At 46.6% G+C, this 71,493-nt stretch overlaps 1 protein-coding gene across 1 annotated transcript; it reads left to right on the top strand.

The window, feature by feature from the left end:
- The first annotated feature begins 13,043 nt into the window (after positions 1 to 13,043).
- Positions 13,044 to 49,523, top strand: PPP2R1A (protein phosphatase 2 scaffold subunit Aalpha). The gene is made up of 15 exons (XM_032168947.2): positions 13,044 to 13,189; positions 24,655 to 24,745; positions 28,635 to 28,735; positions 33,924 to 34,156; positions 35,339 to 35,486; positions 35,610 to 35,765; positions 38,791 to 38,905; positions 39,016 to 39,086; positions 39,539 to 39,673; positions 42,813 to 42,986; positions 43,312 to 43,372; positions 44,100 to 44,254; positions 45,225 to 45,367; positions 48,818 to 48,909; positions 49,066 to 49,523. The coding sequence occupies exons 1-15, from the start codon at positions 13,112 to 13,114 to the stop codon at positions 49,080 to 49,082; spliced, it is 1,770 nt and encodes a 589-aa protein (XP_032024838.1). The 5' UTR covers positions 13,044 to 13,111; the 3' UTR covers positions 49,083 to 49,523.
- The last annotated feature ends 21,970 nt before the right edge of the window (positions 49,524 to 71,493 follow it).

Raw genomic sequence — 71,493 nt, 5'->3', positions numbered from 1 at the left:
GCTGGGTGTGGTGGTGCACACCTGTAGCCCCAGCTACTCAGGAGGCTGAGGCAGGAGAATCGCTTGAACCTGGGAGATAGAGGTTGCAGTGAGCTGAGATTGCCCCACTGCACTCCACTTGGGCAACAGAGCGAGACTCTGTCTTAAATAAATAAATAAATATAAAAAACATATCCCTTGGTAAAACTGTATTTATTCCACATGTAACTCAGATCTCATATGAGTCTGGCATCACTCTTAGAGAGCTAGACTTTAACCTCATTAATCTATCCTTCTGAAAGTCCATTGTTTTCCCACAAATGTTTGCTAATTCCCAGGGATTTATACTCTCAGGATCTACTATGTCCTCTATTCAAGCTTTCTTGTAAAACATGTCTTGGCTTTAAATTAACACAGCCTTTCTTTCTAGTAGCCCCCAAAAAAACACATTCACAGAAAAGCCTCACTTAGCCATTTGGCCTTTTTAAATTTATTTTTATTTTGAGACAGGGTCTCACTCTGTCACCCAGGCTGTGGTGCAGGGGTGGATCATAGCTCACTATAGCCTCAAACTCCTGGGCTCAAGGGATCCTCCTACCTTAGCCTTCTGAGTAGGTGGGATTACAGATGTATGCCACCAGGCCCAGTGTCAGGCCTCTGAGCCCAAGACTGCACATATACATCCAGATGGCCTGAAGCAACTGAAGAATCACAAAAGAAGTAAAAATGGCTAATTCCTGCCTTAACTGATGATGTTATCTTGTGAAACTCCTTCTCCTGGCTCAGAAGCTCCCCGACTGAGCATCTTGTGACCCCCGCCCCTGCCCACAAGAGAACAACCCCCTTTGACTGTAATTTCCCACTACCTACGCAAATCCTGTAAGACTGCCCCACGCCATCTCCCTTTGATGACTCTATTTTCGGACTCAGCCCATCTGTACCCATGTGATTAAAAATCTTTATTTATTTATTTTTTTTTCGAGATGGAGTCTTGCTCTGTCACCCAGGCTGGAGTGCAGTGGCATGATCTCGGCTCACTGCAACCTCCGCCTCCTGGGTTCAAGCCATTCTCCTGCTTCAGCCTCCCGAGGAGCTGGGACTACAGGCACCCGCCATCGTGTCCGGCTAAATTTTTTTTTTTTTTTTGAGACGGAGTTTCGCTCTGTCGCCCAGGCTGGAGTGCAGTGACGCGATCTCTGCTCACTGCAAGCTCCGCCTCCCGGGTTCACACCATTCTCCTGCCTCAGCCTCTTCGAGTAGCTGGGACCACAGGCGCCCGCCACCACGCCCGGCTAATTTTTTGTATTTTTAGTAGAGACGGGGTTTCACCGTGGTCTCGATCTCCTGACCTCGTGATCTGCCCGCCTCGGCCTCCCAAAGTGCTGGGATTACAAGCGTGAGCCACCACGCCCGGCCTATGTCCGGCTAATTTTTTGTATTTTTAGTAGAGATGGGGTTTCACCATGTTAGCCAGGATGGTCTCGATCTTCTGACCTTGTGATCCACCCGCCTTGGCCTCCCAAAGTGCTGGGATTACAGGAGTGAGCCACCGCGCCCAGCAAAAAGCTTTATTGCTCACACAAAGCCTGTTGGTGGTCTCTTCACATGGACACCCATGACACCCAGCTAGTTTTTTTGTTTTGTTTTGTTTTTTGTTTTTGGAGACAGGGTCTCGCTCTGTCACCCAGGCTGGATTCCAATGGTGTGATCATAGCTCAACCTCCTGGGCTCAAGTGATACTCCTGTCTCAGCCTCCTGAGTAGCTGGGAACACAGGCACACACCACCATGCCTGGCTAATTTTTGGATTTTTTTGTGGAGTCAAGGTCTCACCATGTTGCCCAGGCTGTTCTCAAACCCCTGGGTCAAGTGATCCTCCTGCCTTGGCCTCTCAAAGTGTTGGGATTACAGGCATGAGCCACCATATTGGGCCTTTTTTTTTTTTAGAGAGAGATGGGGTCTTACTATGTTGTCCAGGTTGGCCTCAAACTTCTGGCCACAAGTGATCCTCCTGCCGTGGACTCTCAAACAGTTGGGATTACAGGTGTGAGCCACCATGCCCAACCCTGGCCTTTATTAAAGACACTGTATGGCTGACACACAAGGAAAGAGATGCCACCCAGCTCCATGGGAAACAGTTTCATAACCTTATTGTAATTATTTTTCTTCCAGTCCCTTCTGGGCTGCTCTGCCATTGGGGGCTTGAAGCTCTTCCCTTCTACCTATGCAGCCCCTTACCCTGCTGTCCTGCTCTTCTCTCTCCTGGTTCCTCTCTCCCTCAACATTTTATATTCTCCATCTATATAGGTCAATTTTCTCCCAAATCTATTCTCCAATTTGTACACTTAAACTCATTTTGATTTGGAGAATGTGTGAGTCTTACCTTTAACATAATTGTGTCCCGTATGAGAGCAGTTAGTTTTAAATGGCAATATTATTTTGTTGCTTTAAGTTTGTTTTTTTTTTCCTAGGAGTCTTAGCTCTGCAGGGTTCTTTGAGCTTTTAAAAACTACTTTATGGGCCGGGCGCGGTGGCTCACGCTTGTAATCCCAGCACTTTGGGTGGCCGAGGCGGGCGGATCACGAAATCAGGAGATCGAGACCACGGTGAAACCCCGTCTCTACTAAAAATACAAAAAATTAGCCGGGCGTGGTGGCAGGCGCCTGTAGTCCCAGCTACTTGGAGAGGCTGAGGCAGCAGAATGGCGTGAACCCGGGAGGCAGAGCTTGCAGCGAGCCGAGATCGCATCACTGCACTCCAGCCTGGGTGAGAGCGCAAGACTCCGTCTCCAAAAAAAAAAAAAACTAAATTAAATAAAAACTACTTTATGGCTGGGCACAGTGGCTGACGCCTGTAATCCCAGCACTTTGGGAGGCCTAGGCGGGTGGATCACGAGGTCAGGAGATCGAGACCATCCTAGCTAACATGGTGAAACCCCGTCTCTAGTAAAAATACAAAAAATTAGCCGGGCCTGGTGGTGGGCACCTGTAGTCCCAGCTACTTGGGAGGCTGAGGTAAGAGAATGGTGTGAACCGGGGAGGCAGAGCTTGCAGTGAGCTGAGATCATGCCACTGCACTCCAGCCTGAGCGACAGAGCGAGACTCCATCTCGAAAAAAAAAAACAAAAAAAACAAAAAACTGCTTTATTAGGCCGGGTGTGGTGGCTCATGCCTGTAATCCCAGCATTTTGGGAGGCCTAGGTGGGTGGATCACCTGAGGTTGGGAGTTCGAGACCAGCCTGACCAACATGGTGAAACCCCATCTCTACTAAAAATACAAAATCAGCCAGGCATGGTGGCACATGCCTGTAATCCCAGCTACTTGGGAGGCTGAGGCAGGAGAATTGCTTGAACCCAGGAGGCGGAGGTTGTAGTGAGCTGAGATCATACATTGCACTCCAGCCTGGGCAACAAGAGCAAAACTCCACCTCAAAAGAGAAAGAAAGAAAGAAAAACTACTTTATTGAGGTATGATTGACATATAAAAAACTGTAGATATTTAATGTATATGACTTCATGTGTTTGGAAATAAGTATACATCCTTGAAACTATTATCACAACTAATGCCATAAACTTATCAATTGCCTCCAAAAATTCCCTTCCAGTTCATTTCTTCACTCCGCTTTGGTTTTGTTTGTCCTTTTGTGATAACATAAGATCTTATATAAGACCTAACCTTTCAGCAAAGTTTTAAATGTACAACACAGTATTTGTTAATCATGTGCCCTATGTTATACGGTAGGTCTCCAGAACTTGTTTATCTTGCAGGACTGAAACTTTGTACACCTTCCTTTTTGTTTTTGTTTTTTTGCTTTTTGCTTTTTTAATTGCCCCAGCTTCATCAGAAAACTTTGACCAACACCTTTTCATTTCCTCCCACCTCTCAGCCTCTTGCAACCACTATTCTACTTTCTGCTTCTGTGTGTTGGACTATTTTGGATTCCACATATAAATGAGGTCATACAGCCGGGCGCGGAGGCTCACGCCTGTAATCTAAGCACTTTGGGAGGCCAAGGCAGGCAGATCACAAGGTCAGGGGTTCAAGACCAGCCTGGCCAACATAGTGAAACCCCGTCTCTACTAAAAGTAAAAAAACAAAATTAGCCAGGTGTGGGGTGGGCGCCTGTAGTCCCAGCTACTCAGGAGGGCGGGACAATGGCGTGAACCCAGAAAGCAGAGCTTGCAGTGAGCTGAGATCACGCCACTGCACTCCAGCCTGGGTGACAGAGTGAGACTCTGTCTCGAAAAAAAAAAAAATATGAGATCATACGTTATTTGTCTTTCTGTGTCTGTCTTATTTTACTTTGCATGATGTCCTTTAGGTTCGTCCAAGTCATCACAAATGACAAGATTTCCATTTTTTTCCTTTTTATTTGAGACGCAGTTTCACTCTGTCGCCCAGGCTGGAGTGCAGTGGTGCAATCTTGGCCTACTGCAACCTCAGCCTCCCAGGTTCAAGCAACTCTTCTGCCTCAGCCTCCCGAGTAGCTGGGATTACAGGCGCACACCACCATGCCCAGCTAATTTTTTTGTATTTTTTTAGTAGAGTTGCGGTTTCACCATGCTGGCCAGGCTGCTCTTGAACTCCAGACCTCATGATCTGCCTGCTTTGGCCTCCCAATGTGCTGGGATTACAGGCATCAGCTACCGTGCCTGGCCTGCTTTTTTTTTTTTGAGACGGAGTTTCACTCTTGTCACCCAGGCTGGAGTGCAATATGTTGATCTCAGCTCACTGCAACCTCCACCTCCTGGGTTCAAGTGATTCTCCTGCCTCAGTCTCCCGAGTAACTGGGATTAGAGGCCCCCACCACCATGCCCGGCTAATTTTTTGTATTTTTAGTAGAGACGGGGTTTCACCATGTTGGCCGGGCTGGTTTCGAACTCTTGACCTCAGTTGATCCCACCAGCCTCGGCCTCTCAAAGTGCTGGGATTACAGGCGTGAGCCACCACGCCCGGCCTAGATTTCCATTTTTTTAAAGGCTGAAGAGTGTGTGTGTGTGTGTGTGTGTGTGTGTGTGTGTGTGTTTATCCATTCATCAGTGAACATTTAGGTTTTTTCCACATCTTGGTTATTGTGGCAATAAACATAGGAGTGCAGATCTCTCTCCAAGATATTGATTTCATTCCTTTGGATATATACCATGAAGGGGGATTGCTGAATCACCTGGTAGTTCTATTTTTAATTTTTTGAGGAACCTCCATAATGTTTTCTACCAATTTACATTCCCACCAATGGTGTTCAAGGGTTCCTTTTCTCCACATCGTTGCCAACACTATTGCCCTTTAATATTATTTTGTTTTTGAGACAGAGTCTCGCTTTGTCGCCCAGGCTGGAGTGCAGTGGCACAATCTCAACTCCCTGCAACCTCCGCTTCCAGGGTTCAAATGATTCTCCTGCCTCAGCCTCCTGAGTAGCTGGGACTACAGGCGTGAGCCACCACGCCCGGCTGTTTTCTTTTGTTTTTTTGAGGCGGAGTCTTGCTCTGTCATACAGGCTGGAGTGCAGTGGCACATTCATGGCTCACTGTAGCCTCAATCTCCTGGACCCAACCAATCCTCCCACCTCAGCCTCCCAAGTACAGCACCTGGTACCACAGGCAGATGCCACTATGCCCAGCATATTTATGTATGTATGTATGTATGTATGTATGTATGTATGTATGTTTGAGACAGAGTTCCACTCTTGTTGCCCAGGCTGGAGAGCAGTGGCATGATCTCGGCTCACTGCAACCTCCGCCTCCAGGGTTCAAACGATTCTTCTGCCTCAGCCTTCCTGAGTAGCTGGGATTACAGGCATGTGCCACCACACCTGGCTAATTTTGTATTTTTAGTATAGACGGGGTTTTTCCATGTTGGTCAGGCTGGTCTCAAACTCCCGACCTCAGATGATCCACCGCCTTGGCCTCCCAAAGTGGTGGGATTACAGGCGTGAGCCATCGCACCTGGCTATTTATATATTTTGAGACGGAGTCTCGCTCTATTGCCCAGGCTGGTGTGCAGTGATGTGCAATCTCAGCTCACTGCGACCTCCACCTCCTGGGTTCAAGTGATTCTCCTGCCTCAGCTTCCCGAGTAGCTGGGATTACAGGCGCCCACCACCATGCCTGGCTGATTTTTGTATTTTTAGTGGTGCACATGCCTGTAATCCCAGCTACTCGGGAGGCTAAGGCACAAGAATCCCTTGATCCCAGGAGATGGAGGTTGCAGTGAGTCAAGATTGTGCCACTGCACTCCAGCCTGGGCAACAGAGAGGCTCTCTCTCAAAAAATAAAAATAAAAATAATAAAAAATTCAAGGTTGCTTGAAGAAGATATAAGACTCCGGTGTTAGGTCCAACAGACTTTATTACTGACAACACAGCAAAGAAGCAGAAACTTGACACTCACGTTAATCCCCTTGCACTTCAAGTCCAACAGGACTGATGAGAAAGGGTCTGGACCGATGCTTTGCATACAGTGGGTGTGTAATGCAGTGAGTGTGTGCCACAATGAAGAATCCTGAGCTTATAAAGCAATCTTTTAAGGGGGCTACAGGAAGACCTCCCCAACCTTTGCTTCAGACATAGGCATCATTATTATATATATTTTTTACAGTGGTTAGGCAACAAATCTGCCTTTGGCCATGGGGACTCTCTATTGCTATCTTCCTAAATCGTTTGCTATACAAACATTCTTGGCTGGGCGCTGTGGCTCATGCCTGTAATCCCAGCACTTTGGCAGGCCGAGGCTGGTGGATCACCTGAGATCAGGAGTTTGAAACCAACCTGGCCAACATGGTAAAACCCCCATCTCTACTAAAAATACAAAAATTAGCCACGCATGGTGGCGGGCGCCTATAATCCTAGCTCCTTGGGAGGCTGAGGCAGGAGAATCGCTTGAACCCAGGAGGTGGAGGTTGCAGTGAGCCAAGATGGTGCCATTGCACTCCAGCCTGGGCGACAAGAGGGAAACTCCATCTCAAACAAACAAACAATAAAAAAAACACAAACAGGCCGGGCGCGGTGGCTCATTCCTATAATCCCAGCACATTGGGAGGCTGAGGTGGGCAGATCATGAGGTCAGGAGTTTGAGACCAGCCTGGCCAGCATGGTGAAAACCTGTCTCTACTAAAAAAATACAAAAAATTAGCCAGGAATGGTGGCACATGCCTGTAATCCTAGCTATTCAGGAAGCTGGGGCAGGAGAATTGCCTCCCCTCAGGAGGGGGAGGTTGCAGTGGGCCAAGATTCAGCCACTGCACTCCAGCCTGGATGACAGAGCAAGCCTCCGTCTCAAAAAACAAACAAAAAAACCCCCCCAAAAACATTCTTGATGAGATAGTTTGGAACCAAAGCTTTAAAAAATATGAAGACACGTGAGATGCCCAGGGAGAATTATCTACCAACATAGTGTACGTTTCCCTTTAATACACGGGAATAATCAATCTTCGGAACAAAAAGATCCCCTGGCTGGGCACGGTGGCTCATGCCTGTAATCTCAGCACTTTGGGAGGCTGAGACAGGCAGATTGCTGGAGTTCGGGAGTTTGAGACCATCCTGGGCAGTGTAGAGAGACCTATTCAGACTGAGTGAGCTTCTAGACAGGACAAATAAAAAGAGCATTGCAAGTAGGGTTTTACAGGGGGGCTACTTGACAGGTCAAATAATGATAATTTCCTGGGACTGGGACTTTGAAGGGACTCCAGCCCTGTTCGCCTCCTGCCAATGGTTGCCAGGTTGCTGTTCCTCTCTGATGGAGACTGCTGGCTTTCAAGTCTACAGTGGATCAGTGGAGGGACAATGAAATAGGGCAAGTTAAAAAAAAACCCACAAAGCTTGCTGTTCTTCCCAAAATCCAGCTGTTTTCCTTGAACGCTGAATATAATCCCTAGATTGCTGCAAACTCTTGGTTAATTTCCAAAGATTAAAAAAAAAAAAAAAAAACAGTAATCCCAGCACTTTGGGAGGCCGAGGCGAGCGGATCACGAGGTCAAGAGATCGAGACCATCCTGGCCAACATGGTGAAAACCCGTCTCTAATAAAAATATAAAAATTAGCTGGGCATGGTGGCACACGCCTGTAGTCACAGCTACTTGGGAGGCTGAGGCAGGAGAGTCACTTGAACCCGGGAGGTGGAGGTTGCAGTGAGCTGAGATTGCGCCACTGCACCCTAGCCTGGATGACAGAGCGAGACTCCATCTCAAAAGAAAAAAAAAAAGAAAAAAATTGATCCTGAAAATTGCTTTTTTTTTTTTGAGACGGAGTTTTGCTCTTGTCGCCCAGGCTGGAGTGCAATGGTGCCATCTTGGCTCACTGCAACCTCCGCCTCCTAGGTTGAACTGATTTTCCTGTCTCAGCCTCTCCAATAGCTGTATTTTTAGTAGTAAGGCCTTGGGAAGGTCATTAGGTCATGATGGTGGAGCCCTCATGAATGGGATTAGTGTCCTTATAAGAATTCTGTCAGACACAGTGGCTCATACCTGTAAGCCCATGACTTTGGGAGATCCAGGAGGGAGGATCAGTTGGGGCCAGGAGTTTGAGACCCTGTCTCCACAAAAAATAAAAAGTAAAAAATTAGCTAGGCATGGTGGCGTCCCAGCTACTCAGGAGGCTGAGATGGGAGGATTGCTTGAGCCCAGGAGTTTGAGGCTACAGTGAGCTGCGGTTGTGCCACTGCACTCCAGCCTGGGTGACATAGTGAGACCCTATGGCAGGATCTCACTGTTTTTTTTCTCAAAAAAAAAAAAAAATTATTAAAAAAATTCCAGTATTGTGCAGTAGCTGGATGTACAAATTTTAAAAAGAAGAAAATAAAAAATAAAATAAGAGTCCCGATAGAAATTGCTTCTCCCTTCCACCCTGTGAAAAGGACACAGCTAGATGGCACCATCTACGAACCAGAAAGTGGACCCTCACCAGATACTAAATTGCTGGTGCCTTGATCTCAGACTTCCTGGCCTCCCAAACTGTGAGAAATAAGTTTCTGTTGTTTATAAGGTACCCGGTTTATGGTATTTTGTTACAGCAGCCTGAACTAAGACACTTTGCAACTTCCACTTTCCATTCAACATATATAGTCCCCATTTCTCTTATTCCATACATACAGATCTAACTGGTTTTTATGAATAGTTCTTTAACAATCCATAGTTGGTATGTCTGATATTTTATGCAATAATCTATCAAATAGTGGACTTTCCTATTTTACATATGTAGAAACTGAGGATCAGGGCCGGGCACAGTGGCTCACACCTGTAATCCCAGCACTTTGGGAGGCCAAGGCGGATCACTTGAGCCCAGGAGTTCGAGACCAGCCTAGGCAACATAGTGAGACGCCTGTCTGTACATTTTTAAAATTTAAAAAAAAAAAAAAAAAGGGCCAGGTGTGGTGGCTCACGCCTGTAATCCCAGCACTTTGGGAGGCCAAGGCATGCTGATCACCTGAGGTCAGGAGTTCGAGACCAGCCTGACCAACATGGAGAAACCCCATGTCTACCGATAATACAAAAATTAGCTGGGCATGGTGGCGCATGCCTGTAATTGCAGCTACTCGGGAAGTTGAGGCACGAGAATTACTTGAACCCTGGAGGCAGAGGTTGCGGTGAGCCGAGATCGCGCCATTGCACTCCAGCCTGGGCAACAAGAGTGAAGCTCTGTCTCAAAAAAAAAAAAAAAAAGGAAACTGAAGATTAGGAAAGCCCAAGACCCAACATGAGGAATGTCTACTAGTTCCAGAATCTCTTGCATTTGTACACCCCACCCCACTATGAACTCAGGCATAGTAAAATAATCCAAAATCCCCCATCAAATATTTTATATATATACATATATATATATTTCTATTTTATTTTAATTTTTTTTGAGACAGGATCTTGGCTGTTGCCCAGGCTAGAGTGCAGTGGTGTGATCATGACTCACTGCAGCCTCGATCTCCTGGGCTCAAGTGATCCTCTTGTGTCTGCCTCCTGAGTACTACAGGGATGTACCTGATGTACTACAGGCACGTGCCACCACGCCCAGCTAAACTTTCTTAATTTTCTTTTTTGCAGTGACAAGGGTCTTGCTATGTTACCCAGGCTGGTCTTTACCTCCTGGCTTCAAGCAATCCTTCCTCCTTGGATTCTCAAAGTGTTGAGATTACAAGCATGAGCCACCACTGCACCTGGCCTGTATCATTATATTAAAGCTGAGTTTTAGTCAAGCAAGCCTTTGGAGGCAGACTGCCCAGGTTCAAATTCCAGCACCCAATGAGTGGGGTGGCTCATGTTTGTAATCCCAGCACTTTGGGAGGCCAAAGCAGGTGGATCATTTGAACCCAGGAGTTTGAGACCAGCCTGGGCAATACAGTGAGACCCCAGGGGTCTCTACAAAAATTAAAAAATTACCCGGGCATGGTCATATATGCCTGTAGTCCTAGCTACCGGGGTTGGGGGTGCTGAGGTGAGAGGACCACTTGAGCCTGGGAGATCAAGACTGCACTGAGCACGGAACAGATTGCGTCCCTGCACTCCTAGCCTAGGCAACAAGGCAAGACCCTGTCTCAAACAAACAAACAAATCCCAGCACCACTATTACCATCTGTGAGACATTGGACAAATTCCTAAAGTTCTCTATGCCTCAGTTTCCTCATCCATTAAATTAGGATGATGCTGGTACTTTACATATCTCATAGAGTTGTTGTCAGGGTTAAATGAATTAATTTATTGAATACACTTTACTGTAGCTATTATCATTGGTGCTGATCTGTATAGGTATTGATTTGTAAAGGTATTTGTTAAATACTTATTAAAGTCTGCAGCTTTGTTTTGGCATTTTGGAATCCATAACTTGTTTTTATTTTGTTTCTGAGATTTATAATGCCTCATAAGCCTTTGAAAATTCCTAGGCCCTAGGCAGTTTAAAGGCCCCCAGCCCAACATCCCAAGCAGCCTAACACCAAGACAGGCAAGCATAGCTAAAAAGATCCCTAGCCTCAGAGGCCTTGGGGCTGAGGGGAGTCCTGGGAATACGGAGGGCTGGGACTGAAATATTCAACCCCATCCCCACTTTTATGAGCAGCAGTTTCCTAACTGGAGTGGGTAAGGGTATTTGAAATAGATGCTGGGCCGGGCACAGTGGCTCACACCTGTAATCCCAGCGCTTTGGGAAGTCCAGGTGGGCGGATCACCTGAGGTCAGGAGTTCGAGACCAAACACGGCCAACATGGTGAAACCCCGTCTCTACTAAAAATACAAAATTAGCCGGGCATGGTGGCTCATGCCTGTAAATTCCAGCTACTCTGGAGGCTGAGGCAGAAGAATTGCTTGAACCCGAGAGGCGGAGGTTGCCGTGAGCCGAGATTGAGCCACTGCACTTCAGCCTGGGAGACAAGAGCGAAACTCCGTCTCAAAAAAAGGCCGGGTGCGGTGGCTTACACCAGTAATCCCAGCACTTTGGGAAGCTAAGGCAGGCAGATCATCCTGAGGTCAGGAGTTTGAGACCAGCCTGGCCCAAAGTGGTGAAACCCTGTCTCTACTAAAAATACAAAAATTAACCGGGCGTTATGGTGGGCACCTGTAATCCCAGGTACTCTGGGGGCTGAGGCAGGATAATTGCTTGAACCCGGGAGGCGGAGACTGCAGTTGTGCCGAGATTGGGCCACTGCATTCTAGCCTGGACAACAGAGCGAGACTCTGTCTCAAAAAAAAAAAGAAGAAAAGAAAAAGAAAGAAGGAAAGAAAAAAGAAATAGATGCTGTGGGTATTCAGACCTGTCAGAGTGCTAGCTCAGCCCAGCCCTTCAAGTAGCAGAATAAAGGAGGAAAGAGCATCCCAGGCCTTCCCATCCCCATTCAACTCCCTCAGTTAGAGTGGTCCTAAGATTGCGGTGGGGGGTGGGGCTGTGTTGGAGAGGTTAAAAACAGAGATTAGTCAGATCCAATCCTGCTCTCACTCTATGGAGGAAACAGAGTCGAATGTATAGTCACAGCCCAGGCTCTGGGATTGAGAGACAGAGAGAGAGACGGGATTGGAGAGACAGAGTGGCTCTGGAAGCCTAGAGAACAGAGCCTGAAGACAGAGAGGAAAGGGAGTAAAGGGGAGGCATTTATGCAGAGATCTGAGAAGTGAATATGAAAGGCACCCCGAGCAGAACGTACAGCTTGGGCAAGGAGGCTTGCTGGCATGAAAAAGCAAGATGTGCTCAGGCAGCTCTAATTTTCCAGGACATCAGATAAAAAGTAAAAAACGGAGGTGGGAGACGCGCCTAGACAGGGTATTGAATACCAGCCCGAGGGGCTTGGGTTTCATCCAAAGAGCAAGGCAACTGAGCTCAACACAGTGAGACTCGGTCTCCACAAAAATTTCTTTTAAAAATTGGCCGGGCCTAGCGGCGCGCGCCATGACTCCCAGCTATTTCTGCAGGCTGAGGCGAGAGGATCGTTTGAGCCCGGGGAGGTCCAGGCGGCAGTGAGCCAAGATCGCGCCACTGCACTCCAGTCTGGGCAACAGAGCGACACTCTGTCTTTAAAAAAGCAAACAAAAAAAAAAGAAAGAAAGAAAGAAAAAGAAAAAAGAGAGCAGGGCAAGTCGCTCCCTTCTCTGGGCCTTGGCATAAATCAAGCACAAATCAAAGTCTCACTCCCTCCTCCTGTCGCGCAAAGGCGCGGGGAGCCAGCCAGCCAACCAGCTGAACCACGGCCTGGTAACCCAAAACCTGCACACCCTCCAGCTCCCCACATGACGTCACGTATTACCACGGACGCACGCGCAGAAGCCTTCCCGGGGACTCACGAAAGGGCAGGCTTAGCCTCTTCCCCATGTCGCCCCGCATTGGCTAGAAACTACTGCTCGTCTCGGTCGCTGTTAGCAGCGACCAGGGCGGGTACAATCTTGGTCGCTAGGACACGGCTAACTTCCGCTTTCTTCCCCCTCTCCTAGGCTCAAACTAGTCAAATCTTGTTCACTCGACCAATGGCAAATGGGAAGTGGGAGGGACTTCACTAGTCCGGACCAAAGAAACCCGAGCTTAGCCCGGCGTAGCGCGGCCAATGGCCGTGGAGCAGCCCCTGTAAACTGGCTCGGGCGCCCCCACGCTCGCCTTTCCTTCTCCTCCCAGCCCTGCCCCCTCACGTTTCAGCATAGCGCTGGCCGCAGTGTGACAGGAACGGGACGGGGCCAAGATGGCGGCGGCCGACGGCGACGACTCGCTGTACCCCATCGCGGTGCTCATAGACGAACTCCGCAATGAGGACGTTCAGGTCCGGAGGCTACGGGGGTCTTGGGGAAGATGGGGAGGGGTACCTGGGGGCACGGGCGGCCCTCGCGGAGAAGACTCAGCGTTCGCTGGGAGTGGCGGAAGCGGGTGGCGGCCAATCAGCGTGCGTCTCTTATCTCCCCGGGTGCCCGGACTCATTGAGACGGCGCTCCCGATTGGGTGTCGGCCCAGTGGAGGGCGGGGGTCAGCGCTAGCCTCGAGGGTCCCGGGCCTGCCCTGTGCGCGCGGCGGTCCGCGGTCCTGGGAGGTTGCAGCCAGGGCTGGGGTCGGCGCACTGGGTCGGGGAGAGAGGAGGACTCCGTGATTGGCGGTGGCCTCTGAATGGCCTCTTGGTGGTGTGGGGCGCGCATGACTTGCTCCAAGTAGGGGAGGGCCGCCTGGTGGGTCGGGACCTGGGAAGGTTTTTTTCTTTTCTGGGTTTCGACTGCTGGGCCAAGTGGGGACCGAGAGGCGAAGGCCTGCCATCCCAATTCCTGCTCTTCCTCCGCCTCTCATTTTGGTTTAGGTGTCCTAAGAGGACGAGGACGCAAAAACACCCCCCCACCAAAGGTGGGGACTAGCCAAGTTGAGGAGCGAATTAGGTTGTAGAAACCCGCCTCCCCACCTCCCCGGATCCTCCCATTGACCAGGATATGGGGTGAAGGATTTGCTAAACGGATGAACATTTATTCATTTCATTTTTTTTTTTTTTTTGAGACAGTCTCTGTGTCGCCCAGCCCCAGCTGGGGAGCAGTGGTGCGATCTCGGCTCAGTGCAACCTCTGCGTACCGGGTTCAAACCATCCTAGCGCCTCAGCCCCCTAAGTAGCTGCGATTACCGGCGCGAGCCACCACGCCCAACTAATTTTTGTATTTTTAGCAGAGACGGGGTTTCGCCATGTTGGCCAGGCTTAGTCTGGAACTCTTGACCTCAAGCGATCCACCCGCCTCGGCCTCCCAAAGTGTTGGAATTACAGGCGTGAGCCACCGCGCCCAGCCCGGATGAACATTCCTGGTTATGGGATGAGGTGCCCCAAGGCTCTGAGCCAGGCTGGTCTGGGGTTGAGAACAGTTAGAACTGCAAGTCCACTTCCCATGTGACCTTGTGCAGATTACTTCACCGCTTTGGGTCTCTGTGTTCCATAAAATATGGGCTAATTGTAGTCCTGGTCTTGCTGGAGGGACTTGTGAGGGACTGAACGAATTATGACACAAATAAAAAGAATGGTGTCAGGCCTGTTGTAAGGGCTTGATAAATATTAGCTGTAATTATTGGGAGTGGTGATTAAAGAGGTCCCATCCTCCCTTTAGGTCTGTTTTCCCATTTATAAAATTGAACAAGGTGCAGTGGGTAACCTGCCAAACGCGGGTCTCGCCTCCTAGGTTCCTGGTATATCACTGTTTCTGGTGGCAGACAGGTTGTGGTTGTACTCCCGGCCCTTCCACTTCTTACTGATTGACAAGGGCAAGTTAGTTAATCTCTCTAGGCCTGTTTCCTCTTTTCTTTAATGGGGATAATTACCTAGTTCATAGGTATTTATCCTATGTATGAATTCTTTTGTTCAGTAAACATATGCCATGTGTGAGATATGATGCTGGGGATATACTGGAGACACCAGTTTCTATACAGGATCCAGGTGTGAAACAGGTCAACAGAGCTGAATAGATGAGTGTGTGAAAAGTGATGGGAAGGAAACAAATAGGATGTTGTGGTAGTGAATCCGTATTGAATTGGGCCTCTATTCTGTGTAGGGCACTGTTCTAAGCACTGGTATATAGCAGGAACAAGACAGACAAAAACTCCAGGCTTTGGGGAGTTTATTTTGTAGTGAGGAGAGACAGACAATAAACAGAGTGTGCTGGGGATAAGCATTAGGGAGACAAAAATAAGAGAGATGGGGGATAAGGGATGCAGTTTTAAAGAGTGGTCAGGGGAGGCCTTGTTGAGATCGTGTTTGAGAACACGCCTGAAGGCAGAGGGCACAGCAAGTACAAAGTGGGGTGGGGCAGATCCATTTTAAGTAGGCCAATCAGGCAAGGCCCCTCTGAGGATGCAGAGTTTGAGAAGAGATTGAGAGAAGGTGGGGGAGAGCCTCCCAGGAAGAGGGAACAGATATGTAATATGTAATGGCCTTTTTTTTTCTTTTTTTCTTTTTTTTGAGACGGAGTCTTGTTGCTCTGTTGCCCAGGCTGGAGTGCACTGACGTGATCTCCACTCACTGCAACCTCCGCCTCCCAAGTTCAAGCAATTCTCCCGCCTCAGCCTCCTGAGTAGCTGGGACTACAGACGCAGGCCACCCCGCCGGCTGATTTTTTTGTGTGTGTTTTTAGAAGAGACTGGGTTTCCCGGTGTTGGCCAGGCTGGTCTCAGACTCCTGATCTCAGGTGATCCCCCTGCCTCAGCCTCCGAAAGTGCTGGAATTGCAAGCATGAGCCACTGTGCCCGGCCAGTTTTTTTTTTTGTTTTTTTTTTAACTCCAGGATCACTTCCTTCAGCTGTCTATCCTCCCATCCTTTCATTCATCCATCCATCCACTAACCAGCAGACATTTGTAGGGAGATGTCTTTGTGCCAGGATCAGAGCTAGGCAGCTTACTGGTTTATTCTAAAGAATATTACAAAGGGTACAGATGAAGACACATGCAGGGTGAGGTGTGGGGGAAGATGTGTGGAGCTTCCATGCCCTCCCTAGGCATTCCACCCTCCAGGAACCGCGAGGTGTTCATCTGTCTGGAAGCTCCTATGGCTACTTTTGTGCTACAGCCCGGAGTTACATAGTTGTAACAGAGATGGCCTGAAAGCTTAAAATATTTGCTGTCTAACCCTTTGCAGGGAAAAAATTGCCTACCTCTGACTTAAACTATCTGTGTAACAAATTAGTAGGTGCTTGTTCTATGCTAGGTACAGTACAGAGGAATAACACTGACGATCTTAACTGAATTCTCACAATCACTCTTTGAAGTAGGTCCTGTCCTTGTCCACATTTTCCAGATGAGGAAACTGAAGCACCATAAATAACATGGCCAAAGCTGTGCAGCTGAGAAGTGAAGGAGCCAGGAAAGGAAGTAGGACCTAAGGGTGGAATAGAGTCTGGGATGGGACACACGGTTGCTGATTATATTCATATGCCAGATATTTTAATTGTGTCTGAGACAGTTCAGGATACTAGAAGGAACATGGGATATGAAATCCTGTAGTCTTGATTTATTTGTTCAGCAAATATTTATCAATGTGTGCCAGACTCTGTTTTAGATACTAGACTTACAGTAGGGAACAAAACAGCAAAGCTGCCCTTGTGGGGTTTACATTCTGGTTTGGGAGACAGATAGTAGATCTGTAATGGGATGTCAGTGGCAGTAATTGCTAAGAAGAAAAATTGCTGGGCATGGTGGCTCAAGCCTAATTCTAACACTTTGGTTTTATTTTATTTTATTTTTCGAGACAGAGTCTCACTCTGTCGTCCAGGCCGTCTTTGCTCATTGCAATCTCTGCCTCCCGGGTTCAAGTGATTCTCCTGCCTCAGCCTCCTGAGTGGCTAGGATTACAGGCGCCCGCCACCACATCCAGCTAATTTTTGTATTTTTAGTAGAGAGTGGGTTTCACCATGTTGGCCAGGCTGGTCTCAAACTCCCTGCCCGCCTCTGCCTCCCAAAGTGCTGGGATTACAGGCATGAGCCACCGCACCTGGCGAATTCTAGCACTTTGGAAGGCCAAGGTGAAAGGATCACTTGAGCCCAGGAGTTCAAGACCAGCCTGGGCAACAAAGTGAGACTTTGTCTCTACCAAAAAAAAAAAAAAATTGGCTGGTGTGATGACACAGGCCTGTGGTCCCAGCCACTGAGGAGACTGAGGTGGGAGGATTGCTTGAACCAGGGAGATCGAGGCTGCAGTGAGAGCCTGGGTGACAGCAAGACCCTGTCTCCAAAAAAAAAAAAAAAAAAACAAAATAAGACAGATACAGGGAATAGAGCAAGCACCTGGGGCTGCTGTGTTAGATAGGGAGGTTGGAGAAAGCTGCTCTGAGGAAGTGATGTTGAACAAGGATTTGAATGAAATGAACAGGTCGTGGAAGAGCAGTCTGGGCAGAGGGAATAGTTGGTACGAAGGCCAGGAGTGGGAGGATGCTTGATGCATTCAGAGCACAGCAAAAAGGCCAGTGTGACTGAGGCAGAGAGAATGGCAAAGTGGTGGGAGGTGAGGACTACACCAGAACTAGATCAAGTGAGGCCTGTGGGCCAAGGTGAAGGCCTTGAAGATGGGAGGGAGGGGGAGGAATTGCAAGGCTTTGAGTAGTAATGATGGGTTCTGATATAATTTTAAAGGATCCTTCCTCTGGCTGTCGTAGGGGTTGGGCCCTGTTGAGGTGCCATTACAAAGCACCCAGGACCAGTGTTAGCATGCAGGGGGGAAGTACGGTTACAGTCAGGACATGTTGAGGGAGGCTGATGGGATTTGCTGGTGGGTAATGTAGAGGGAAGAGTTGAGGATGACTGAAGTTTGAATCCCTGCTCTGCCAGTTTTCTCCCTGTGTGCCCCTGGAGCAGTACTTTCCCCTCTTTGGGCCCAGATTCCTCATCTGCAAAATGGGGATAATGATGAAGAATCAGCATGTGCCTGGTTGTGAAGATGCAGTGAAATTGGCTTGTGCATTGTTCTGCGGTAGTCATATGGCAGGGATTGAGCAGACCTGAGGAAATGGGGCATCTGGGGAACCATGTGGGAACAAGTCAGCAAGTGCTAAGGCCTGGGTTGGGAATACACTGGGCTGTTTGTTTGTTTTTTTTGGTTGCTGTCAAGGAAGCCGTTGTGACAAGCCAGGCCCAGTGAGAATGGATCAGTAGACTAGGGTCAGATTGTGTTGGGCCTTGTAGGCCAGAGTAAGGCCTTAGCTTTTATTCTGATTGTGAAGGGAAAACATACTTCATGTGGGATTATACTGTATACATTCATATTATGGACGGCTCTATGGGTTGAATGCAGGGTGGATCTTCAAAAGTGGGTCCCCTTTCCACAGGTGCATATAGTGGGAAGGCGGATTTTATTTATTAACTCACCACAGAGCAGGCTCTGTGCTGAGGCCTGCTGGGACACAGAGAGTCCCAGTCTAGGGTGGTAAGTGCTGTCGTGGTACCATATGGGTGGACTCTTTGGAAAATCCCAATTCCTGTTCTCTCACTTAACACAACAGTCAACAACACAGAAGAAGACTTCCGTGACCAACTATGTGTTGGGGTGGGGAGGGATTCTTCACCACCACTAAGCAAGCAATCAGTTCTGCAGCACACACCAACTGGGTGTCCTCCAGTTCCATTCAGACACGACCTGGAGACAGTGTTGGATCCAACAGGTTGAGGGCTCAGGCCTCAAAACTGCCCCTTGGCCCTCGCCTTCAGTTGCCATTCTGGGTCGTCAGAACTTCTGATCTACCTGCTTCAAGTTGGAGTTCCCATGACTATCCTGCCTTTGGGTTTGATTAATATGCTAGAGCAGGTGTCAGAACTCAGGGAAACATGTAAGTTTATCATTTTAAAGGATAGTATAAAGAATACAGATGAAGAGAGGCATAGGGTGAGCTATGGGGGAAGGGGTGTGGAGCTTCCATGCCCTTCTTGGGTGCACCACCCTCCAGGAATCTCTGTGTGTTCAGCTATGTTGAAGTTCCCAGGCCCTGTCCTTTTGGGTTTTTATAAAGGCATTGTTAGGTAGGCAGGATTGATTAAACCTGGTGATCACCTTGACCTTCAGCCCCTCTCCGATCCCTGGAGGTTGTGGGGTGGGGCTGAAAATCCCAACCCTTTAATCATGCCTCTCTGTTTTCCATGACTATCTTTCCAGTGACCATGGACCCCATCCTGAAGGTATCAGTCAACATTAGCGTACAAAAAGCGCCTTGGAGATTCCAAAGATTTGAAGAGTTGTATGCAAGGAAATGGGGATGAAGCCCAAATCTGTATTTCACACACAGTATCACAACTGTAGCAGGTGCTTGGTGGGGACACACTTGGGAGATAGTCAGTGCCCAGGGAATTCTCCTCAGGATATGACATGATCAACGGCCAGTCAAGGTTTCCGAAATGATATTAATAGCTTTTCTATCAGGAATGTGACAGAGACACCAACCAAGAGTTGTTTAAACAAGTAAGGGTTCTTTTTATTTCTCATATAGCAAGTTCAGCAGCTCAAAGCTATCACAGAATTGGGTCAGCTCAAAGATATCGCAGAAATGTGGTGTTTTTGACTGGCCTATTTTGGTTATAAGATTCCAGCAGCATCTGCTGTCCTAGTGGAACTGCACTTTTTAGTGCAGTTTAGCAGAGGCCAGCTTAGGACACAGGTTCTTCCCTTCCTCCCTTTTATGAAGGAGGAAAATCTCTCCTGAATCTCCTCAGCAGACTTGCTTGTATATCTCTTTGCCGAGAACTAAGTCATATGCAGAGTTAGTTGAGGTTAAGTTTGGCTATAAGTAGTAGAGAAACTCTAAATAACGGGCTTAAATGAGCTTGAAGTTTATTTCCGACTGATGACCAAAATGTCTGGTGGCAATCCAGGCTGCTGTGCACTTCATGGTGTCAGGGTCCCAGGCTCTTACCATTATGCGCTGATTGTATCCTCCATTCTACCCTCCATGTCCTCCAGCTTACCTCGGGTCCCCAAGTTGGCTGCCGAAGCCCCAACCATTATAGCTCCATTCCAGACAGGAAGGAGGGAAGATAAGTGTGACCCCCATCCCTATAAGTTGCACAAAACATTTCCACTTGGATTTTATTGGCCAGATGTTAAGTCTTATAGTCACATTCAGATGCAAAGGCAATTCAGAAATGTCTTTTCCAGGGGTCATGTGTACAGCTGAAAACCAAGGATTATGAACAGCAGTATAGCCCCATGCAGGAGCTCTTAACTTGGGGATCATCTGCAATTCCCAGGCAGGTCCATGAATTTGGATGGCAAAAATAACATCTTTATTTTCATTAACCTCTAACTTACATTTAACTTCTCTTCTGTTATGAATTATAATATCACTATAGTATATCATAGGTAGTGTTAGCAAAACCTGTGACTGTCACCAGTGGAAATCAGGAGTGTGTTCACATGTTATTTCTGCTATTATACATACCTTCTAGTGTTGTTTATGTTCACCTCTTTCAAATTGCATTCATTATTAGACCTACTAAGGGGATTCATGGCACCACCCCACCCCTCTACAAGAGAAAAACCAAAAAAACAAAGCTGGGTGCAGTGGGTCATGCCTGTAATCCTAGCATTTTGGGAGGTCGAGGTGGGAGGATTGCTTGAGCTCAGGAGTTTGCGGTAGCTTGGGCAACATAGTGAGGCCTCATCTCTACAAAAAGTTAAAAAAACTAGCTGGGCTTGGTGACACCTGCCTGTAGACCTATCTATTTGGGTAGCTGAGGCGGGAGAATCACTTGAGCCCAGGAGGTCAAGGCTACAGTGAGCTACGATCGTGCCATTGCACTCCAGCCTGGGTAACAGCGAGACCCTGTCTCAAAACAACAAGAACAACAAAAAAGAAAAATCAGAGCAAATATGAATCCATAGTACTGGTTAAGAACCTGGTGGCTGGGATTCAAATCCTGGCTTTGCTACCAGTAACCTGTATGCAGTTAACCTCCCTGTGCCTTTGTGTTCTCTGCCGTAAGATGGGGGATTCTGTATTTCCCTCAAGGGATTTTGAGGGTCAAATGAGTTAAAACATTAAAGCCTGGGGCATAGTAGAGACTAAGGAAATATTTACTGTTATTATTCTGTCATGGTGAAAAAAGGGAAAAGAAAGAAACATCAGTGGACCAGCTGCCACAATGTCCTTCTTAATAATCTGAACAAAATCAGAATGCTGTCAGTGAGGCGTGGTTGCCATGGCTGCCATTATTAATCTTCCCCTAGTGCTAGGGTGTCCCTGTAGAATGTCATTTTGTACTCAAGACAGCCCTCTGAGGGTAGGTATTATCATCATCCCCACTTCACAGATGAGAAAATTGAGGCTCAGAAAGGTACAAGGATTGCCCAAGATTCCACAGCTAATATGTAAGCAGTTTGGCCTTGAACCCAGACGTGCAGCTCTGTAGTACCACCCCAGGCCACCTTTCTCAAGCATTGATGATGCTGTCTGCCTGAAGAAACACTTTTAATGAAACCAAAAGCAGAATCCCAAAGAACAGCAGTGGCAGGAAGGGGGCTCTCTGGATGGGAGAGCAGCCTGATTGTCATGGGCCCACCTCTTCGGCATCCCCAGCTTCAAGTTGGAGTTTCCACGACCCCCTCTTTGGGTATGATTAATTTGCTGGAGTGGCTCACAGAACTCCAGGAAATACTTAGGTTTACCGGTTTATTATAAAGGATATTGCAAAGGATACAGATGAAGAGATGCATAGGGTGAGCTATGGGGGAAGGGGCAGGGAGCTTTCATGCCATCCCTGGGGATGCCACCCTCCAAGAATCTGCATGTTCCGCTACCGGGAACCTCTCTGAATTCTATCCTCTTTGGTTTTTATGGAAGCTTCATGATACAAACATTTTTGCCTAAATGACAGTATGATATTGAAATTGAGTCAGGCTGCCTGGCTTCATTGCTTTCCAGTGACAGCCTTGCCTCTGTCTGCATCAGTGTCCTCACTCGCCTCTGTGCGTCAGTGAAGTGGGGATGCTGCTAACAATACATACCTCAGAGCAGTTAGGAGGATTCAATGTGTTAATCATCCATGTCAATCACTTGGAATGCTGCCAAGTACGTAGCAAACAATAAATGTTGCTATTGTACTGGCATTTATGATTATGGTTATTAATTGTGATTATTCCCTGCACCATCTCATCGTCCTCAGGGCTGCTCCTCACCTAGTGTGGCCCTAGCCCATGTGTATATTTCCCCATATCTCAGACTGAGAGAAGAACACACAGATCAACTTGGAGAAAACAAAGAGGAAAGAAATAGGCAACTAGGTCAATACTCCCCACAGTGTTTAATTTAATTTAATTTATTTATTTATTTGAGACAGAGTCTCTCTCTGTCACCCAGGCTGGAGTGCAGTGGCACGATCTCGGCTCACTGCAAGCTCCGCCTCCTGGGTTCACGCCATTCTCCTGCCTCAGCCTCCTGTGTAGCTGGGACTACAGGCGCCCGCCACCATGCCCAGCTAATTTCTTTTTCTATTTATGGTAGAGATGGGGTTTCACCGTGTTAGCCGGGATGGTCTCAATCTCCTGACCTCGTGATCCGCCTGCCTCGGCCTCCCAAAGTGCTGGGATTACAGGCATGAGCCACTGCACCCGGCCTCCCAACAATATTTTATTATGAAAGTTTTCAGACATGCATAACGTTGGAAGACTAATACAAGGGTCAGCAGGCTACAGTCCATGGGCCCAATTCAGCCCACTGTCTGCTTTTGCAAGTAAAGTTATTGGAACATAGCTATGCCTGTTTGCTTCACTAGTTCTGGTTCTATGGTTGCTTTCAGTGCCACACAGGCAGAGTTCAGTAGTTAGGTTTGCAAAGCTGAAAATAATTACTCTCTGGCAATGTATAGAATAAGTTTTGCTGACTGCTAGCCTAGTGCAGTGAGCACCTCTATACTCACACCCCAGGTCAGTGATAGTGTTTGCTATATGAGTTTTTTATCTTTCTATAGGTTTGTCTCTATATACGTTTTATTTTTTAGCTGAAAATCGGTTGCAGGTTTTGTAGTACTTTATCCTGAGGTCCGTTTGATGCCAGAATGGTGAGTTTTTGGACTACCTGTATGAAAGATTTACTGTGTGCATTTTTCTGAGGAGAGACCATCACAACACTTCATCAGATGCTCATCATCTGTGATCCCAAAGATATTCTTCAACTCCTGGACCGGAGAACCCAACTCACGCAAGATCTTAGTCACTTGTAGACCTCATCTCACTTATGTGGGGCCTCAGAACAGAACAGGCTAAGGGAGCTCTTGCTCCTCAACCTCACCCTGTCCCTACCTGTTCTGCCTCTATCCAGGAAGAAAGGTCACCTGTGGGACCATTAGTCACTCTCCCCCTCATGAAAGCACTTCCTCCCACTCTCACACTCATGAGCTCATTCCATTCTTGTGACAGTGCCGGGAGTTATTAATAATAGGAGAGGCCTCGTGGTGATGAAGAAATGAGGGGAGAGTTCCACAGTCTGTCCTGCCATCAGAGCAGCTGACTTTGGATCCCACACTCCCTCGGTGCTTGCTTTGGCAGGTGTGTTTACCTCTCTGATCCTCACTTTCCAAAGTGGTGAAAAGAGGATATTAGCCATGCTTTTTTTCTAGGATCTAGAGGATCAAATGAGGTCCCAACCTGTAAATGCTTGTTGTGAGATCTATTATGTGTGTTAGCCAAATATGATAGTTCTCTAGGACTGCCACAGCAAATCACCATGAACTGGGTAGCTTAACACAACAAATTTATTCTCTCACAGTTCTGGAGGCCAGAAGTCTGAAATCAAGGTCTCGGCAGGGTTGGTTCCTTTTGGAGGCTCTGAGGGAGACCCATTCCATGCCTCTGGAAGTTAGGACTTCTGGTGGTGCCAGCAATTCCTTGTGTTCCTCGGCTTGTGGATGCATCTCCTGGTCTCTCCACCCATCTTCACATGCCTGCCTTCCCCTCTGTATCTGTCTTCCTTTCTCTCTCTTAGAAGGACACTGTCACTGGATTTAAGGTTAACCCTCCATTTAGGCTGATATTACCTGGACACACTTAACTACGTCTGCAAAGACTGTTTTGACATGCACATCATGGGACATAACTTTTTGAGGCTGCTATTCAGCCTCCTATACTAGTGGTATTATTACTACTGTAGTCATTTTATTACAATAATTTTTTTTTTCTTTGAGACAAGGAGTCTCACTCTGTTGCCCAGGCTGGAGTGTTGTTTGTTCTTTTATAATCACTTGGCCAGCAATCCTGGCTTTAAATCCTGCTCCATGCGATCTTGGCTGTCTGACCCTGAGAGGGGCTTTTGTTCCCCGAGCCTGTTTCCCTGTCTGTAAAATGGGACTCCAGCTAGTGACACGGGTGCAGGTGTGTGGATGTGTTTAGCCGAGGACCGGACACAGAGGAAGCGTGTTATAAACATGGCTGCTGCTGTTAAAGTACAGTGCATTGGCATGTTACATGGTACTATGTACAGGAGAAAGTGATGAAGAGAGAAGAGGAGAGGGAGTACAGTTTTCAACAGAGTGGTCCTGGAAAGTGCGACTGAGTAGATGTTGCCTCCATAAGACCCAAGGGATGTTTTTGCATTTGTTGCTGCTGCCACTACTATTGTTGTTATTTAATGATTCACTCGAGGTCACAGGGGCTCTTGGTGGGTGTTTGCCAAATTACTGTTGAGCATCTTCACATGTAACCAAGCAAGGCTTCCAGAGGCTGACTGGGTTCAGAGCTGTCAGAACTCATGCGTGTCTGGGATTTCTAACATTCTCCCCTCCTCGTCTTGTTCTCTCATTAGCTGCGCCTCAACAGCATCAAGAAGCTGTCCACCATCGCCTTGGCCCTTGGGGTCGAAAGGACCCGAAGTGAGCTTCTGCCTTTCCTTACAGGTAACAAAGGGGACCCCTGGGGCCCACATGTGGGGACTCTTGGGAGGTGGTTTTCGCTATATAAGAGAAGACTTGTGGATTTAACATATTGTTTGTGAATGTCTGCCCTGTTTTAGACACTATGGAGTGGGAAAAGGGATTCAGAGAAGTGCAGTCTTGCTCTAAAAGAATGGTCTGGAATGATGGAGACAGACAGATGGTGAAAGGGTTCTAGAGGCAGATAGAACGAGGTTTGAGTTGCAGCTCCAACAGTTGGAAGCTGGTGACTTTAGACAAGTTAGTTTACCTGTTTCTTACATTTTTCATCTGTAGATTGGGATAATCATCCATGTGCCATAGTGTTGATCTGAGCATTCAATATTAATAACAATTGCTAATACTTACGATATGCTTACTATATGCCAGGTGGTGTTCTACACCGTATCTTGTGAGGATTGAGTTCATATAAAGTGTTTAGAAAGCTGCCTGTACTCAGTAAACATACATCACCATCATTTCACCCAGTTGATCTCACAGCAGTACCTTAAGCAGGTAATACTACTGTCCCCATGTTATAGATGAAGCAACCAAGGTGTAGAGAGGTGAAGTGATTCATTTGCCCAAGGTCATGCAGTTAGGAGGTAACTGAGAAGGGATATTTATCTAGTCATTCTGGCCTTTAACTTGACAGCATTGGTTAATGACTGATTTCAAATCCAAGCTCTACCACTTTCTAGGTATATGACTTTGGGCAAGATATTTTACATCTACCTGCTTCAGATTCTTCATAGGTGAAATGGGCATAATTATGTAACCTAACATGAAGACTAAGGTACTGTAAAGTGCTTATGACACTGTGCAGTACGTGCCGCCTAAGCGATAGCTGCCAGGCTGTTACTACGCGCTGCTGTTTGTGAGGATGTAGGTAAAGCACTTAGTACACTGTCTGACACAGACTGGACCACAATTAATAGTAAATCCTCTGTTATCATTATTCCCATTACTACTTCATGTTTTATACTTATTACCAGCTGAAATCACAGCTGAAGGTTTCGAGTGCTTTGTCACTAAACTCTTGTGTATGAGATCATCTTACTTGGACCTAGTGATGACCCTGGGAAGGAAGGAGCTTGAGATTGTTACCCTTCCCCATACTGGACAGATGGGGTATTGAAGCCTGAAGAGGTGCAGTGACTCGCCTACAGTGGCACAGCCAGTGACTGAGGGGTGCAGGTGTGTCTGACTGAATGCTACATGAAGAGTAGGTGTCTGCTCGTATGACACTAAACAAATGGCCCCAAACCAGGTGGCTTCTATTGGTGAACTGTTGGGGAGACTTGAAAGCTTTAGAATGCTGAGGCGTGGCAGGATAATAAAGTGGTGAAGAAGTTGTAGAGGAAAAATGTTGGAGGGACCTGGGTTTGCAATAAGCAGCTGTGCTACTGACTTGCTAGGAAAACCTGAGTAGGTCACTCTACCTCTCTTAGCCTCATTTCCCTTGTCTGTAAAGGAGTCTAATAAGAGCAGTACCTAACACTCGGGGTGTGTAGGGAAAACTTTGTGTCTTTCCTCTACCTTCACACCACAGCAGTCATAACACAGAATATGACTTCGGTGACCGTATGTCTGGGTTTTTTTCCCCCAAACTAAGCAGTGAACAGTAGCTGGTTGTCCTCTAATTCAGTTCCGACACGTCTGCCCAGAGACAGTGTCAGATTCCACAGATTGACAGCTCAGTCCCCAGGACTGTCCCCAACCCCGCCCACCAGTCGCTGGTCCTTTGGAACTTCTGATCGAAGGGTTTGATTAGGCTCACAGAACTCAGGGAAACACTTATGTTTACCGGTTTATTATAAGGGATATTGCAAAGGTTACAGATGAAGAGATGCATAGAGTGAGGTATGGGGGGAAGGGCCTGGAGCTTCCGTGCCCTCCCTGAGCCCACCACCCTCAAGAACCTCCACGTGTTTCACCATCTGGAAGCTCTCTGAACCCACTGGGTTTTTATGGAAGCTTAATGGCAGAGGGTCCTGAGTGGAATGGCACCAGCCATGTGGAACTCTGTGGGAAGAGCATTTCAGGCTGTGGGGAGAGGCAGATGTGTGCTCAGTGTGTTGGAAGAATAGCAGTGAGGTAGCCATGGGTTTAGCAAGATTGTTAAGGGAGAGTGAGACTAGGACATGAGGTTGGAGAAGAACAGTGACCACAACATGTGAGATTAGGTTTCTTTGAAACTATTGGCAGATTGAAATGAAAGAGTGTCAGGATTTCTTTTACACCTGAAAGAGTCACTCTGGGTTCTGGGAGATCAGGTGGTGTAGGGGCAAAGGTGGAAGCAGGAAAACCAGGTAAGAAGCTGTTGCAGTCTCCCAGGCGACAGCTAGTGATGATCAGAGTGACCTTAGGTTGGGCGGGTTGACAGGCTTGGCTCAGAAGGAGCTGCCAACCCTTCCAAGTAGGATAGTTCTCTGTGGATTGGTGGAAAGGCAAGGTGCTGGCAGCTCCCAGGTGTTTGGCCTTCGGCAGCATTGCTTGGCTATAAGGTCTAGACTGGAGATAGAGATGAATAAGAATTGAGTCCGTGGATATGCATAAGGTCTTCAGGAGACAAAACAGGGAGGGTGGTTTTAACTGCGTGCAGAGGGAGCCAGGGAAACTGAGGCTGGGAACGAGCCTAAAAACAGTGTAGTCGGAGTCATATTGGCGAGAATTTATTTATCGAAGGAAGAGGCAGAGATACTAACCCTCCTACTGGGCCCTGTGCTGAGCTCTTCACTGAAAGCATTTATTTCCCTTTAGTCTCAGAACAACCCTATGAAGTGAGAACAGCCCCGTTGTGATTTAGGGGATGAGAAGGGCTCAGAGAGATGAAGTGAATTGCTGTATAAGCACCGCACAGTAAAGCAAGATTTGAACCTACCATAAAATGGGGATGATGATAATGAGTACTTAAATGAGAGGGTTGTGGTAAGGAGGTGACGCAGAAGTTAAACTCACCACTTACACTCACACCCCTTTGGCCAGAGCAAGGTCACATGGCCTTGCCAACTGCAAGGGTGTCTGGGAAATGCAGTCGGCTGCTGGATTGCCATATACCCAACTTAAATGCAGGAGGTTTAAGTGCCAATAGATGCCAGGGATATTAGCAGCTTGTGCCGTGCAGAGATTAGCAGTTCCCACTGCCTCAGGGATGAGAGGATGGAGCTTAAGAGAGAGGCCTTTGGATGTGGGCATTAGGGACAGAACAGATTTTCCCTTCACATATTCATTCTTTCAGCAAACTTGAATTGCTGTCTGTCTGTGCTCAGCTCTGGCAGGAACTGGGGCACAGAGAGGAGCCAGTCCTGGGCTCGCTGATGATAGCCTGTTAAGGATATGGTAAAGGTGGCATGGAAGGAGAGAGAGACTGAGCCCAGAGAAGGTGTTCCAGCGGACATCCTAGAAGTCTTCCAAGAAGGGGTAGCTAAACGGAATCTCCAAGGATAAAAATAAATTTCTGGCAGAGGGAACAGCGCTGAGGGGAGAAGCTGGACCCCAAAAAAGCTCTCGTTGACCATGCTCTGCGCTTTATACACCTGGTCGTATTTGCTCCTCACTGTAACCCTTGCTACGAGGGAGGGATGGTGAACACCATTTTACAGACGAAGCAGCTGCGACTTAGAGAGGTGGAATCACTCAGTCAGTGTTCCACACCTGCTAGAGGGCAGAAGCAGGACTTACGGCTCTCTCATCCCAGCCAAGCCTGTACCTTAATCTCTGTGTCAGCCCAGGTGGAGAGTGGGGAGCAAGTGGGCGGATGGGAAAACAGTGCTGACAGCCTGAGGAAGCAGAATGGAGTCCGTGTGTTCTGAGCTTGGGCTGGGGTCAGAGTTGAGATGGCATAGTCACGAAGTCTGTCTTGGTTCCACAGATACCATCTATGATGAAGATGAGGTCCTCCTGGCCCTGGCAGAACAGCTGGGAACCTTCACTACCCTGGTGGGAGGCCCAGAGTACGTGCACTGCCTGCTGGTGAGTGGAAGTCAGAAAGTCCTCTTGCCCACCCCTTGGAGTCGGCCCATGGCCCTGCTGGCCTAGGGCAGGGAGGGGAGCACGTCGGAGAGCGTGGGGATCACATCAGAACAGCCGGGCCATGGACATCCGCTTTAATCCAACAAGTCAGTAGTGGCTTTTAATATCGTGAACTGAGGGTGCAGTTGTCATCCTTTCTGTTTAGTGGTCAGGTAGGTGCCCAGTGCCAGGCCTTACCTGGGATTCTACATACAGGGCTGTGGGTTTAGAGTCAGGCTGGGTTCTACCACTTACTTGCTGTGTGACTTGTAAGAGAATTACTTAACCTCTCTGTGCTGTACCTTTCTCATCTGCAAAATGGGGTTATGAGAGGTTAAGCATCTCTTCAAGATTGTATGGCTAGTAGATGGCGGAGCTGGGATTCTTGGTCTGTCCATTTGACTGTCTGCCAGGTCCCCACCCCACTGCCTGCCTGTGTGTCCTGTGCTAGGTGATGGCTAGGGACACAAAGATGGGCCAGATCCCAACAAGATGCTTAACCTCTCAGTGCTCCAGGTGGCTCACCCATAAACAGGGAATCCCTCCTACCCCAAAGGCTGGATATGACGTCACAGCAACAATGACAACTGCAGTTAACATCTGTTAGTACCTACTAAGTGCCAAGTACTGTGCTAGGGCTGTTCAAGATAAATTAAAAAGGTTTTCATAACCCCATTTTGCAGATGAGAAAGGTGCCTAGTCCCCTGGTTTTCACTGTTCTCAGAGTGCTGGGCCGCTGCTGCTGCCTCTGCCTCTGCCCCACTCCCCCAGTGATTCTGTATTTCACTGTTGCTAGAGATACAGTGTGGCACCAGCACTTGATGGTGTTTTACAGTTAGCAGCAGCCTTTCTCCCTCTTAGTGGTGTATAAAGAATGGTGCTTATCATTGTTGGGATCTTGGGATTTGAGTAAATATAACAATTTGTTTTTTCCCAAACAGCGTTATCTAAGGAAACTTGATAGTTACCATTAAATTCTGGTATCTCAGCCTTCATCTGGGCATATGTGTATAATTTGTGCGTATGGACACACAGAAAATTGTATACAAATAGATCATTTCATACATTTTACACAAAACAGTGCTTCTTAGCATGAGCATGATGAGGTTTGGGGGCCAGCCTGGAAGGAGTTCCTTGAATTTCACAAAATTGTCTGTAACCTCTGCCTGGTATTTGTCAGGTGGGACTTCTGAGCAGTGAATTCATAGCTTTCAGTAGCTTCTCAGAGGACTTAGGAGCAGAAGACATCATTTTTATGAAACCCCAAGGCTTCAACAAGGGCCCCCAGGGTCTGCAACTGAGGTTGGGACTCAGGCTTCATGTGGAGCTGGACTGGGACCCAGGGATCCTTCTCCTACCTGGCCAGGGTCTCCCAACAGAACATTCTCAGTGAGGAAAGTCCCAGTCAACCCACGCTTCCTTTTGGGAAGCAGTTCCCTGTGACCTATGTGCCTGGCGTTCGTGTCAGCCAGCAGACATATCCTGGGGCTCTCTGGGCCAGGCAGTGCTGGAAACTAGAGAAGAGTTAGATCAGAATAGCTTGTGCTTGCCCGTTGCCTGCAGTGCACATCCCAAGAGCCTTACACAATTGTATACTGATGTTAGCTGTATTGCCCAGATGAGGAAACTGAGGCACAGGCTGATTTAAGTGAATTGCCCGAGCTGGGAAGAGGCAGAGGCCAGATTCGATCCCAGGCCCCTAATTCTTAGCCACTCCTATGTACTATCCTCAGAGGGCTCCTGGTTGCTTTCAGAGCTGTAAACAAGGGAGGCAGGGGGGTCCTTAAAACCCAGGGGAGGCACCTAACCTGCTTAGGTGGGATGGGAAGTTGTCAGGGAAGGCTTCCTAGAGGAGGTGGCTGTTAACCTGGATTTTGACAGGTTATAAGAAATAGAAAATGGCTTTGAGTAGTTTCTTCATTCCATAAACATTGAGCAAGGTCTCTAGGCTGTGGAAACCCAGAGATGTGTCAGATTCACTCCCGGCCCTTGCTCTCAGCAGTGGTGAAATGGAATTAATTACAGAGACTCCTGTAGCTGCAGTGTGAGGATTGTTTTTTGTTTGTTTGATTTGTTTTTTTCCCGAGATGGAGTTTCACTCTTGTTGCACAGGCTGGAGTGCAGTGGTGCAATCTCGGCTCACTGCAACCTCTGCCTCCCAGGTTCAGGTGATTCTCCTGCCTCAGCCTCACGAGTAGCTGAGATTACAGGCGTGTGCCACCACACCCAGTTAATTTTTGCATTTTTAGTAGAGACAGGGTTTCACCTTGTTGGTCAGACTGGTCTTGGAATCCTGACCTCAGGTGATCCACCCACCCCGGCCTCCCAAAGTGCTAGGATTACAGGTGTGAGCCACCGTGCTTCGGTATGAGGGTTGTTTCTGTATCAGCAGCTCTTTTTATTTTTATTTTTTCTTTGAGGCAGAGTCTCGCTCTGTCACCCAGGCTGGAGTGCAGTGTCGCAATCTGCCTTCCGGGTTCAAGTGATTCTCAAGCCTCAGCCTCCCAAGTAGCTGGGATTACAGGCACTGATCACCATGCCCGGCTAATTTTTGTATTTTTAGTAGAGACAGCGTTTCACCATGTTGGCCAGGCTGGTCTGGAACTCCTGGCCTCAAGTGATTACCTGCCTTGGCCTCCCAAAGTTCTGGGATTACAGGCGTGAGCCACCGCATCCGGCCAGCAGCTCCTAACTCTTTTGGTGTTATGGATCCCTTTGAGAATCTCTTAAATTCCCGACCCTTTTCTTATAAAAGTACACAGGATTTTAGGCGGTTCACACTCCTCCCTACCCTGGGTGGTCTCCAGATTTGAGAACCCTTGCCCCCAGACTTCACAGAGAGGCTTCACAGTAGTGAGTCTTCACTGTGCAAAGGCATCAATTGCAGTTTCTTAAATATGTACCTTCCTGGGCCCTGCCTTCAGATATTCTGATTGTTTTGGTCCACGCTGGGATAGGCCTCCTGGGAGATTCTGCTGCAGGGTGGTCAGGGATCACACTTTGAGAACTACCTCCTGCAGTAGCCTACTGGAGAAGAGAACCTTGGCTTACATAATTACTGCTCAGCCTCTGTTCCCAGGCCTCCTTATAATAGATTGCCGTAAGTTCCACCTGTAGTCACTTGGCAGGTGTTGATTGAGTGCCTTCTCTGTGCCAGCCTAGGTGGTGGGAGAACTGAGGTGAACAAGAGGAACTCTGTCCCTGCAGTATCCCAGTCACACCACACCTATGGTCATACTCCCATGATACCATCCTGAACCTGAGACGTCACGATAGCATGAGCACCTGTGACAGTGACATTACACTGGCTTGCTTAGTATTACATTTTTCCTTTGAATCATTCATTGCAACTATTTTTAAATGCCATTTTTAAACATTTGTTTTTATTCTTAAATAGTTTTACTGTAAAAATATATGTAGAATGTGCTATTTTAATTATTTTAAAGTGTGTGGCTCTGTGGCAGTAAGTTTATTCACATTGTGCAGCCATTAGCACCATCCATCTCCAGAATTTTTCGTCTCCTCGAACTGAAATTCCAAACCCACTGGACATGAACTCCCCATTCCCTCTCCCCCAGCCCCTGGCAGCCACCATTCTATTTTATGAGTTTGACTGTTCTAGATTCCTCATGTAAGTGCAGTCAGAAAATATTTGTCCTTATGACTATTAGCTAATTTCCCTTGGCATAACATTCAAGGTTCATCCGTGTTGTAGCATGTGTTACATGAGACTTCTCACATACAAGACTCTGGAGTTTTTTTGAGGGCTGCATTTGGAAAACCAGATTTGCTTATTGCCAGCTGCATTCTCCCATAGTGACAGTCCTTGGAGCTGGTGGGGAGCACCTGCCCTCCCTGGGCTACATGCTCTCCAGGGTGCCACAGTGCCTGCCTCTTCCTATTCACGCCCCCTGCCACCCCTGCCTGTCACCTTGGCTGATGGCATCATTCTGTTACTTGACTGGGCCCTGGAGGCATTTCCATTTATGATTTTTTTTTCCCTGCTTTTAATACCTGTCAGCCCAAGTTGAATTTCAGACCCGAGACCTCCACACCTTTATTTGAACATATTGGGATAAGTTGAGTCTCCCTTCAGTAGGTCACTACTAATTAAGAGTTCCTGTGTTGTGCTAAGAGTGCTGCTGGGCTCTGGGGATACAGTGGAGAGCCAGTCATATGTATCTGAAGGAGCACAGTCATTCTAGGCCCACAGTAACCACCAGCGAGCAGTCCCGAGCCCCATAGTCTCCCAGAAACGTGAGATCCCAGTTCAGTCACCAGAGCTGTGTGTAACTGTTCATGGGAAGCTTAGGTCAGGTTTTCGGTCCTGACCTGTAGCTATTACTAGCTTGGGCAAGCCAGGCTATACCTCAGTTTTCTCTTCTTTTTTTTTCTTTTTGAGACGGAGTCTCGCTCTGTTGCCCAGGCTGGAGTGCAGTGGTGCAATCTCGGCTCACTGCAGCCTCTGCCTCCCGGGTTCAAGGATTCTTCTGCCTCAGCTTCCCGAGTAGCTGGGATTACAGGCGCGCACCACCACACCCAGCTAATTTTTTTTTTGTATTTTTAGTAGAGACGGGGTTTCACCATATTGACCAGGCTGGTCTCGAACTCCTGACCTCGTGATCCCCCCACCTCGGCCTCCCAAAGTGCTGGGATTACAGGTGTGGGCCACTGCGCCCGGCCCGTTTTGTCTTCTTTAAAATCAGGATTTGCTTTATAGAATTCAGTGAGGAAGAATAAGCACCCCTGGTACAACACGGTGGTCCTGCCTAGTACACACAGTGAATAGATGTTCTGCGCAGTGTCAGTGATGATCATTGCACTTTGAGAGGCTAAGAACTTTCTCCTCAGAAAGTGACGTGTGTAATTTTAAGGTTCATGGACCCCAGTGAAACTCCTTCAAGGACCCCTAAATAAGAACCTTTGTGAAAGGCACGCTGACAAGAGACCTGCTGGCTGGCCTAATATTACGTTTTTCCTTTGAATCATTCATTGCAACCATTTTTAAAGGCTATTTTAATGAAGGCTGGGATGGGTAATAGGGAAGGTTTCTCTGAGGAGATGAGCCCATGACGGGGTGCAGGATGGGGCTCCAGGGCCAGGGATGGTGGAGAGGGAGCTGTCCAGTGACGTCGTGTTCTCACCACAGCCACCTCTGGAGTCGCTGGCCACAGTGGAGGAGACAGTGGTGCGGGACAAGGCAGTGGAGTCCTTACGGGCCATCTCACACGAGCACTCGCCCTCTGACCTGGAGGCGCACTTTGTGCCGCTAGTGAAGCGGCTGGCGGGCGGCGACTGGTTCACCTCCCGCACCTCGGCCTGCGGCCTCTTCTCTGTCTGCTACCCCCGAGTGTCCAGTGCTGTCAAGGCGGAACTTCGACAGTGAGTCTCTGCCCCCCTTGAAAGCTCCAGGCTCCCCCCTCAGCTCGAACCTTCTCTAAAGCCTCAGACTCCTTTCGGTCTAGCTGGGGCCCAAACGCCCCTGAACTCTCTCCACTCCCACTCCTGCTTACCACCTGATAGGCCACATCCTTGAGAGTTGGTCTCTGGACACGGCCAAGTGTCAGTTTACCACCTCTGCCCCCTTGCTCACTTAGGAATTGAGATGATGACAGGTCCTCCTTCCCACTGGTTAATGTGAGGATTTAAAAGAATTATCACACATAAAGTGCTTAGAGCAAAATCTGGAACATAAAAACTTTCAGCAATTCACATCTGATGGTATCTCCAGCCTATCACAGGTCCAGTGCTTTTGGCAGATAAACCACCTCAGTTTTCAGCCTCCTGCTCCTCTACTCTGCAAACAGTTGACCATCAAGCCCAGGTTTGAGCCTGACTCACTCCAGAACTCTGGTTTACGGCTGTACACATGCTTAGATACTTAAACTGGCCCCCGCCATCTTTGACCGAAGCAATTGCTGCTGAAAATAAAGCCTTTCTGTGGCTCTAGACCAGCCTCTTAGTTAAGCAGTTTTTTGTTTGTTTTTTGAGATAGGATCTCGCTGTGTCATCCAGGCTGAAGTGCACTGGTGCAGTCATAGCCCACTGCAGCCTCAACCTCCTGGGCTCAAGCATTCCTCTTGCCTTAGCCTCTCAAATAGCTGGGACCACAGGTGTGCAACACCACGCTGGGCTCATTTTTTATTTTTGGCGGAGATGGGGTCTCACTCTGTTGCTCAGGCTGGTCTTGAACTCCTGGGCTCAAGCAATCCTTCTGCTTTGGTCTTCCAAAGTGTTCAGATTATAGGTATGAGCCACTGTGCCTGGCCCGTTGGTTAAGCATTTATGGTCATGATGTAATCGTCAGCACTTACCATTGACTAGATTTATTATGTGCAATCTGCGAAGTGTCTCACGCACATTATTTCATTTAACCCTCATGCGGACCTGTGGGGTAGGTACTGTTACTATCAGCTCCATTTCATAGGGCTGGGAAGACAGAGAGGGGGTCATCACTTGCCCAAGCATTCAGCTAAAGCCTGGACCCACACGACTGCAGAGTCTGTGCTTGTTCCTCTCTGCCATACTGCCTGCTGCCTCAGGATCCCCATCCCCGACTCCCAGGTACTTCCGGAACCTGTGCTCAGATGACACCCCCATGGTGCGGCGGGCCGCAGCCTCCAAGCTGGGGGAGTTTGCCAAGGTGCTGGAGCTGGACAACGTCAAGAGTGAGATCATCCCCATGTTCTCCAACCTGGCCTCTGACGAGCAGGTGAGTTTTGCTTCCTGGCCCTTTCTGCTCTCCCCTCCTTCTGGTGGTCCCTGCCCGTGAAAAAGAATCCCAGAGCTCAGCAAGGCCTCTGCTGCCCTCCCCCTGTTCCTCTCCTATCCCCAGGACTCGGTGCGGCTGCTGGCGGTGGAGGCGTGCGTGAACATCGCCCAGCTTCTGCCCCAGGAGGATCTGGAGGCCCTGGTGATGCCCACTCTGCGCCAGGCTGCTGAAGATAAGTCCTGGCGCGTCCGCTACATGGTGGCTGACAAGTTCACAGAGGTAGATGAGCGACCGTTGACATTGTCCCACTGATGGGGACACTGATACCCTCAGAAGGGAAGCATATAGGAGCTCAGGTTTAGCATTAGGCCGACGGAATCATTGGGCGTTTGAGCAATAAGATCTCTATGATCATCTAACTGCGTCTCACTTCATATGCCAATCCTGGTTGATTGACGTGGCATCTTGAAGTGCTGCTTTGAGAAGGATTCTGAGGCTAATTTAAGGCTACGTGGAGGAAAGTGCCACAGGAGCGGAGAAGGGTAGCACATACGGGGTGTTCCTGACATAATCAAGCTGTCCTTTCACAAAGGGGAAGACACAGCCCAAAAAGGTGGCGTTTTTGTGTGTGTGTGTGTGTGTGTGTGTGTGTGTGTGTGTGTTTTTTTTTTGTTTTTTTTTTGAGATGGAGTCTCATTCTGTCACCCAGGCTAGAGTGCTGTTGCCCAGCTGGAGTGTGGTGGTACAATCTTGGCTCACTGCCACCTCTCCCTCCCAGGTTCAGGCGATTCTCCTGCCTCAGCCTCCTGAGGGACTGGGATTACAGGTGCCCACCACGACACCCAGCTAGTTTTTTTATTTTTATTTTTATTTATTTATTTATTTTTTGAGACGGAGTCTTGCTCTGTCCCCCAGGCTGGAGTGCAGTGGCGCAATCTCGGCTCACTGCAAGCTCCGCCTCCTGGGTTCACGCCATTCTCCTGCCTCAGCCTCCCGAGTAGCTGGGACTACAGGCGCCCGCCAACACGCCCGGCTAATTTTTTGTATTTTTTTTTTTAGTAGAGACGGGGTTTCACCGTGTTAGCCAGGATGGTCTCGATCTCCTGATCTCGTGATCCGCCCGCCTCGGCCTCCCAAAGTGCTGGGATTAGAGGCTTGAACCACCACGCCCGGCCTTTTTAGTTTTTTTATTTTTAGTAGAAACAGGGTTTCACCATGTTAGCCAGGCTAGTCTCGAACTCCTGACCTCAAGTGATCCACCTGCCTTATCTCCCAAAATGCTGGGATTACAGGTGTTAGCCACCGCGCCCGACCCCGGAAAGTTTAATTAACTGATCAGAGTGACACTACTAGCCAGGCAGAAAGGGGACAAGACTCCAGGTCTGTGACTCTCAGGACAGTGCTCCTTCCACAGGGATCCAGATTGCCTCATCCCACAAACATGTTTGCTGAGCACCAGCTATTTGCTGGGCCAGCGAATTCGGCACATTCCTGGCCTTCACGGAGCCAGGCAGTCTGAAGGGGAAGATTGACTTAGGGGAAATTTGATTATAAAGTGTCAACAGGTGTGGGACAGACAGACAGATGTGGGGCCTTGGAAGCATTGACGAGGGGAGGTGGTGTTGCAGCTGGTTCTAGAAGATAAGTGGGTGAGAGCTAAGCTAGGAACTTTGTTCCAGCCAGAGGACAAAGAACCCTGGGAGGCGAGTGCAAGTGCAAGCAAGAACATTCAGGCCTGATCTTGACGGCCCAGCCTGAGAGAAAGCAGGAGAGAGGGCAGGGTGGGATCAGAGAGGCCTCGAGTGCCACTCTACCCTGGGGCGCCCTTTGCCTGTAATTATGCTGGTTCCCACTGGCACTTGCGGGAAGGACTCAGAGCTTCAGAATAGCGTACCATCACCACAGTTAGGGAAGGTTCTTCCCATCCTTGTCTCCTGAGCTGCATAAACTGTGTCACGCTGGGTCTTAGAATAAAAATTCCATGAAGGCAGAAATTTTAGGCTGTTAAACCAGTCCTGGGCACACAGTAGACATTCAGTAAATATTTGCAAGATCAATAAAAGGCAATATTTTCCCAAGATATCATGAGGTCCTTCAAGATTTTTACTTCATTCCCGTCTTCATAATGAACTGTGCTGCTTCCTACCAGGTCTTCAGGAACCAGCTTTGCAGCAGGAGCCATGCATCTTTCCATGCCTGGTGCCATGAAACAGGCAGGGCCAAGCGTGCCTCCCTTTTTTTTTTTTTTTTTTTTTTTTTTTAAAGACAGAGTCTCGCTCTTTCGCCCGGGTTGGAGTACAGTGGCACAAGCTCAGCTCACTGCAACCTCCACCTCCCAGTCAAGTGATCCTCTTACCTTAGCCTCCTAAGTAGCTGGAATTACAGGTGTGCACCACCACACCCAGCTAATTTTTGTATTTTTAGTAGAGACAGGGTTTCACCATGTTGCCCAGGTTAGTCTCGAACTCCTGGCCTCAAGTGATGCACCCACCTTGGTCTCCCAAAGTGCTGGGATTACAGGTGTAAGCCACTGCACCCGGCCCTAGAGTGCCTTCTTCCCTGTCAATCTTTATTGTTTTATTTTTATTTTGAGACAGGGTCTCATGCCGTCACCCAGGCTGGAGTGCAGTGGCACAGTCACAGCTCACTGCAGCCTTGACCTTCTGGGCTCAGGTGATCCTCCCACCTCAGCCTCCTGAGTAGCTAGGACTACAGGTGCCCGCCCCCACACCTGGCTAATTGTTGTGTTTTTTGTAGAGTCGGGGTTTCACTGTGTTGCCCGGGCTGGTCTTGATCTCCTAGACTCAAGCAATCTGTCCCCCTCAGCTTCCCAAAGTGCTGGGACTATAGGCATGAGCCACCGCACTCGGCCTCTTGTTTTGTTTTCATTACAAAAGTAATTTGTACTTCTGGTAACAGATCTTTAAGAAATACAGCCATATATAAATCAAAAAGTTGCAGTCACTGTATCATTTGAATGTTTTTAGATCAGAAATGTTTTTGGTAACAGAAAACTTAACCCCAGTAGCCTGAACAATATGGAAATCTGTTATTTTTAATGCTGACAACACTGTGAGGTAGGTGCCCTTGCAGTCCTCATTTTTCTTTAGAAGCAAAAGAGCCTCAGCGAGGTGAAGAGCCTTGCCCCGGGGCCAGACTTGGCGCTTGAATTAGATCTTAGTACTGCTTCCAAGGCCCACGCTCTGGCGCCTAATACTGGTGCCTTCACTTTGATTTTGGCCTCCTTAGCCCAGAGTAAACTGCCAGGCCCTCTCACTCTCCTCCTCCTCATTCCTGTGTGCAGCTCCAGAAAGCAGTGGGGCCTGAGATCACCAAGACAGACCTGGTCCCCGCCTTCCAGAACCTGATGAAAGACTGTGAGGCCGAGGTGAGGGCCGCAGCCTCCCACAAGGTCAAAGGTTGGTGCTGGCAGCCAGAACACAGCAAGTGGGGTGGGTATCCGAGAGGCTGGAGGTGGAACTAGCACATCAGGTCTCACTTCCCTTTGCCGCCCTCTCCCTGCCCACAGAGTTCTGTGAAAACCTCTCAGCTGACTGTCGGGAGAATGTGATCATGTCCCAGATCTTGCCCTGCATCAAGGTAACAGAGAGTTTGATGGGAGGAACCAAGTGGATCTGAGCCTGCCAAAAAGAGGGGCTGGAGACAAGGCTTTGGGGATAGTCAGCTGCAAACTAGGTTCCCAGCCCTCTGGGACCAGGCATTTCTTGGGTTTCAAGCAATTGGGGTCCTGACTGCAGCTTGAGGCTGACCTTAAAGGTGGAAGTACTTTCTAGAACCTCAGACGTCACTGAGTCCTCTCATTCACAGGGTTTTGGGGTTGGAGTGGAGGCTGCTGAGAGCAGGGGTCATTGAACTCTAAGTAGGTGGTACGCATAAGGAACAGTGATTTCCCCTGTACCCTAAGCCATCCCCTGCTCCATGAATGAGAGGGGCAGAAGCAGGTTATTGTCTCTTAGGAGTTGGCATCTGCTTGGCCACTTGCTGCTGCAGGGGTTGCGCTGACCCCTGTGCCTACCCCTTCTCTCTTCCAGGAGCTGGTGTCCGATGCCAACCAACATGTCAAGTCTGCCCTGGCCTCAGTCATCATGGGTCTCTCTCCCATCTTGGGCAAAGACAACACCATCGAGCACCTCTTGCCCCTCTTCCTGGCTCAGCTGAAGGATGAGGTAAGGGTGCCAGGATCTCAGCTCTGGGTTTGTGGAGGGGACAGGTGGGTCTACCTAGATTGTTAGGGTTTACCTAGATTGACCAGGAATCTCCTGATATCTCAGCAGACATCCAGATCTTTGCTGAGTTGGATGTTTGTGGGCATAGCTGTGTGTTCATGCATTCATTCCTCCAGGCACTCTGCATGAGTCCTTTCCTGGACATTAAGGATATGAAAAATAGAGTAGAAATTTAAAGTTTTTATTTATGGCCAGGCGCGGTGGCTCACGCCTGTAATCCCAGCACTTTGGGAGGCTGAGGTGGGTGGATCACCTGAGGTCAGGAATTCGAGACCAGCCTGGCCAACATGGTGAAACCTCGTGTCTACTAAAAATGCAAAAATTAGCCAGGCATAGTGGCAGGTGCCTGTAATCTCAGCTACTCGGGTGGCTGAGGCAGGAGTATCACTTGACCTCAGGAGGCGGAGGTTGCAGTGAGCCAAGATTGCACCACTGCACTCCAGGCTGGACAACAGAGCAAGTCTCTCTCTCAAAAAAAAATTATTTATTTATGTTTTGAGATAGGGTCTTGCTCTGTTGCCCACACTGCAGTGCAATGATGTGATCATGGTCCACTGCAGCCTCCACCTTCCAGGCTCAAGTGATCCTCCCACCTTAGCCTCCCAAGTAGCTGGGACTACAGGCAAGAGCCACCACATCTAGCTAATTTTTAAAAACATTTTCCATAGAGACAGGAAAATTTTGCCCAGGTTGGTCTTGAACTCCTGATCTCAAGCGATCCTCCTGCCTTGGCCTCCAAAGGCCTGGGATTATAGGCGTGAGCTGCCGCGCCCAGCCTAGATTAAGAGTTTTGGTCCTCAAAAGCCTTCAGAGACTGGCAGTGGAGAGAGACAGGCAGTCCCATGATGCCATTAAGGTGTTACAGGTGCTGTTAAGGATGAGTTCATGTTTTTTAGGGTTTAGGCTAAGGTGCTATAATATAGACCCCAGAATACACTGGCTTAAATTAGATGGTGGATTTTTTTTCTCTCTCTCTCTCGTAACAGTCTAGGTGGTCCTACACTGGTGGGTTAGCCCTGCTGACCTCAACTGTCTCTGAATCTCAGGAAACTTCTCCAATTTTTAGCATCTCTTAGCTGGCATGGAGGGGTCAGGCACAGACCACAGCAGGCCCAGTCCTCTGAAGGACGAGATTCCTCACATGTGCTTGCCACCCTATACACCTATTGGCCAGGAGGGTCACATGACCACACCCAGCAGTTCAGGTTGCCTGGATTACAAAGGATGAGAGGCGGTGCTGGGTGATGACTGGAGAGATCATCAGGGTGACCACTGGGGAAGGAGTTTGGACTTGACTGTGGGCAAGTGGAAGAGCCAGAATAGAGTTGATGTTAGAAGGCACCCTGAGGCTTACGTGAAGGAAAGATTGAAGTGAGGCGGCCAGCAGCAGTGTAGGAAGACCAAACCGGAGGCTGTGGGAGTCTGGAAGGCTGAGGCTAGACTAAGTGGTATGTAGAGACGAGGCTGCAGTGATACAGAAGGATTCAGGATTGTTCAGGAGGCAGAAGGGACCACATGGTGGTTTCTGCCTTGGTGGTGAAAAACTGGGCAGATGGTGCAATCATTTGCTGGTGTGTGACGTCTTTGTTCCCAAAAGCCTCAGTCCTTCTCTCTTCCCCATCCCCTTCTTTCTTTTTTATACACAGGCGCACACACAGTGTGCTAGAAAGTTGGAGGAAATACTGTAACAGAAAGTACTGCATCACACTTCAGTCCCCCATGCCCCTAAAAGTTAGTTACTCAGTTCCGTTACAGTGGAGTAATCTCTTAGCCCCAGAATTACAGTCAATTTTTTAATACATTGAAAAGAGTGCGCTATTTTTAATATATTTTTTGCTCTTTTTCTTTTTCCCTATTAGTGGGTGATTAACTGTACTATTTTTAATCAGTTAATTACGTCAGTTGCTAAAAGTTTGAATCATCATTAATGTTCATGACGAATTTTATGACTTAAGTAGTTTATCTGAGTTATGCTTCACATGCACGGTTTCTTTTATAATCATATTTTATAGATATTAATAGAATTTTTATTTGTTTTTGATGCTTTAATGGGCATAATTTGGCAGGTGAGAGCCCCTCAAGTTGTCAGCTATGTCATTTCACACCTCTCCAGAGTTTTGGGGAGCATTTTGCCTCCGGCATCAGGGAAGGATCCAGGCTCAGCCCAGTGTGAAGGCAAGCCCATACATGCTGCAAGTGCGCTAGGACTGGAGCATTTTTTCTCCAGTTTCACCTTCAGCAAGCACCATGTGGTAATCATGTGCTGGCTGCCAGCCTGTCTCAGGGCAGCTTCTCTTAGAAGAAAAGAACCAGCATGGTTTTCTTGGTGTGAGGAATTTATATGACTTATGTTTGAGATTTCCGTTTTAGATTGATAAACTTTATATTTCACATTTTGACTCTCACCAGAATTTATAAACTTGTCTAAATGAAAAAGGCTACCTTTTTATTGGTGCACCAAAAAGAAGTCTTTTTAAATGGGTAAGGTATAGTCTCTGAGCCTTCTCTTCTCATGCGTTCAGCACCTTGAGGCTCACACAGCAAGGGCTGAGCTGGGCAAGAGCCAGTCCTATCTTTGGAATGTGCAGGGTTTCAGCAGCCCAAGCCTGCCAGGCTTGTTCACTTGGTTATTGATTCATTTCAGTGCTCCTTTATTTTTTTAGACTAAAATAGTTTTTATAAGGAAATAGTTTTCTTCCTTCCCCTCTCCCATGTTGTGGATTGATAGCCAGAAAGGAACCCTTGTTAGCAAGCAGCAGAGCTAGGATTAGAAGAATCATGTCTGTCTGTTTTTTTCCAGGGTGCTATATTTTCCTACTGTAATTCTTAAAGTCCTTTCAAAATGGATAAACATTTCTTGTGATACTATTGTAAGGTTTAAAAATCTGCTTGACTTAGTGATCCATGCTGCTTGGTTTTTGTGTGCCGTTAATGTGTCCCCAGGACGGGGAGCCGGGCTTGAACAGGAATAGGCCCTCGGGAGATGTCCATAAAAGTTGATGCAGCTGAGCTCTTTCCATCCTGTCCTGGGTTGCTGTGTGCATTGCATTCTCTCAGAATCCTTCTTTCCTCTCCTCAGTGCCCTGAGGTACGACTGAACATCATCTCCAACCTGGACTGCGTGAACGAGGTGATTGGCATCCGGCAGCTGTCCCAGTCCCTGCTCCCTGCCATTGTGGAGCTGGCTGAGGACGCCAAGTGGAGGGTGCGGCTGGCCATCATTGAGTACATGCCCCTCCTGGCTGGACAGCTGGTGAGTTAGGAGGCCTGGGGGCCAGGCAGTGCTGCCTCAGGGGAGGTGCAGTGTGTCCAGGGCTGTGATAGGGAAACAGGGGGCTTTGAAGGCTTAGTGGAGGCTGTGACAACTGCCTGGGGAGTCGAAGGAAGGGACCCAGGAAATAGGGCTTTAAAAGATGCGTTGGATTCAATAAGAGAGAAGAGGGAAAGGAGCACCTCAGACGAAGTTGAGAAGTGTCGGTCTTTCTAGGGTGGGTGTAGGTTCCTTGGGGTGTGGCTAGCAGCTCCCCCTGTTTGCTCTCCTGGAACCCTTACTGTGGAACCCTTGGTTTCTCCTGTAGGGAGTGGAGTTCTTTGATGAGAAACTTAACTCCTTGTGCATGGCCTGGCTTGTGGATCATGGTGAGTGCCTCCGCAGGAGCAGCAAGAGGAGGTGGGAGCTCCAGAAAGGCAGGATGGATTGGCTGGGGCTGTGGCAGGTAGTGGAGGAGGCTAGAGTCACTCCCCGTGCCACTGGATGCTCGTATGGACCAGCTCCCATGCTTGTTAGAGTCCTAGAGAAGTGTTGAGTGGGAGGAGGACAAAACAGATCACCCAGGGGTTGCCTGGTGTAGTGGAGAGCCAGAGGGCCACTGAGCAGCCAGACCAGGGTTTTGAATCCTGCCCTTGGGGCTGTCAGATCTAAAACAAGTCACCTGCTGTCTTTGAATGAGCCCCACACTCGTTCTTTGAAACTTCTTATTCTGGTCCCTTGGGGCCATTATGAGAATTGCTCATTGTTTACACTAAGAGAGGAAAAAAATAAAAGGTAATATTTATCTCTGTGAAGCCCTGTTTGAAGTAATAAGTGCCACATAATTTAGGCAAATCACTTGTTAGAGCCTTAGTTTGCCCATCTGTAAAATGAAGCCAGTAGTGGAACCTACCTCTTGGAGTGGTTGAAAAGATAGTCTATAAAAAAAACAGTTACTAGATACAGCACATAGTAAGCCCTTTTTCTCTCTTTGGCTCACATGCGGCCTGGCACCTAGGGGCTGCTTTGTAAGCCATGGTGAGTGTGACCTACAGTTTGCCCACATCAGTTCTTCACCTCCAAATCCCTGTCTGTCTCACCCTCACCCTTCTGCAGTATATGCCATCCGCGAGGCAGCCACCAGCAACCTGAAGAAGCTAGTGGAAAAGTTTGGGAAGGAGTGGGCCCATGCCACAATCATCCCCAAGGTCTTGGCCATGTCCGGAGACCCCAACTACCTGCACCGCATGACTACGCTCTTCTGCATCAATGTGAGCCTTCCACCTGCCTGCTGGCCCATCCCTAGGGAACTGGAGTGCCGGGGAGAGGAAGGATGCTAGAGGGTTCCCCAAGGGAGACACCTGGTTTGGGAATGGAGACATGGAGGGGATCTTCTATTCAGAGATGAGTCCTTGGGGGAACTGCAGGCAAGGGGTTGGGGCTCCCAGGATCAGGGTCATAGGGCCTTTGGGACTGGGGACTTGGATGGTGAGGGACCCAGGGCCTGGGAGACTTGACACTGTTGGAGCAGCGATCTCAAGCTTTATGAGCACCCCTCTCCTTCCCTGCGAAATGTGTGTCTCTATCTGTGGTGCGGTGGGTGAATGTACGGGCTCTAGGTCAGACCTAGTTTTAAATTCTGGTGCCGCCATACATTAGCTATGGACCTTGGATAGTTACCTAACCCCTTCATGCTTTGGTCTTCTCATTTGTACGGAATTCATACTGGTAATCACAGCCTAGTGAGTGTGAAGATTAATCAGGTTATACACGCACAGGGCTTAGAACAGTTATGCTACAGATAGGAAGTGCTCCTGTCTATTTGCTTTTCCTATGATTATAATTATCTCATGTACTACTTATTTATGTGTAAACCATACACAGAGCTGAAAGGAAGGGATTTAAAAATAAATACAACTAAGTGTTCTGATCATGTCTTCCCATGCCACACTCTGGAGATCACTGCTCTAAGGAGGGATCCTAGGGCTTGGTAATTAAGGTCCATCTCCAGAATAATTAAGGGAAGCCTGAGGACAGAGAAACTGGGACATCGCAGAATGGAGACGTGGTGTTAGGATGGTGTTAGTGGAGTTGGGAGATTCACTCCACTAACTGAGTCACCCGTATTGCTCAGCCTCTGTAGGGCCTGATGATCACCAGAGTGGCCTGGTCAGAGGCAGCGGGAAATGAGAGTTAGCCAGAAGCTTTGCATACTCACCCCTGCCACTCACTGGCCTCCAGGTGCTGTCTGAGGTCTGTGGGCAAGACATCACTACCAAGCACATGCTGCCCACAGTTCTGCGCATGGCTGGGGACCCGGTTGCCAATGTCCGCTTCAATGTGGCCAAGTCTCTGCAGAAGATAGGGCCCATCCTGGACAACAGGTGAGGTCTGGATACTCCTGCACACACTGGCAGGGGCTTGTTGTGGGCACCTTAATCTTTGACCTTTGAAGGTAGAGCCCAGGGTCAGAGGCCCAGCACCACTCCTGGCTTGCTGTGTGACCTTGGCTCCCTTCCCTTCTCAAGGTCTGTTTTCTTCTCAACTGTAAAATGAACATCACAGCATGAAATAGAAAGAGGGGGTGATGGCATGGCAGTCCTATGTACTAGCAACAGGTCATTAGAAAATGAAATCACCTTATGTTTTATATAAGTATGTGTATAATTTATAATTGCACCAAAAATATCAAATAGCCAGGAATAAATACAATGAAAGATGTGTATGTAACACCTGTAGTGTAAACTGTAAAACACTACTGTGAGAAATTAAAGCAGAGCTGACCAAGGTGGGTGGATCAGTTGAGGTCAGGAGTTCACGACCAGCCTGGCCAACATGGCAAAACCCCATCTCTAGTAAAAATACAAAAAATTAGCCAGTGTGGTAGCACGCGCCTATAATCCTAGCTATTTGGGAGCCTTGAAGGCAAGAGAATCACTTGAATCCGGGAGGCAGAGGTTGCAGTGAGCTGAGATCACGCCACTGCACTCCAGGCTGGGTGACAGAGCGAGACTCTGTCTCAAAAAAAATTAAAGCAGACCTACATAATATTCATGGATGGGACAGTTCCCTGAACTCATCTTTAGATTCAATATAAGCCCATTAAATCTTAACAGGTTCTTTAGTGGAAAATTGACACTTCTAATGAACAAAGTTGGATGATTTATACTACCAGAGACCAAGACTTATGACACCACAGTAATTAAAATAGATGTGAACACAGCATATTTAAATCACCCAATAGGATGGAATCAAGGGCACAGAAACAGTCCCACGTGTGTTTAACAGCAGGGACCTCTGTCGTTCAGTGGAGAAATGTATGTATTTTAAAAAACATATTTGGGGCAGTTTGATACCCTTGTAGGAATAAAAGAAGTCTCACCTCAATGCATAAACAAATTAATTTGAGATGACAGACCAGAACCAGAAAGATTTTAAGAACAAAGGGCCTAGAAGAAAATGTAGGAAAATATCTTCATGAGTTAGTGTAGGCACAGATTTGTTAAACAGCAAACCGGAGGAAGTGATGGGTAAGTTGACCTTCTGTAAAATGTAGCACTATTTCTCAAAAGACAGCATTTTGAGAGTAAAATGCAAGCCACTGACTGGAGGAAGATGTCTGCAATGTATGTTTCTGAGAAAGGACTCATCCACAATACCTGCCTACAAATCAGGCAGGACAAGAAAGAGATGGGGGAAAAAGACTTGAATAGGCACTTGAAAAAGGATCTCCAAATAGCCAGTAAGCATATGACAAGGTGTTCAGCATGATTAGCCTTCAGGAAAATGCAAATTAAAGCTCAGTGACATATCACTACACACCTCCCAGAACAGCCAACATTAAAAAAGACTCAGTGGTGCAAATGTTGGTGAAGACATAGAAGAGCTGGAAATCTCATCCATCGCACTTGGGGCTGTACATTCAGAGTTTGATCACTCTGAAAACGGGAGTGGAACTGGAGTGGAATTTGGTGAAGCTTGTTATACAAACACCCTGTGAAACAGCCCTTCCACTCCTGGGTCTCTATCCAGGAGAAGTCAGTGCTGTTTCTGTCAGAAGAACGTTCATGGTAGCTTTGTTCATGGTAGCTTTATTCATAGTAGCCATAAAAACGGAAACAACCTCCATGTCTGTCCACAGTAGAGTAGATAAATTTTAGTTTACTGCTGCAGTGGAAAACTATTCAGCAGTGATGAAACAAATGCCTGCTCTAAGCAGCAACAGATGACTCTTACAGATACCATGTTGAGTGAGGAGCCAAACCCAAGGAAACACACCATTTATGTCAAGTTCAGAAACAAGCAGAATGAAGGAATTGAGATGATGGAAGTAAGAATAGTGGTTATTTGGGGAGAACAGGGAGCTGTCAGCTGAAAGTGGGGGACCCACAAAGCCTGCACATTCCTCTCTCTATCTGTTCCAGAACACAACCTCAGCTTTAGTTTCTCTCCGAAGTCCTCCTCCGTTTTCCAAAACAATTGACTCTTGGTGCAGGTGGATTTCCCTGGGCCCCATAGATGAGGGTGGATGCCTCCTCTGGGCTCCTGGAGGACCAGGAACTTCCCCTTGCGGCCACTTACCCCTCCCCTCACACGTACCAGTTTGGTCTCTTCCTCCTGGCCCGGGTGCCTCATGGCAGAAATCATGAGTGATTTAGCTCCATATTCACTCCTAATACATTGTAGACCTCAGTGAATATGTGTGAAATCAATGAAAGATCCATTTGCTGGGCCTCAGAGACTTGGGGGTTCTGAGATTCTGTTCCACTTTCCCAGCCTACTCTGATCTCCCTGTTTGGGGCCCCAGAGAAGTCTGTCCTTGTTTGTCATACTTCTGACCTTTAATTGGCTGGTTGGTTGGTTGGTTTTTTGCAGTTTGTTTGGTTTTCCGTTGAGACAGAATCTCGCTCTATCACCCAGGCTGGGGTACAGTGGTGTGATCTGGGCTCACTGCAGCCTCTGCCTCCTGGGTTCAGGCAGTTCTTGTGTTGTGCACCACCATGCTTGGCTAATTTTTGTGCTTTCAGTAGAGATGGGGGTTTTCCCATGCTGTCCAGGCTGGTCTTGAACTCCTGGCCTCAAGTGGTCTGCCCACCTGGGCCTCCCAAAGTGCTGGGATTACAGGCATGAGCCACCGTGCTCGGCCTTGTTTGTTTGTTTTTTTTGAGACGGAGTTTTGCTCTTGTTTCCCAGGCCGGAGTGCAATGGTGCAGTCTTGGCTCACCACAACCTCCACCTCCCAGGTTCCAGCGATTCTCCTGCCTCAGCCTCCCAAGTAGCTGGGAGCACAGGCGTGCACCACCACTCCCTGCTAATTTTGTATTTTTAATAGGGACAGGGTTTCTCCATGTTGGCCAGGCTGGTCTGGAACTCCCGACCTCAGATGATTCACCCATCTTGGCCTCCCAAAGTGCTGGGATTACAGATGTGAGCTGCCACGCCCGGCCTGATTTTACTTTTAATTGACACATAATTATACATATTTATGGGGGTATAGTAGTGTTTCAATAATATGTGCAAATGTGTAATGATCAAATTAGGATAATTAGCATATCTATCACCTTAAACGTTGACCGTTTCTTTGTGATGAGAACATTCAAAATCTTTTATAGCTGTTTTGAAATATGCAAAATATTGTGAACTGTGGTCACCCTCCTGTGCAGTGATCAGAGATTTCCAATTCCTGTGTGTGTCCCGGATTCTTGAGACTCCTCCCACCTTGGGTTTGGTGTGTCCATGTCTGTGTACACCCTCTTGCTCAAGAGATGTCCCCACCTGTTGCCCCAGTCCATCCTGGCTTACCCTCTCTCTCCCTGTCTCCTTTCGCTTTCCAGCACCCTGCAGAGTGAAGTCAAGCCCATCCTAGAGAAGCTGACCCAGGACCAGGATGTGGACGTCAAATACTTTGCCCAGGAGGCTCTGACTGGTAAGACCTAGAAAGCACGGAGCCCTAGCTGGAGGGTGGACTTTGAGAACATGCGCTAGGCCTGTGGGCAGCAGCTTCTGGGAGGGGGAGGTACCATGGCATTGTGGGCAGAGAGAGGGCTGTGGTTCTGATTCTTGCCTGTTCCTGTTTTCCTAGTTCTGTCTCTCGCCTGATGCTGGAAGAGGAGCAAACACTGGCCTCTGGTGTCCACCCTCCAACCCCCACAAGTCCCTCTTTGGGGAGACACTGGGGGGCCTTTGGCTGTCACTCCCTGTGCATGGTCTGACCCCAGGCCCCTTCCCCCAGCACGGTTCCTCCTCTCCCCAGCCTGGGAAGATGTCTCACTGTCCACCTCCCAACGGGCTGGGGGAGCACGGGGTTGGACAGGACAGCAACCCTGGGAGGAAGGGGCTACTCCACCCAAGTTGGGGAGAGATGTGAGCATCCCAGGTCACTGGATCCTGCTGCTGTAATGGGAACCCCTCCCCCATTTACTTCTCCACCTCCCGTCCTCCCTCTCATTGGTTTTTTTTTGTGTGTCAACTGTACTGTTTTTATTTTATTCCTTTTATTTTCCCCCTTTTCACAGATAAATAAAGGTCTAGAAGTAGTCAGTCCTCTGGCCTTAGTCATCAGCATGGAGGAGGGGGCACCACCCCAGAGCCATAACATCTGCCCTTTTCTCTGGAGAAGATCTTGTTACAGGACCCATTATACCCCTATGTCCCGAAAGAATTCTCTGGGGATCCCCCCAGGAGTGCTGCTGGCCTGTGGGGTAGAGGGTCCACGAGGTGCTGTGGCTGGTGTCCTGTAGTGCAGTCCAGTTTCATAGGTGTTGGCCGAGTATTTGGGGGGTTAAGAGCAGGTGCCTTGGAACCAGACTGCCTGGGTCCAAATTGTGGCTCCCTCAGTTAATAGACGTGTGACCAGAAGTAGCTTGTTAAGTCTTTATGAGCTCAGTTTTGTATTGTGTAAAATGAGAGTGACAGTAGTACCTAGATTGCAGGGTGGGTGGCGAGGACCAAGTGAATTAGTACCTGGAAAGTGTGTAATAGTTTCAACATGAGAAGTACACAACATGAGAAGCAGAGTTAGCTGTACATTGCTAGAGAACCCCCTGTGGGCCATTTCCTGTGTTCTTGAAGAAGGGCTTGTACCCTGTCCCCAGAAGGTCTCAGAGTAATCAGGATGGTACCAGGGAGAGAACTATGGCAAGATAGACCAGTTGTCTCTCAGTGTCTATTCTCCCTTTCCTAATATAGAAGCTCTGATTTTTAGCTGGGCACATGACTGTATGGATTCAAGGTATTTTCCTAGTGTCTCTTGAAATTAGGTGTGGTATTGTGACCAAATTCTAGCCAAAAAGATGTTGAACAGAAGTGGTATGTGCAGCTTCTAGGAAGTGTTCTTTTTTTTTTTTTTTTTTGAGGCAGAGTTTCGCTCTTGTTGCCCAAGCTAGAGGCATGATCTCGGCTCACCGCAACCTCCGCCTCCTGGGGTCAAGCGATTCTCCTGCCTCAGCCTCCCGAGTAGCTGGGAATACAGGCATGTGCCACCATGCCTGGCTAATTTTTGTATTTTTAGTAGAGGCAGGGTTTCTCCATGTTGGTCAGGCTCGTCTCGAACTCCCAACCTCAGGTGATCCGCCCACCTTGGCCTCCCAAAATGCTGGGATTACAGGCATGAGCCACCACACCTGGCCCGGAAGTGTTCTTACAGGGCAAGGCGTGATCCCCCACCTTTCCTCCTTCCTGCACGCTGGAATGTGGACCAGATGGCTGGAGTAGGAGCTGCCACCTTGGTCCAGAAAATGATCTCAGGAGTGAAGGTCAAGTAAGGCAGGACAAGATAGAAGGAGCCTGGCTCCCTGCGGCTGTGAAGAGCCATGCCAGTATTGTCACCTGGGAGAATTAAACTGGTCAAGTGCCTGTTCGTTTGGGGTTTCATCACTTGAAGGTGACCGGAATTCTAACTGATTCAGGGAGGGGCCCAGAGCACCCTGGAGAAAGGAGCAAGGGACGTAGGGCTGGTGGTGTCTGCATGGAAGGGTTTCGCAGAGGAAATGATGCTTGAGCACATGTTGACACAGGTGGTGGAAGGGAAATGTGGCTTTGAGTGACAAGGTGATTTCACCAGCTCAGCCCTCATATTACCACATCGCTACTCTTTGTTAGACTTCATTGTGCCCTCGGGGATGAGGCTGAAGGAGACCAAAAAGCATCTTTAGAAATTTCCATTTATGCCCTGGGCGATAAACTCTCCCAGTTGAGAACCACTGCTCTAGAAATGTGAACACACGTGTAACCAAACACCAAAGTCTGACATTAAACCTTGGCTTTCCCCATGGTTAACGCTGCTGGTCCATTGCAACAAGAGTGCGGTGGACCAGCAGCCTTTGCATTCTCAGGAGCTTGTTAGAAATGCAGAGCCTCTCGCCCCTGCCCCAACCTGCTCAGTCAGAGCCTTCATTTTAACAAGATGCCCAGGTTCATCTGCACACTGAAGTTTGAGAAGTCCTGCCTTAAATACCCAGTTTTTCTCTCCTGAGAGTGAGGTTAATGCTACCTGGCTCTAGGGCTGAGGATGTGCTAGGGCTCAGAGGTGGGGTCTAGAATTGGACATGTGTATGTAGACAAGGCTCAGGGATAAGTTGAGGCTGCAAGATTGGGCAAGTGATGGAATGGGATCATTACAGGAGGTGGAGGTGGGATGGATACCCAGGATGCGCTGGGTAATGAGGTGATTCCCAGCGACCACAGGAGTGAATATGGTGAGTATGAGAGAAGAGGGTGAAGGATAGCTTGAGTTATTGAACCCCGGCAGAGAGTCCTGAGTTAACCAGGAGTTGCTTGGTGTCTTGGGTCATGTGCTCTAGAAGCAGAGCCCCAGTGGAGACTCGTTCAAGTGTCTTACGAGGGAGTGCTCTCAGGAGAAGGGACTGAGTAACTCACCTTCTGTGAGCTTCAAGTTGGAAGAATCCAATCAGGTGATGAATGGGAAGTTATTGAGTCCATTGTTAGGAGCAGTTCCTAATCTCCCAGGCTGGAGGCTTTATTTGCTCCATACACCTGGCCTTCTCTGTAGCAGCTGAAGTTTGATGCTGGAGCTGGGTCAGGGTGGAGAGACTGTGGAGCCAGGATGCACGACCCTGGCCTGTTTCTCCCCCTCTCTAGGCCTAAATCCCAGCAGTTAACACTGGCCGTTTCTCATGGTTCCTTCCACAAGCACTGTTCTCCAGAGCCCACACACAAAGTTTGTCTCCTTTTGTGATGACTGCACTTCTTTGGCTGTTTTTGCCAACAGCATCTTCACTGACCCCTTCATTCCACCACTTTGACCCAGACGTGGATGCGGATGAGGTTGCTGAGTCACTTGATGCCTTTGGCTAATGCATAGGGGCACACGAGTAGCGCTGTAGAATCACCATGCCCTTGACTCAGGTTGCAGAATCTGCCTGTGGTGCTTGAGCTGTGGTTGCTGCTAGAAGAGAATTACCGTGGCTCCCCCGGGCAGATGAAGATGACGAGGTGGTGCCTCAGCCCCGAGGAGCGAACTGCAGGGCACTGACAAGATTCTGCCTGTCGCCATCAGGCCTGGAGGGAAGGAAGACACTAGGTTCACCTACCCAAGCTGGTGGCATGAGGCATAAATTTAAAAAAATAGGGCGGGCATGGTGGCTCACGCCTGTAATCCCAGCACTTTGGGAGGCTGAGGTGGGTGGATCACCTGAGGCCAGGAGTTCGAGACCAGCCTGACCAATGTGATGAAACTCTGTCTGTACTAAAAATGTGAAAAAATTAGCTGGGTGTGGTGGAGGGCGCCTGTAATCCCAGCTACTCAGGAGGCTGAGGCGGGAGGATTGCTTGAACCTGGGAGGCAGAGGTTGCAGTGAGCCTAGATTGGGCCATTGCACTCCAGCCAGGGTGACAGAGCGAGACTCTATATGAAAAAAAATAATAATTGAGGAACTTGCCAAAAAGAGAAAATCCAATAAAGATTCAGTGCCAGGCCCTGACTCCAGCAGGCCTTCCCCTGCTCCCTTGATGTCTTGCCATAGAGCTGCAAGGTGATGGGGGGTTACAGGCTTCATAGGGCTGGATTTTTCCCAGTCAGCCTCTAGGAAGGGTAAGAGACTAGTAGCTTGAAGTTTAGGTTGGCTAATTGGGTCCTTCCCAGACTTCAGAGGAGTGAAGGGAAACCTGAGACCCCAACTCTTCATGGGGAATCGCTGCCCTCTGTCCCCAAGAGCACATGCCTCTCCTGAGAGAAACTGAAGAGTGGGAATCTGCTCCCACCCACCCCTTAGCTTGGGCTTAGCCTCAGCCCTCACCCTGCTGTTCCTCTACCCTGTGCATATTCTAGAGCAATAGGGAGAATGGACCTTCCCTGATGCTGGAAATAAGAATGAGGGGCTAGAACTCCAATCTCACTCTCTAGGCAAATGGCAGATATTTATTATTCATGAATACTCTGGCTTTCTACGTTGAGTTAATTCAGGTCTATGTTCCTTTGCTGTTACTCCTCTTTTTTCATATGTTTTGTACAGATACTAAGCTTTTATTTTATTTTTGAGACAAGAGTTTTGCTCTTGTTGCTCAGGCTGGAGTGCAATGGTGCGATCTCAGCTCACTGCAACTCCCGCCTCCCAGGTTCAAGCGATCCTCCTGCTTCAGCCTCACAAGTAGCTGGGATTATAGGCATGTGCCACCACGCCCGCCTAATTTTGTATGTTTAGTAGAGACGGGGTTTCTCCATGTTGGTCAGGCTGGTCTCGAACTCCTGACCTCAGGTGATCCACCCGCCTCAGCCTCCCAAAATGCTGGGATTACAGGGGTAAGCCACCGCACCCAGCCGTTTTTATTTTTTGAGATAGAGTCTCGTTCTGTCACCCAGGCTGGAGGGCAGTGGCGCGATCTCGGCTAACTGTAACCTTCACCTCCTGGGTTGAAGCCATTCTCCTGCCTTAACCTCTTGAGTAGCTGCTGTTACTCTTAACATGGATAAAAATACTTTTTTAAAATTTCTTTCTTTGGGAAACTAAAAGATTTGCAATTCTCAATTGGTATTTCAGTCTGTGGTCTTCTACTGAGGAAGGAGCGTGGAGCTCTGTCAGATAGGATCCTGCTTCCTGAGGCCAGGACTTACTCTCCGATGTGATCAGAGGCTTTCACAGTGTCCACATTGGTCTCCAGATCAGCCCTATCATGGAGGCTTGGTCCAGAGACCCTCACATGAAAAGGGAAATGATAAACAAGTGTCCAGGAGACACCGTTCTGCAGGGATTCTGCCCTCTCTGAACAATCTCCCCCATGGCCACAGAAACCCTGGGATTTTCCCAGGAGCTAGCCAGCACACACAGATTATGAACTTCGGACAGAAGCCCCAGCCCTAACCCTCACTGATACCTGTCATGCCCAAACTGCTCTGAAGTGCTCATGTGCTGGTATCTCCTGAGAGTCTGCATGTCAGTGTGTCTCTGTGCTAGTGTAATTTATTTAGAAAAGTTGGAAGACCAACAGGCAAAGGGCAGGATACTGGAGGCTGGGTCTAGGGTCCTGTTACCTGATTTATGTCGCTGATTTTCCCAAATATTGATAAAAATGAATTGATCTCTAGGTGGCAGAGAAACAGGAGGAACCCCAGACTACATAGTAAGTAGAAAATGAAATTAATGCTGCATTTCATTTAGATTGAGCTCAGCCCTGAGTCACGAAGTCTTTTCAAAGCAAAGGTATAGTTCTCCCTTATCTGAAGCTCACTGTGGCCTTGGGCAGCCTGGCATTAAGAATTCTCAGCATGTTCACTCTTGAGTTCTGTGCCTGCATCACACAGCAATGGAACAGTCCCAAAGGATTCTTAAGGGTGGGGAAAGGCACTAAGAAGATGAACCTGCAGCCCATGTTATACTATCTGGTCTAATTTATACTACTGTTATCAAGCAAAAGGAGCTTTCTCCCTGAGGCACTGGAAGCCAATATTTTGACACCAGGTTTTTGAGAAAGAAAAGCTTTTTATTGTAAGTTGACTCAAGATGAGTCAAGCTCAAATCTGTCTCCCTGTGCTGACTTTAAGGCAGTAATTTAATTATAAAACGTTTAGGAGGTGGATTCTGGGGTTCTCAGGTGATAGGTAGAAGGAAAGGAGAGCTCTGGAAAGTCTTCAGGCATGCACAGTTCTCTTCATGTCTCCTCATGCATCATACGCACATTTAGGGGGAATTTAAAACATGGTGAGGAAATTCAGGCTGTAACATCAGCATGCTTGGTCTGTGCAAACTCCATTTGGCCATATTGGTTTCAACCAATTTTGGCCAGTTTTGTAGAGGGAGTTTGAGCATTTCAGAAAGTTATTTCTTATCTGCTGTTCTGTAAATTCATAATTTTTGTTAGTTACTGGTTTATTTAACTCTTTGGGCATGGGTTCACTACCACCTGTCCCGATACCACTTCATCTTTCCTGGGCCTCCTTACTTTCCACCTTCATTCTCTCATCATACTTTATATACACGTATAATTCCCTTTCTATTCTGTATGTAACCCAGATATCAGCTGTATTGCCTCATCTCTTAGATATCTATGTATACTCTGACCTAATCAAAACCAGAAATTGTGGAACTGAAAAAGCCAGTGTGTGAAATGAGAAAAGCAATAGAGAGGGGTAACAACAGTATTGAACAAGCAGAAGAAAGAATTTGTGAACTTGAAGATAAGTTATTTGAAAATACATGCTCAGAGGAGAAGAAAGAAAAAAGAATATATAAAAAAAAAGTCATCAGGATGTATGGGACAGCATCAAAACAGCCAAGTTCTCATTACAGGATTTTAAGAAAGAAAGGAGAAAGAAGGCTATAGAAAGCTTATTTAAAGAAATAGTAGCCAAAAATGTCTATATCTGGGAAAAGATATAAATGTCTAGGTGTAGGAAGCTTAAAGGTCTCCAGTTAGTTTTAATTCAAATAAAACTTCAGCAAGACATGTTATAATAAACTGTCAAAAATCAAAGACAAAAGTACAGGGGTTTCTGTTTTCTGTTGTTTTGAGCCAGAGTCTTGATCTGTTACCCAGACGAGTGCAGTGGCACCGTCTTGGTTCATTGCAACCTTCGCCTCCCGGGTTCAAGCAATTCTCATGCCTCAGCCATGCTCAGCCTCCCAAGTAGCTGGGACTACAGGTGTACACCACTGCCTGGCCAATTTTTATATTTTTTAGTAGAGACAGGTTTCACCATGTTGGCCAGGCTGGTCTGGAACTCCTAGCCTCAAGTGATCTGCCTGCCTTGGCCTCCCAAAGTGCTGGGATTACAGGCATGCTGCACTCGGCCCAAAGACAGAGTTTTAAAGGCACAAAAGAAGAGAGACTCATCATTTACAATGGAAATCTATAAAGCTATCAGCAGACTTAGCTGGCAGCTAAGAATAATTTACCTAGCAAGCTGTCCTTTAGAAATGAAGGACGTTGTATATGGATTTTCCCATACAAACAAAAGCTAAGCAAGTATATCACTTCTAGGTCCGTCTTACGAAAATGATAAAGGGAGTTTTTTTTAACATAAAAAAAGGACATTTAGTAGTAACATGGAAACATGTAAAAGGATAGAACTCTCTGATAAAAGTAAATGCAGAATCAAATTTCAGGATACTCTAACACTAATGGAAGTGTGGTAATCACATATATTGAGTATAAAGTCTAAAAGGCAAAACTGTTAAACATAATAGGCATATTAGCTTGTTTAGGGATATACAATATAAAAGAAGTCTAACATCAAAAATATAAAATGTGGGTGGAAGAATAAAAGTGTTTTCTGTGTGATAGAAGTTAACTTTTTATCAGGTTAAAATAGCCATTTATAAGTAAAATATGTTATATGTAAGACTCATGCTAATCACGAAGCAAAAAACCTATAGTAAGTATTCAAAAGATAAAAAGCAAGAAATCTAAACATACCAGTTCATAAATGCATCTAATAACAAAGACAGCAAGTGAGTAGGAAGAAACAAAGAATCTACAAAACAATGAGGAAATAATAAAATGAAGAGTAAGTTCTTTTTTTTTTTTTTTGATACGGAGTCTCTCTTTGTCACCCAGGCTGGAGTGCAGTGGTGCGATCTCAGCTCACTGTAACCTCCGCCTCCCAGGTTCAAACAATTCTCCTGCCTCAGCTTCCCGAATAGCTGGGACTACAGGTGCCTGCCACCACACCCAGCTAATTTTTTTGTATTTTTAGTAGAGACGGGGTTTCACCATATTGGCCAGGCTGGTCTCAAACTCCTGACCTTGTGATCTGCCCGCCTTGGCCTCCCAAAGTGATGGTATTACAGGCATGAGCCACTGCACCCCGCCAGGAGTAAGTTCTTAACTATCAATAATTACCTTGAATGAGGCCGGGCGCTGTGGCTCAAGCCTGTAATCCAAGCACTTTGGAAGGCCGAGGCAGGTGAATCACCTGAGGTCAGGAGTTCGAGACGAGCCTGGCCAACATGTTGAGACCCCGTCTCTACTAAAAATACAAAAAATTAGCCAGGCATGGTGGCGGGCACTTGTAATCCCAGCTACTTGAGAGGGTGAGGCAGGATAATCGCTTGAACCCAGGAGGCGGAGGTTGCAAGAGCAAAACTCCATCAAATAAATAGATACCTTGAATGTAAATGGATTAAGTTATTTAAAGACACCGAATATCATAATAATTTTTTAAAAGACCCAAGTATATGCTGTGAGAAGAGACTACACCATTAAGAACACAGAAAGTGAAGAACTAGAAAAAGATATTCTATGCAAATAGAAACCAAAACAGAGTAGAGGTTGAATAAACATTAAGGAAAAACTATAACGGTACAAAAATTGTCATTATACAATGATAAAGAGGTGAATTCATCAAGAGGATATAAGAATTGTAAATGTAGATATGTGCACCATCAGAGAACCTTAGTATATAAAGCAAATATTAATCTGAAGGGAGAGACAGATTGCAATACAATACTAGTAGGGAGCTTAAATATCTTATTTTCCATAATGGACAGATCATTCAGACAGAAAATCAATAAGGAATCATTGGATGCGAACTGCACTTTAGACCAAATGTACCCTAACAGACATACACAGAACATTCCATGAAACGGTAGCAGAGTATCATTCTTCTCAAGCATATGGAACATTCTCTGGACAGATCATGTAGATAAGACAAAGCAAATCTTATCAAATTTAATTGAAATTATATCAAGTATTAGTTTATACTACAATGGGACAAAATTAGAAATCAATAACGAGGAATTTCAAGATGGAGGGATATGGGAAAATTAAACCACATGCTCCCAAACAATGGGTTAAAAAAAGAAATCACGAGAGATTTTAAAGTATCTTGAGACAAGCAGAAATAGAAACACAATATATTAAATCTTATGGAAAGCAGCAAGAGCAGTTCTAAGGAGGAAGATTAGAGCAATAAATGCCTACAACAACAACAAAAAAGGTCTCTCAAGTAAACAACCTAACATTTACACCCTAAGGAACTAGAAAAAGACAAGCAAACAACTGGAAGTCAGTAAAAAAAGGAAGTAATAAAGATCCAATGTAATCAGAAAAAAATGAGAGAGCAGAAAAACACAATTGAGAAGATCCTTGAAACTAAGATTGCTTTTCTGAAAAGATAAATCACAAACCTTTAGCCAAACAAACCAAGAAAAAAGAAGACTCAATCAGACATGGAAGATGAGACATTACACTTAGTACCACAGAAATACAAAAGGTCATAAGACAACATTATCCACAATTATATGCCAACAAGTTAGACAATCTAAAAGAAGTGGAGAAATTCCTAGAAAGATAAAATCTGCTAAGACTGAATCATGAGGAAATAGAAAGTATCTTTCATTAATGCAGAATCGAGGAAAACAAATTAGGCCAGATGCAGTGGCTCACCCCTGTAATCCCACCACTTTGGGAGGCTGAGGCAGGCAGATCACTTGAGGTGAGGAGTTTGAGACCAACCTGGCCAACATGGCAAAACCGTGTCTTTACTAAAAATACAAAAATTAGCTGGGTGTGGTGGTGCATGCTTGTAATCCCAGCTACTTGAGAGGCTGAGGCACAAGAATCACTTTAACCGGGGAGGTGGAGGTTGCAGTGAGCCTAGATCACACCACTGCACTTCAGCCTGGGCAACAGAGGGAGACTCTTGTTTCAAATAAATAAAATTAAGAAAAACAAAAACAAATTAAAAATCTGAACTGACCAAGAATGAGAAACGAGATTCAATCAGTAATAAAACACTCGCATCAAAGTAAAGCCCAGAACGTGATGTGTTCTTTGCAGCATTCTACCAAATATTGAGTAATGCCAATCATTCTCAAATTCCTTCAAAATATTTAAGAGTAGAAAACATTTCCATTCTCTTTTTTGAGGCCAGCATTACCCCGATGCCAAAGCTACACACAAGGATACTACAAGAAAAAGCTACAGGTCAACATCCCTATGAACTTAGATACAAAAATCCTCAACAGAATACTAGCCAAAAAAAAAAAAAGTTGGCCTGTGCAGTGGCTTCACGCCTGTAATCCCAGCATTTTGGGAGGCTGAAGCGGGTGGATCACCTGAAGTCAGGAGTTCGAGACCAGCCTGGCCAACATGGTGAAACCGTGTCTCTACTAAAAATACAAAAATTAGCTGGGCATGGTGGCAGGTGCCTGTATGCCCAGCTACTCAGGAGGCTGAGGCAGGAGAATCACTTGAACCCAGGAGGTGAAGGTTGTAGTGAGCCCAGATAGTGCCATTTCACTCCAGCCTGGGTGGCAGAGTGAGACTCCATCTTAAAAAAAAAAAAAAAAAAACACATTAAAGGATTATTTACTATAATGAAGTGGTAGGTTATCCCTGGATGAAGGATGGGTCAACCTATGCGAATCTGTGAATGTGATGCACCACATACAAAGAATGAAAACATAATCCATATAAGCATCTCAACAGATTCACTGAATGCATTGGACAAAATTCAACATTCTTCCATGATAAAAACTCTCATCAAATTAGGCATAGAACCTCAGCACAACAAAGGCCACATATGACCAACCCACAGCTAATACTATGCCCAAAGATGAACAGTTGAAAGCCTTGCCTCTATGATCAGGAACAAGACAAGGATGCACGCACTCACCACTTTTATTTAACATAGTGGTGAACGTCCTTGCCAGAGCAATTAGGCAAGAAAAAGTAATATAAAGCATTCAAATAAAAAAGAAAGAAGTGAAATTATTCTTGTTTAGTAATGACCTTATACACGGAAAACTCAAGACTAAACAAAAATACTGTTAGAAATAATAAGTGATAATAAATGAACTTTAAAAAGTTTGAAGATGTGAAATTGGTGAGCAAAATTAGTTGCATTTTTATATACTAAAAATGAACTCTCTGTAAAAGAAATCAAAGCCATCTTATTTTCAATAACCAGCAAAACAATGAAATACATAGAAGTGATTTTGTCTAAAGAGGTGAATAACCTGTAAACAGAAAATTATAAAATGTTGACAAAACAATGAAGAATATACAAAAAAATGAAAAGATACGTCGTGGTTGGGAATTGGAAGAATTAATAGTGTTAAAATGTCCCTACTAACCAAAGCAATCTGCAGATTCAGTGCAATCCCTATCAAAATTCTAATGACATTATTCACAGTAATAGAAAAAACAATCTTGACATTCATATGAAACCCAAAACCCCCCAAATTTTCCAAAATAATATTGGATAAAGGAAACAAAGCTGGATGTATAACACTACCTGATTTCAACATCTACTATGAAGCTATACGAATCAAAACACATGACACTGGCATAAAAAGAGACACATGGACCAATGGGATGGAATAGAGAGCTCAGCAATAAGCCCATGCATTCATGGTCAATTGACTTCAACAATAGTGCCAAGAACACATGATGTGGAAGGATGCATTTGGATATCTACATAGAAAAACAATAAAATTGGGGTTTTTAAATCTGATGTTTATTCAAATATTGCCTCAAAATGCATTAACAACTTAAACATAAGGTCTGAAACTATAAAACTACTAGAATAATTCATAGAAGAGCTACATCATATTTGTCCAAACAATGATTTTTGGATATGACCCAAAAAGCACAGTCAATGAAAGCAAAAATAGACAATCGGGATTAAATCAAAAACTTCTGTACAGCAAAAAGTCGGGGTGGTGGTGGTGAAGAAATTTTGATTAATTAGTACAACGATATGGTTAGAATGAATAAGCTCTACTGTTAGCACAGTAGAGATTATTAACAATAATTTATTGTACATTTCAAAATAGCTAAGAGACGATCTAAAATGTTCTCAACGCAAAAAAATGATAAGCATTTAATGTCATGGGTATCCTAAATTCCTTGATTAGTTCATTTTTTTGCTTCATTAAATGGGATCTTGCTCTGCCACCCAGTGGCGATCATGGCTCACTGCAGCCTTGAACTCGGCTCAAGGGATTTTTCCACTTCAGCCTCCAGAAGTGCTCAGATTACAGGCATAAGCCACTTTGCTCAGCCAAAAGGGGCCAAAGGGTGGATCACTGAAAGGTGTTACATGAAAAATTTTGTGCTGCTACCCAAAACTAAACGTTGAAGTGCCCCGAATCTCCAGTACCTTAGAATGTGTTTTGAGATAGAGCCCTTTAAGTGCGATTAAATTAAAATGAGGGTGTTAGAGTGGGATGCAATCAATCTGACTGATGTTCTTATAGAAAGGGAAAATATGGACACAGAGACACCAGAGTGTCGTGCACATAAAGACTTTGAGGACACTTCATAATGGCGACCATCTGCACGCCAAGGAGAAAACAGCAAGCCTGCCTTCACCTCAATCTTGAACTTCCAGTCTCCACAACACTAAGAAAATTAATTTCTGTTGTTTGTGCTACCCAGTCGATGGCATTTTGTTATGGCAGCCTGAGCAGATTAACACACACGGCAAGAATCTGCCCTTTCTTTTTTCTTTTTCTTTTTTTTTTTGAGACAGACTCTCGTGTATCACCCAGGCTGGAGTGCAATGGCACGATCTCGGCTCACTGCAACCTCTGCCTCCTAGGTTCAAGCGACTGTCCTGCGTCAGCCTCCCCAGTAGCTGGGATTATAGGCACCCACCACCATGCCTGGCTATTTGTATTTTTAATAGAGATGGGGCTTTGCCATGTTGCCGAGGCTGGTCTCGAACCCCTGACCTCAAGTGATCCACCTGCCTCAGCCTCCTGAAGTCCTGGGATTACAGGTGTGAGCCACTGCCCCCAGCAGAATCTCCCTTTTCAATGCTGACACCTCTATGAGTTTCTCATAATCTCTCCTTCTCATGAGTTCCAGGTTCCCAGTCTCTGAGGATGTCAGTTCTTACAGCTTGACCCTCTCAGAAAGGAGAGGCTTCACAGGGAGGCATAAAGAAAGCAGAATCTGGGGATACATCTCCCATTATATTGTTTGCCCAATTTCAGGAATTAAAGGATAACAAAGTCACCAAGGGATCTTCTCCATTAGAGGTGCTGAGATGTAGTGTGAACAGTATTGATTGGTTTTAGAGGCAGAACTTCCTGTTGCTGACTTTGGACAAATCGTTAACTTTTCTAAGTCTGAATCCTCCAGTGATATAGCACGTCGCCGGCATTCCTCGCTGGGATATTGTGAGTCTCACAGGGCATTCTGCACGTGAAAGGAGGTGGCAAATATAAATCACTGCACATGTGTGAGGCTTCATATTATAGTCACAGATGTTTTGGATCTTGCTCCCTGATTTCTGATGCTCACAGAATCTAAAATTACAGGATTTAACCAAAGAGGGCATTTTTCTCGACCTCCTGTAAAATCCCTTTGTTCTTAATTTCACCACATCAGAAGCAGCCTTCTATCTTCTAGCTCTGACATTATTCAGTGCATGGGTCTTAATTTAGAAAAGTGACTGAGTGATGACACAGAGAGGCCAATGGGATTTTTAAAGGAAAGGTAGGGCAGAGTAGGGTACACAGTTTAGGAGTGGCCAGATTGAAGCATTCCTGAGGGCCTTGGGGAAAGGGGCTGTTCCTAGTTGTCTGGTACCTGGCTTTGTGTTGACTTAGGAGAGCAGAATATTGGCTTGGTGTGTGAGAGTTTGACAAGGAGAGGGTTGAGGGCATGGGCTCTGGGTGGGTAAATTTTCATAGGAAAGGCTGGCTCCAGGAAACCCACTTCTACCTCTAAGAATTTGCTCGCCCTAAGGTGGGCAGTCTCTGCCCAGTCAGGGAAGACACAGTCACAGCACCAAGAACACAGAAAATAAGGAAATATAATAAATATAATTGGCCCTGTGATGGACAGGTGCCAAACAGACAAATACAGAATCTAAAGAAACGGATTTAAAACAGAGTTTGTCACAAAAAAAAAAAAAAGAGAAATCCTGGGGATTTTTTTTCAAAGCAATTTCACTTCTAGTCTTTTTTTTTTTTTTTTTGAGATGAAGTCTCGCTCTTGTCCCACAGGCTGGAGTCCAATGGTGTGATCTCGGCTCACTGCAACCTCTGCCTCCCGGGTTCAAGCGATTCTCCTGCCTCAGCCTCACAATTACGGGCGCCTGCCACCATGCCCGGCTAATTTTTGTACTTTTAGGAGAGATGGGGTTACACCATGTTGGCCAGGCTGGTCTTGAACTCCTGACCTCAGCTGATCCACCCGCCTCGGCCTCCCAAAGTGCTGGGATTACAGGCATGAGCCACCACACCCAGCCTACTTCTATTTTTTAAATTTCTATTTCTTTCTTTTTTTTTTTTTGAGACAGAGTCTCGCAGTTGCCTAGGCTGGAGTGCAGTGGTGCGATCTTGGCTCACTGCAGGCTCCGCCCCCCGGGGGTTCACGCCATTCTCCTGCCTCAGCCTCCCGAGTAGCTGAGACTACAGGCGCCTGCCACCACGCCTGGCTAATTTTTTGTATTTTTAGTAGAGACGGTGTTTCACTGTGTTGGCCAGGATGGTCTCGATCTCCTGACCTCGTGATCCGCCCGCCTCGGCCTCCCAAAGTGCTGGGATTACAGGCGTGAGCCACCGCGCCTGGCCAAATTTCTATTTCTAAACCAGTCTTTGCAATTTCAGTCTCCAGTGAAGTCTTGGGTTGACATTACAGGAAGAGGGAGAAAACCTATAGGGAAGAGAAGGGTCTCAGAGGTGGCTATTTGGATGTAGGACTCATAACTGCCTCTCTTCAAGGTAGGAGAAAATGCTGTAGTCACAGGAATGTCCATGGGCTCTGCCTGGGAGTGGGTTTCTTCCTCTGTTGACTCTCCTCTATCTTAGCAGTGCTTTTGGAAACCCTAGCCAGTGAATGTCTTATTATCTTGAGTTTCAGTGACTCTAGAGTTCATCTAGAAAGCTCTAATACTACATGGATTTAGATATTGTCTGAGGATAAAACTGATTTGCCTTTTTTGCAGGGCAATTTTCAGTTATTCTTTTGTTCCTGGGTTGAAGAAACTGATGCATATGTGTCTTGGAGTTTAACTTTTTTTTTTTTTTTTGAGACAGGATCTCACTCTGTAGCCCACGCTGGGGTGCAATGGTGCGATCTCGGCTAACTCCAACCTCCACCTCCCAGATTCAAGCAATTCTCCTGCCTCAGCCTCCCAAGTAGCTGAGATAATAGGCACCTGCCACCACGCCTGACTAATTTTTGTATTTTTGGTAGACACGGGGTTTCACCATGTTGGCCAGGCTGGTCTTGAACGCCTCACCTCAAGTGATCTGCCCGCCTTGGCCTGCCAAAGTGCTGGGATTACTGGCATGAGCCACCATGCCTGGCCAGTATGGAACTTTTAAAAGAGTTTGTTCTTTCTGTGGCAGGAATAGATTGTTTTGTCCACATGCTTTTCTCCTACACCTGTGTTCAGGGCTTGGGGAGTGTTTTCCTCTGGAATAGGAGGTCCTGGTTCTATATGTCCTTAGTGAAGCTCTACTGATTTCAATCTTCTCGGATCATCTCTCTCTTCAGTATGGGCTAAATTCTTATCAGATCTCTGCAACCTGCAGCTTTGAGCACAATGATCCAAATACCCCCAGCTGCTCCTCCTGTGAGTGTCCACGTAGCACCTGGGAAGCTGTCACAGGTCTAACAAGCACAGTCTGGGGATGATGCAGTGACACCTCAAAAGCCACCATCTCTGGGCACAGTCATTATAGTGGGAAACACTTCAACTTGGCTCTGGTAATTTACCTCCATTTTATTAGTAGCCTCAACTCATGAGCAAGGTGGTTTTAAAAGAATGACTTCTCCACAATATTGATCATCAGAGTTCCTAGTGGAAGGGAGCATGTTATTGCACCCTTTAGATGGCGCATACGCCATTTAGATTTTTAATATTTTCTTTTTTCTTTTTTGAGATGGAGTCCCACTCTGTCACCCAGGCTGGAGTGCTGTGGGATGATCTCAGCTCAATGCAGCCTCCGCCTCCCGGGTTCACGCCATTCTCCTGCCTCAGCCTCCCAAGTAGCTGGGACTACAGGTGCTCACCACCAAAGTGCCCAGCTAATTTTTTGTATTTTTTGTAGAGACGGGGTTTCACCGTGTTAGCCAGGATGGTCTCGATCTCCTGACCTCGTGATCCGCCCGCCTCGTCCTCCCAAAGTACTGGGATTACAGGCCTGAGCCACTGTGCCCGGCCAGCTTTTTAATATTTTCTAACTCACCCTCTCTGAGCACATTTTGTGATATAGGTTGGGGATCAGGAGACTTCTTAGGCTTACCTTTTTCCATGGATCTCCAAAATTCTTGTCTCCTGGGGTATTTCTTGGCTGGAGTCTCTTATTACTATACACAGCAAACAAATCTGTCCTGTACCCCGGGGGTCCCCAACTCCCATGCCATGGGCCTGTGCTGGTCCGTGGCCTGTTAGGAAACCAGCTGCACAGCAGGAGGTCAGCCATAGGTGAGTGAGCATTCCTGCTTGAGCTCTGCCTCCTGTCAGATCAGCAGCGCCATTAGATTCTCATAGAAGCATGAACCCTATTGTGAACTGCACATGTGAGGGATCTAGCTTCCATACTCCTTATGAGAATCTAATGCCTGATGATCTGAGGTGGAACAGTTCCATCCCGAAACCATCCCCTGCCGGCAACCATCATTGGAAAGATTGTCTTCCATGAAACCAGTTCCTGGTGCTGAAAAGATTGGGGACCACTGCTCTGCCCCCGAGAAGCTGACACTACCCCTATCATTCAAGGTTCCTTATTTGCATACACATTCATGAAAACAAAGTCCATGGTAAATTGCACATGTCTCTGCCTATAAGACCTCACATGTACAGGCAGCCCACAGAGAGTTGTCTAACAACTTTATCCACCACCCATTTCTTCACTGTATTTACTTTTGGCAAATATTCTCATGAGTACACCATATAGGAAACCACCCTGATTCATCAGATGCAGGAGGTAAAACGAAACACATTCAATTCCCTCAAGTAACATTTGATTAAGACCATTGTAAACAGGATAATACACACCAGAATTAGGCTAACCTGCTTAAATCCACTCCACTGTGCTCATGAAGGTACCACATTCAGCCAGAGGAAGAAACTCCAATAACCGTGAGGGTTTATCCTAGAAATTAATGTGGCTTCTCCTTAAATTTCTATATTGACTTTTCGAGGGTGATGAGCAAGTAAACTACTCAACAGTTTTCAGAAACATGAAGTTTACATATTTCTGATCAGATAAGGACATTTTTTATTCCTTATCCAGACAAAGAAGAGCCTGGACACATTGGAAACATGGCTCATGAGCCGAAAGGGGCTGACAGTTGGAAAACATAGAGAAATTAGTTAGAGATGTTCACCAACCACCAGCTGAGATTATGAAAGAGGGCGATAGAAACGTGAAAGATGGAGGAGAGGGTGTAGAAAGATACAAGGGTGCTCGCCAGGACGAGGATGCTTTGGGTGGCTCTGGACTCAGGGGAGGATCCAGAAGCATGAGTTCTGTGAATGGATTGGACCTGCTGCTTGTGCCTGTACAGGGTGAAAATCGTAGAGCCACTCACCCAGATTATAAGCACAGAAAATAAAACTTCAGGGAGCACTATCAATGCTGTATACATGGAGCCAGGGATTTTCTCATAATCTACAACAAAACAGTATCCCAAATCCCTTTCCTTAGTGATATTTTTGGATCTGCATTTGCTAGACAAGAATAACAGACACATTGGAAAAATAAAATTGACCAGCATGTGTAGGATCTAGCAAAGGGAAATTGAGAAGCCAATATACTCTGGAGCTTTTACTTTAAAATCTTTCCAACAGGAGTTCATAGGGCTGATCGTGATGGTCTGGGAGACACTCAAGAGGCAGGTGGTGCCAGTGGACACTCCCCTGCTCATTCTCTGAACAAACAAAACAAGTTTGCACCCAAAATCATTGAGGAAATGTTTCAACCTAAAGCCTACTATTGTTTGTGGTACTCCATAAGAGAAAATGACCAAGGAGTTGGCTATAGTCAGGTGCTTGAGAATCAAATCTGTGGACCTCAACCTGCATTCAAAGTGGTCAAACAAGAGATAATGGTAAAGAAGAGAGAAATTGCCCAGAATTCCAACTGTAGTCTGTGATAAGAAGATCATTCCTATTGCAAAATTCATGTAACCTATTCTGTCATTCAATATGTTTTTAAAAATTATAGCAATTGTTCTTCTGATAAAAACGTTCATAGTTGAGTTTTGAAATAGAAAATGTACTTTGAAAGTGCGCTCTTGTGGGATTGCCAAAGACTGCAGGAGGCAGGAAGAGATGTGTGGAATTCCCAGTATAATTCATGGAGAAGTCAGCACTAGGAATGAGGTAGAATTAACCTGGGGGAAGAAATGACAGGTGAGTTCAAATGGAAAGAAAACAGAATCAGACACTTTCATTATAACCTGACGTTTATGCTAGTCATATTGGAAAAAAGAAAAACTGTAATCATTAACCACATCACAGAGTGTAAATTCTGAATGGATTACTCATCTAAATATTAAAGATAATAAAGGTTTTAGGAAGAAAAGTTAATATTTCAGTGGCCTAAGAATAAGAAAATATCTCTAACAAAACACAAACATTAACGATATGAATGAAATGACAAATTACATTAAAACTAATAGTTATTTGCATCAAATCCACATACGTATGTACACACATGAGAGAGAGAAGGTGGGGGAGAGAACAGAGGTGGTGACAGACAGAGAAAGATGTGTATCCATCATGAAGAACTTTAACAAACCACACAAGAGATGACAAAGTGGGCTGATTGTTCCATCTGAGACTATGAAAAAGAAGTTATTCGGCTGGGCGCAGTGCCTCACACCTGTAATCTCAACACTTTGAGAGGCCAAGGCAGGGGGATCACTTGACCCAGGAGTTTGAGAACAGCCTGGGCAACGTGGTGAGACCTCGTCTCCACAAAAAATCCAAAAATTAGCCAGGCATGGTGGTGTGTGCCTGTGTTCCCAGCTACTCAGGAGGCTGAGACAGGAGTATCACTTGAGCCCAGGAAGTTGAGCTATGATCACACCATTGGAATCCAGCCTGGGTGACAGCGCGAGACCCTGTCTCTAAAAACAAAAAACAAAACAAAACAAAAAAACTAGCTGGGTGTCATGGGCATCCGTGTGAAGAGACCACCAACAGGCTTTGTGTGAGCAATAAAGCTTTTTGCCGGGCGCGGTGGCTCACGCCTGTAATCCCAGCACTTTGGGAGGCCAAGGCAGGTGGATCACAAGGTCAGAAGATCGAGACCATCCTGGCTAACACGGTGAAACCTCATCTCTACTAAAAATACAAAAAATTAGCCGGACGTGGTGGTGGGTGCCTGTAGTCCCAGCTACTCGGGAGGCTGAAGCAGGAGAATGGCGTGAACCCAGGAGGCGGAGCTTGCAGTGAGCCCAGATCATGCCACTGCACTCCAGCCTGGGTGACAGGGTGTGACTCCGTCTCAAAAAAAAAAAAAGTATTCAGTGGCTAAGGAATATGCAAAATATTCAATGCTGTTAGTAATCAGGAAAATTCAAATGAAACCAATACCTGGTACCATCATACACCAAACAGAAAGCTCAGATGGAAATGACAGGAAATACTAATTTTGACAAGGATGTGGATAAACTAAGAATTCAGGCACTGCTGGTGGATGTTGAAATGGATACAAACATTTTATAAAACTGTTGCAATAACCTCTAAATAAACTTACCAGATGTCAATTTCTGTTGCAACAATTTCATTTCTATGAATTTACAAAACATAAATTCTTACATATACCACCAAAAGATGAGTCACACACTATATAGTGGCACTATTCATTACTTACAAGAGCCACAAACTCAGTACCAGTCACATGCCCATTAACAATGAAATGGCTTGATCAATTGTTTGATATTCATGCACTGGAATCTGATGAAGCAATACTGATGAATACCATCAACAATACATAATCATAAAGATATATTCAGCCAGGCACGGTGGCTCACGCCTGTAATCTCAGCACTTTGGGAGGCTGAGGCAGGCGAATCACGAGGTCAGGAGTTCAAGACCAGCTTGGCCAACATAGTAAAATCCCGTCTCTACTAAAAATACAAAAATTAGCCAGGCATGGTGGTGCATGCCTGTAGTCCCAGTTTCTGGGGAGGCTGAGGCAGGAGAATTGCTTGAACCTGGGAGGTAGAGGTTGTGGTGAGACGAGATCGTGCCACTGCACTCCAGCCTGGGCAACAGAGCGAGACTCTGTATCAAAACAAACAAACAAACAAAAAAAACAAAAACCATAATCATAAAGATATATTCACAAAAAATTCTTATGGAATATAGGAGCCAAATAGGAAATAATTTATGCTGATTTCATTTATATCAAGTAGCAAACAGACAAATGTGATTTAAACTCTTAAATACTGGAATAAATGTAAACCAGTATCTTGACAGCAACACTTCTACAAATAGTTCCAACAGAACGATAGCCTTGAGGATAGTGACTTAGCACAGAGGAACTTCTGGTGAACTGGCAGTATTCTGTTTCCTCATCCACGTGTTGCATAAAGAGTTATGTTCTTTTGTGAAATTCCAGTGAACTGTGATTTATAACCTATAACAAGTCTTTGACTTAATCAAAATACATATCACTGGAAGCCTTTATCCTCAGCAGACACAGGAACAGAAAACCAAACACCACATGTTCTCAGTTATAAATGGAAGCTGAACAATGAGAACACATGGACACAGGGAGAGGAACAGCACACACTGGGACCTGTCGAGGAGGAGGAGGGGAGGGAGAGCATCAGGATAAATAGCTAATGCATGCAGGGCTTAATACCTAGGTGATGGGTTGAGAGGTGCAACAAACCACCACGGCACACATTTGCCTGTGTAACAAACCTGTATGTCCAGCACATTGATCCTGGAACTTAAAATTTAATTAAAAAAAAACTATTAAAAAAATAAAAAATAATAATACATATCACCAAAAAGAGTTAAAAGAAGTTTAGGGTGGGGATATTGGTGCTAAGAATGTGTGTGAACTTCCACTTGTGTCTGTACCAGATAAAATTTATGAAGATGCAGGCACAGATTAACAGCCACAGCAAGAAACATAAGAGAATAATGCCAATGCTATATAGGCTGATTCTTTGATTTTTGTCCTGAATGCAGAAGAAAACTATCCTATCTTGTTTTGTTTGTAATGTTTCTGCTGCTATATTTGGCAATCACACGCATAGGGAAAAACCATATTTATCAGCATATTCAAGGTCCAGTAGAGGAAAATAGAAAGCCCCATATACTTAGGATAGTTTATTTTAAATTCTACACATCTGGAATTCCTGGGGCTCATCATGATGGCTTGAAACACTGCAGATACAGTTGGTGCCAACGGTCACACCCTGCCAACTCTGTGAGGATAACAAATCAGAATCCAAAATCACGAAGGAAATTATTCAATATAAAGTCTGCCATCGACTTGGTGCTGCATACAGAGGTGTGTCTTGGGAATACCCTTAAATAGAATGCGTAAGAAGTGGCTATAATCAGGTGCTTCCGATTCAAATCTGTGGTCCTCAACCTGCACCCTGTTAAGTAAAAGAAGACATAATGGTAAAGAAGACAGAAACTCTTTAGGATTCCAACAAAATTCTACGATAAGTAGATCATTCCTATTGCCAACTCCCTGGAGGCCATTCTGCCAGTTCCCAGTGACTGATATTCATCTTTAGAGCCAGCAGATCCTGCAGAGAACATGAAGTGTAGGTGAGGTGATATTATCCATTGATAATATCAATGGAAAAACCCGTATTCTACTTAGAAACATTTAAAGTTTTGTTTTGCGAAGAAGCTTTCTAGGGTTGAATGTGTAACACTTAAAGAGCACTTACGATATAGGAATCACTGCTGTAATGTGGTATGTATGATACCTTCTTTGATTTTTATAACTGTATGATGGATTCACTGGCATAATTTTCCTTGTAGAGACAAAAGGAACTTAAGATACAGAGAGGTGCAGTGATTTGTGGAAATTCACCAGCTGCTTAGGGGCTAAGAGGAGACTTGCACTTGACTAGGGTGGCTGCGAAGGTCATTGCTAAGGCC

This window comes from Hylobates moloch, unplaced genomic scaffold, assembly GCF_009828535.3.
Source record: "Hylobates moloch isolate HMO894 unplaced genomic scaffold, HMol_V3 SCAFFOLD_12, whole genome shotgun sequence".
Lineage (NCBI taxonomy): Eukaryota > Metazoa > Chordata > Mammalia > Primates > Hylobatidae > Hylobates > Hylobates moloch.
Note: the sequence above shows the minus strand (reverse complement) of the source record. Positions and strands in the feature narration are given on the sequence as shown.

Bases quoted from the DNA above. Each gene is read 5' to 3' on its own strand.
- PPP2R1A (XM_032168947.2), top strand. From the start codon at position 13,112: ATGGCGGCGGCCGACGGCGACGACTCGCTGTACCCCATCGCGGTGCTC. The intron at 24,746-28,634 runs GTAACAAAGGGG...TTGGTTCCACAG, and splicing joins GCTTCTGCCTTTCCTTACAG to ATACCATCTATGATGAAGAT. The intron at 42,987-43,311 runs GTGAGTTAGGAG...TTTCTCCTGTAG, and splicing joins CCCTCCTGGCTGGACAGCTG to GGAGTGGAGTTCTTTGATGA.